Source organism: Ambystoma mexicanum, chromosome 2q, assembly GCF_040938575.1.
Source record: "Ambystoma mexicanum isolate Mex_15411 chromosome 2q, UKY_AmexF1_1, whole genome shotgun sequence".
NCBI lineage: Eukaryota > Metazoa > Chordata > Amphibia > Caudata > Ambystomatidae > Ambystoma > Ambystoma mexicanum.
In genome coordinates, this window is record NC_090924.1 from 603,347,906 (window position 1) to 603,419,994 (window position 72,089).

A 72,089-nucleotide genomic window follows, 5' to 3' on the forward strand; every position below is an offset into this window, starting at 1 on the left:
TGAGAGGTCCTTCAACTCCCAAAAAACATAATGTATACATGTGACTACATATACATTATTTCACATTGATGTATTTTAATATTTTTGAGATAGAGTACCAAGGGGTATTCTGGAACAACAATACAAATGAGTATGATCCGTACCAAGAGAGGATCTTAATGTACAAACATACAACCGTAAAGAATTATTGTCAGAGCAGTTGTGCAATGGAGACAAAAATCAACAATTATTCACATAAACTGAAAAAATCACAATAACAACAGTGTTTGAACTGTCCACTGTTCATGAGAAGTATAGTCGTTGACACAACAGTGTTTCGGCCTAAGACAGCTGTAAAGTGCAGCTAGATGAGCAGGCCTTCATCAGGACGTATGGTAAAATGTTAGTAGTCCCGGGATATCTATCAAGGGTTAAACCATTGCCAAGGTAAGATGGGTCAAAGCTGGGTACAGGAACCAAACGGCCATTTTGTTGCGCCGTAAAACAACCAACCGATGACTGTCAGTGGTGCCTCAAGTGGTAGCACGTGTCTTTGGTATAACACTGGTGGAATGGATTCAGTCAGCGTGGGTCGTCCTCCCGACGTGTATGAACACGACTTGAAAAGGAGTTGCTGCTGCTCGCGTCGGCTTGTGTTTCCCCAGCAACGGTGAAGGTGAAAAGGGGAAACACAAGCCGACGCTTGTGCTACCACTTGAGGCACCACTGACAGTCATCGGTTTGGATGGAGCTTGCGTATTGGTGCTCCCTCACACTATTGGAAGGATAAAAAAACTGCATAAGTATTGTTGATAACAAAATTCAGAATACACATCTGTGTAAGCAGTTACCCAAGCATGCACCTAAGCTTAAAAAGTACAGTACTGAGTGGGTAAGGGTAGCGCCCACAAGATGTTTATGCCGTGGCCACAAAATGGGTCCTTATCTAAAGCCGTCTTACAACACATGACGACTTACCTGCATGCCACATACACAGGCAAAAAGCTAGAGAAACACCTTGCCGTTTTAGAACTTTGGAAGATGTTCGAACAGGCGAAGGAGGAAGAACCACACGCAGACTGGATATTAAACCTATGCACGGAAGGGGGTGAGACGCCTACTGTGCCACCAGCCCCACCTGAGCCAGTCATCAGGGTAAGTAAGTCAGAGGAACTCTACCCGCTAAGAGAACTAAAGGCAGCCATGGGGTATAGCAACCCCGCAAGGCAGCCATGGGGTATAGCAACCCCGCATATGAGTCACCTACGTACAGTAGTGACAAAGTCAAAGAAAAGGAATAGGAAATTAAACTTGCCTCCGCAGTCCAGAGGGACAAGGAGAGACGCGATGATGAAGGGAAGGACCAGGCACAGAGTTGTGCACCTCTCGTTAAGGAGAGAGAGGGAAAGAAATGGAAAGGAAGTAAAGACAGAACAGATGAGATAGCATTTGCAAAAGACGAATGGATGGGAGGACAGATATTGCTGAAACTTGATGGAAAAGGAAGTGATGATATGAGACCGAGAGAGAAGTCTGATGAGATGCAAAGAAGGGAGAGAGAAAAGGAGAAGGAAATGAGGGACGAAAGAATAAGAAGAAAGGATAAGCTGAAGCGAGAACTAATATATTGTGAAGAGCAAGAGAAACAGCTCGATCGCAAACAGAAGGTAGCCTATGACCAGTACAGACAGAATAAGCAAAGGTTGGAAGAAGAGCAAAGAGTACGCGAGAAGAGGGTGAAGAGAAGAGAAGAGGAGGAAGTTAGAAGGGCAAAGGAATGTAGAAACAAAAGGATGAGGGAAGTAGATAGGGCTAGAGAAGAAGCAAGGACGCGCAAGGAAGTAGATGAGAAAATAGAACATAAACGCAGACAGAAGGCACGGGATCTGGAATATTTGGAGAGGGAAGTTAACAAACCCAATCCTGTTGTAGAATGGGAAGACACCAGGTACGAGTGGGACAAATATTGAGGATGACTTCGACGCCAGAAGCATCAGGGAAACGATTGATAAAATATACAATGAAATGGGGCTGGAACAGATTTCCCAAGGGGAAAGGGAAGATGAGCGCTTGGAGAGCACTCAGCTGTATGACACTGAGGATGTCACCTGAAGTAGTGGGAGCAGGGGACTGTCCCTGGATAGGCTAGAAATTAGTAAGAATGGAGCAGATGCAAGGAGTTGCGTGAACTGGGAACAATCAGCGTCCGACTCCGGTGGGGAAACAGAGGACGAGACACACGAAGAAGGGAGACAACGGGAGAAGCGGCTCCCAAGGGACCAAGGGGTACGATGGTCAGACACTAGCGAGTCTGCACCTAAGGCATCGGGGTTCGCCGGGCAGCCTGCCCGACATGAGGGAATACCACGCGGTCAGAGGGGGGAGCCAGCACCTGCCGATGTAGACAGATTGAGGACATTGCCAGGTAGACGGCGATGCAGGAATGTTACCCCAGCGATAGACAGGAGAGCTATGGGGAAAGAGAAGGAAGACTACGCATTTCAATTCCCGCTGCTAGAAAAGGGGTGCGCAAGACCACAATATATTCCATGGTCACACATGGATCGAGAGAACTTAAAAAACAAGCTTCCAATGCTGACATCGGGAGCCGGGAAATGGATACACGAGTTAGAAAAAATGACGGGGGTGTCACGTTGGCTATAGGGGTCATTAAAGGTCTCCTGATCGCCATACTGGGTGAGAGAGCAGACGATGTATGGAAGCGGCTGGGTACCCTGGGGTAACCATAACTAACACTGCCCATGACGGAGCACCATTCAATAATTGTAGAGCAGCAGTGTGGAAAGCGCTGCAAGTGCTGTACCCAGACACTTCCGATATGGGAGCTTTAATGACTCAGAAAATGAAAGAGTCAGAGGATCCCTTGATTTATATCCAGATTTTTCAAGACGTGTGGGTACTCGAAACGCATGAATCTTGGACAAAATCTATCCCTGTATTCTACCACATATTGTGCCAGGGGTTGCCAGAACCGGTGCAGGAACAGCTCAAGAAAGTAGAAGCTAAACCGTGGGCCGAAATACAGTTGACAATTGCACACTACTGTAGATTGTTGCAAGAAAAGAACCGAAAAAAGGAGGCAACTTGTAAAGGTGAGCAAGCGAAGCTGGTGCAAAAGAAACTCTCAAAGTATGCTCTCGAGGGAGCCATGCTGACAAACCCAGCTGAACCAAGCAGGCAACAAGTGACTGATCCATTACAGAATAACCAGGGTAGCTCAGGATTTTACCCGAGGGGTAGGGGATTTAGAGGAAGAGGATGGCAGAGTAACCAGGGAGGATTTCTACGTAATCAGGGAGGTTTTCAGAATAATCAAGGTGGCTTTCAGAATGCGCAGATGGGCAGTCCAGCTACGCCAGATGGACAGATGGCCCAACTACCGCCAGTGTGCTGGCTGTGTGAAATGACAGGACATGTGGCGTGCATGTGCAAAAACCAAGGCATGTGGCAGAATGGCCAAGGGACGGGAACAGGCATGGTAAATCAGCTTGCCGTCCCACAACAAGATGGTGCACAGAATCACGCAGTGCAGCAGCAGGTGCCAGGCTTGCAGCAAGGTACGCCACAAGGGGTTCAACCCTCGAATATGGGGAATTTGCCACAGGGGCAATCCCAACAGGCACTGCCGCAAATGTCGCAGGACACTAACTCCGGAGGGGGAGTCAACCCTGGAAATGGGGGAAATCCACAAGTATATAACGGACCATACCTATATATACAATAGGACAGCTCCCGGGAAACTCTGATGTGCTCTATCCTATCAGTGACACCAGACCCTAACAGGGACCCTAGGGTAAATGTCGCCATAGGGGGGAAAGAATATTCCTTCTTAGTTGACACGGGCGCAACACAATCGGGCATACTAGAAGGCAAGTTTTCCTTGTCGGGCTAGGCCATAGACACTCAGAGTTTTACAGGAGGTCACAGTAGAGTTATCTTTACAGACAATCTCCCAGTCTCTGTGAGAAAAATGTGCCCTTGTTATATTCACGTCAGACCCCAGTAAACATTTTGGGTCGAGATTTAATGACAAGGTTGAATATGACTATATCATTCAGAGAGGAGGGCATAGTATGCTCCACTCCAGGAATGCATTATTCTAACGAATGCGAAATGGTCAGAGCGTACTCCGGACGTATAGCCATCAGAGCTATACCATTAGAACCGGAAGTCTTTGCATATGGCGTGCGTGTGCTTATGGCGGGACTGCCAGGCCTCGTAGATAGAACTATGAGAACCCCTGATGAGTTTCTATTCAGACCTATGCATGAAGAAGAGGGACAAGTATTCCCCTTATCAATACACATTGCAGCAGTACGAGGGAAGGTAATAATGGTCGAAGGGTACAATGATGAAGGCAGACAATGGTGTGCAATTATCGGCATTGAAGAAGGGTACCGAGTGACTGACGTCACCGATCATGATCTGTTCGAAGAACACCCTGACTCAGAAGAGACAAGGGTGGAAGTAAGTCTCATATTTTGGGTCAAAATGATCAAACGAGAAGTGCCACAGAGAATGATGTTGGCGCTGATCCGCCCCGCATACTTTGATGACGACATGGCCCAGGTGCCTGTCTCAGTATGGACTACAGGACCCTATGACGTAGGACTCCTGAAAAGAGCAGGAGAAGTGAAAATTAAATTGAAACCAGGAGCAATTTTACCAAGGGCGCGGCAATATCCCATGTCCAGAGAAGCGGATGAAGGGATTGCAAAGACAATTTCTGCCATGATGGAGCAGGGCATCCTTGTGACGTCAGAATCACCATGCAACACAGTGATTTACCCCATCAAGAAATCAAAGGGAGGGTCGTGGCATTTAATCCAAGATTTAAGAGCATTAAACAATATTGTTGAAGCCGAGTTCCCTATAGTCCCTAATCCATCTACGATCTTGTGTAACATACCGATCGAGGTGAAATACTTCACGGTGATTGATTTGAAAAATGCTTTTTTCTCAATCCCGCTGCACCGTGAATCACAAGATCTGACGTCCTTCAAGTTCAGACAAATGCGTCTGAAAAGCACGAGGTTGCCTCAGGGGTACTGTGAGCCCCCAACCATTTTCAACCAAGTATTGCAAATGGACCTAGGCAACATTACAGTAGACAGTGGTGTTTTGCAGTATCTGGATGACATTCTGATCTGCAGCACCACTGAAGAACAATACAGGCGCGATTCTATCCAGCTTCTGACTATATTGGCTGAAAAAGGATATAAGGTTGACAAGGAAAAGTTACAATATTGTCAACAAGAGGTGCTGTACGTAGGCCAGCTAATCTCGCATGAGGGGAAAAGGATCACCACAGAAAGGGCTGAAGCTATCATGAACACGGCTAAGCCGCTCATGATAAAACAATTGCAGAGCTTCCAAGGCCTGTGCAACTATGTTAGGGCATGGGTCTTCGATTACAATTCGTATACCAAACCCTTGCTCCAGGCCCTGAAGAAGGCCCGAGCGACAAAAGAACAAATTGAATGGACTGAAGCGATGGAAGAGGGGTTCACAGAACTAAAGAGAGCAATTTGAGCAGCTCCAGTTCACGGGATTCCTAATTATGCAGAGGAATTCTACCTGTTCTCGCACACGAATGGCAAAGTTATGACAGCCGTACTCGCTCAAAAAACCTTGTTGGGGTACAAGCCCCAGGCGTATTACAGTGGCAATCTGGACCCAGTAATAAGAGGCCAGTTCCCATGCGAACAAAGCTTAGCTGACGAAGCGTTCGCCATAGAGAGGGCAACAACCATTGTAATGGGATGCTCCATGATATTGTATGTTGAACACTCATTATTTGCCATATTAGAGAAACCAAAAGGTACATTGACATCTCAAAGGGCCTCGGCCTATGAGGTGATCATATCGAATCCATCGATCAAAATAGTGCGATGTGAAACAGTGAATCCAGCCACATTCATAGCTGAACCAGTCACTGAAGGTGAGCCGATGACTGCGCGAACTACGAAGAATTCTATGATGAAATCCCCAGAGTAAAAGAAAATGCCTTGGCGGGAGGTGAGATCGTTTTCATTGACGGTTCTTCGAGAATCGACCAAGAAGACGGACAAAGATACACGGGTCGTTGCCGTAATAAAACACATAGCGAACAGAGAATTCCAAGCGCTCGTTAGTGCTCATATACCATCTCATTATTCAGCACAGGCTGCAGAATTATTGGCATTGATACTCGCCATTGAGAATCATGCAGACCAGGAAGTAACGGTGTACAGTGACTCTGCCTATGTAACGTCCACAGTGCACGCAGGAAAGCGCGCTGGAAGAGGAGGGGCTACCTCTGAGCAGATGGTATGCCAGTGCAGCACACAGCCTTATTGGACAGGCTGATCAAGGCACTACAGCTCCCAGTGGGCATAGCGGTCGTGAAATGCGCCGCTCATACTCACAGGACAGATTTCGTGTGCCGTGGAAATCACACAGCAGACACGGAAGCCAAGCGTATGCATCCAAAAATAAGACAATCATGGAAGTAGAAGTGGCACGCACCCACGAGCGTATGATGATAACTAGAGCCACTCCAGAGGCCTATAGTAATATGCGGCAAACTCAATTGATGGAGCTTCAAGGGGAGGCACCACAGGACGAAAAGAACCTGTGGAAACGTCGAGGGTGTTCTTTAAACCCCTCCGATGGGTTGTGGAGACAAGACAGCACTGGTAAACCAGTAATGCCTGTAGCCCTACTAAAGATATCACTAGAACAATTACACTACCCGTTCCATATGACAAAAGAAAATCTAGCCGCAACACTCGCAGAAGACTGGTTCATACCGAATTTAGCAGAGCAGGTTGCATTTTTTATATTGAACTGCATAATTTGCCAGAAGTTCACAGCTGGGCACACATTAAAAGTAATGAGGAGTCATCCCCCAGACAAATGGGCCATTTCAGCACTTCTACGTCGATTATGTCGACATGATTCAAGTGTGTAACGGGTACAGGTACTTAATTGCAGTGGTGTGTCCATTCTCTAGATGGATAGAAGCAGGTCCCTGTACACACCCAGACTCAACCTGTGCTGCCAAATTCCTGGTAAGGGAAGTATTCCCTAGATGAGGGGTGTGTGAGGTGATGAGATCAGATAATGGGGCTCATTTTGTAAATTCAGCTTTTTTAACAGATTAGCTTGTCGCTTGGTATAAAGCACAAGTTCTCGTCGACGTATCATCCAGAGGCGAATGGCATATGCGAGAGGCTCAACGGCTTGCTAAAGGAGAGGATAGCCAAGTTGAAGCTTACTCTAAAGAAAGGATGGCTGCACTGTCTACCACTGACATTGTATGCACTTCAGAACCAACCAGGCTCCGACCATCATCTCACGCCGCACGAGGTAGTCACGGGAAGGAGAATGAGGACCCCCCTTATCCCTTGTGATAGAGCTAGATGTGATGCCTAGTCTACCCGAGAGGTCCTGGGAACCGAGTTGTCGGAATATCTGAACTGCATGACATCAAGCCTCGCTGTCATTTCAGACCAACTGCAGGGATGACGAAAAGGGTGCAGCACAACACCAGACCCAGAGGGAGATGCTGAAACAGACACAGCTCAAGGACTACGTACGCCAATCATCTTCCCTGGTGATACTGTGCTTGTGAGAAATCACACAAAGAAAGGGTGGGACGAGCCAAGATTCAACGGCCCGTTCATCGTGGAGGACTGCACTCCCTCAGCCGTGAAACTGCCAGGCAGGAGAGCTTGGATCGTCCTAAATAATATTAAACCTTATACCAGTGAGATCCCATTAGCTGCACCCCACCGCAAAGAACCTGCAGACAACAGGGAAGAACCTCATCACGTGCAGACGAGAGCTATGTCGAGGAAGAAGGACGCATGAGAAGGAAAAGTAAGACAAAGAACCCAGATGCAAGTTGTGGCATAAAACTGGTCAGTTTCTCCAAGCAAAGGGGGATAAGAACATAACGGACACTCTGTGCATTCTAGTTGCAGGGTAAAGAAGAGAATCGCACATCTGAGCCACATCACACTGATGATACGAACTTTTGAATCAAGCCATAGCCAAGCTTTTTCAGCAAACAAGACTTTGATGAACTAAGAGCAAAAGTTAAGAACATCACACAGTCACCTGAATCAACCAACACCCAGACTTTGCTTTGCAGAACGTATGACATCCCCCAACAGAAATATCACAAGGGATGTGCTGTCCTGTTTTCAGTTAGTGCTAGAGACATATCCATCGCTTGTAGGGAGAGTTACCAGTATCACAGATTTTGCCCAAGATCCAGCCAACAAGAAAATAATCTGGCAACTACTGACTGTCATCGCGGAAGCCTTCATTGTACTGCCCGAGTACGGTGATAAGGACACAGATGCTTCCACCAAAAGTGATCATTGATGAACTGACATACACGCTTTTCTTTTGCATCATAGAGGAATGCCCAGGACTCATAAGGGGAACCACGGATACCCTAACATTCATCAGAGATCCAAGAAATAATGAATACCTGAACCAAGTGTGGACCAAGCTAAATGACGTGGTCGCAATCAACGCAGCAGGAAAGTGCAGAGACTGTTCTCTTCGAAAGAAAGGCCTGTGATCCAGAACCCAGCCAAGCAGGACAAATGTCCCTGTCACCCGAGGACAGTCGCCTGGCGCACAATGTCCTGTTCCGTCTAGTCACTGACTATCCAGAAATGGTGGAAAGGTCTGCAGATGTTGACGTCATCACCTTCCTCAGAGACCCAGCTAATGTTGCACATATGGGCACACTCCTCCACGGAATCATGCTCCAGGTGGAGCTATACAATGTTCAGCGAGAATTCCTGAAGAGATTCCAGTGAAACCGTCCGCCGTGGGACAGATCCAGGAAAAGAGGCACAGTTCTTCATTTTACCGCCGTGGGACAGATCGAGAAGAGCAGGGAAGGGAACTTCACAGCTTGTTTTGTTTTTATTTTTATTTTTTATTTTATTTTTATTTTTTTCGGTTATTTGACTCCCATTTTTTATTTGATTTGAACAATACCATTTTTCCATTTTTTTCAGGTTTTCAATTTTATTACCATTTGTTCCATTTTTCTATTGTTTCTAATTTATTCTACCTTTATCGCATTTAAACAAGATTCCAGCATGTCTTCCGGACTAAGGCAAATTCGGGGGGGGGGTGGACTGGGAATTGACCTATTTTGAATATGCTCAATGAGTGTGACTCACCATAGAGGCTAGTCTAATCTTTTTCCATAGTCTAGCAACAGAACTACATCCCGCAACCAGAGACAATCGACACCCTCGAGAGGGGGGGGGCTATTACGAAGCACAAGACACTTAACGTCCAAGACCTCCTGAAAGACCATAATGGAGTAAATAAAAAGAAGAGATCTTTATAGAACCTTAACCATTGATATGATTGAAATGGGGGCCCAGAACAGTAACCTAGTCCTCCCACAAGCCTGGAAGAAAATGCTGCAAACTGTCTTATCAAATGATAATGTGCATATGTATAGTGATTATTATTGCTTTTCTGTCATTAACAATCAGAACTGCATTCTTTATTGGTGCACGAAGCACTCCAATTTCAGTGCAACCACCAGATAATGTACGTACGAATCCCACGAAAGCACCCAGACCCTATATAGTCATTCCGATTCCTAGAAAAACTGACGATAAAATAAACAAACTAAAATTAAATGTAATTAGCAGTGATTCATACACAAATGAAGAGAAAAGCTGGAGACAGGGTCAGCACGGAATGAATGAAAACATAGCAGTGACCAATACACGCACACACACTGAATGCACACGGGCAAGGGCAAGTGTCAATGGCTACAGAACCTCGAATGATGGCAACAGAAAATAAGAGACTGCCTACCGAACAACCAGTTCCAGAAAATAGTGGAAGCAACCAAGAGGAAGCAAGCGAAAGGCCAACTGAAAGCACTCAAGAAGACAGAGACTGCTACAAAAAAATTTGCTGCAAAGATACAAATGGTTCCCGTTTATAGCCAGAGCAAAGGAAGTGCATAAGGAGCTGAAAAATAGGACCACAGTGATTATTGCAGCAATCACATCAGTTCCTGCGAGCACTAGGCCCACGATGAGGCCACACGTTGGACAGACGATACACAGATGGTGGTTAAAGGAGCCCTACAGGAGAATGCAAGAGGAGCAGAGACACACAAAACCTTCTCCTACCACAGCGATACAGGTAATGAAGTCTGCTCCTCCAACAAGCATGCCTGAAAATCCTCCAGCAAGAAAAAGTCACATAGACGCATTTAGAGACGTAGTTATAGCTATCTACAAAAAGACATTAAGTATCAAGAGAAACCCACATGAAGACAACAATGAACTAAACGATTACCTAGACAGCACAGCACATCTAGGAAACAACATTTGGTAACAACACATGAAAGAGGTTGGAAGAAGAAAATCTGAAGGAGAATGATACGTCTGCGCACTTCTACCGTACAGCATGGGAAAGTCCAAGATCTTCGTGGCTATAGAAATTGATGTCCCGACAGCACACTGTTTATCACACGTAGCAATGTGCAACACGAGAGGACAATTCATGGGAAGAGATGCCTCACTGATATGGGCAACAGAGACAGCATACCCTGATGAAGACGACTATATCCAAGACATCAAGACAAGAAACAAAGCTCACACCAGGAATCATGTGATTCGATATGCAAAGCCAGAAGCACAAGGAACAGGAACAAGATGGGAGATAAACCCAAGATTGAACGTCCATGGGAAAACCCCAAAAGAAGCGCAAATATGGAGAAATAGAGGCCAGATACAGATTTGGGGAACAGTGCTTTCCCAAGACTGATGGGGAGCAGGTGTTGTAATCTGCCGAGTGTGGATGGTCCTTGGAGCCTGCAAGGAAGCAATAGAAAACTCTCAAAAACTGTGCAAACCCCTATGGCCAAAATTGGTGAAGTTACTAACAAGGGTCGAAGATAGAGGGGGGCCCTTGCAGATAGTACCACTGGAAAGCCCGAAACTGTGCTTCTGAAACAATGGCACAAGGAAGACAGGAGAGAATCAAAACTGCGGACGCATCTTTGAAGCCCCAGGAATGATGCAAGGGACCGCAGTAATCATGGACCATTACTGGGCGTGTGGATCCAAGGTATATATAAGACTACCGAAAAATTGGGGAGGCATATGCACACTAGCAAACGTCCACGTTCCTGCACTAGTGATCCCAAAAATGTACCTGGGTATTGACAGTTTCCCGAAAGCAGATGCTCATCTACGGAAGAGGAGATCTATAGCATTGGTATCCCAGATTGTGGGATGTCTCAACCCACTAATCCAAGCCCTGCAACATTACTGTGCTTTGCTGGCAGCAGAAATGTCAGAAATGACCACTGGAAAGCATGCTGCTTTCTAGAAATCACCAGAAAGTGCGAAGTGAAAAAGCTGAAAAATAGGCCACCATCTACTTTTGCCTATGTCAGTGGTAACACAGGAGATCACTGCCAAAACCCATCATTTGGCTGTCCCCACAGCACAATCATTGCAAAAGAAACAAAGCTGTTTTCAAAAATCTGTTTTTATTTGTTGTCAAATTTGCAAAAATCATGGCTCACAAACCACCCAAAAAGAACCAACCTCCTTGTTTGGTGGTCAACATTCTTCTTCTTCAAGAATCTACATAAATATAAGGTCCACAGAAGTATGTGTTATCTGAACAAAGTCCACTTTTGAGAATTGCTTGCTGTCAAAAATGGGTGTAATACCGTTACTCACCTCTATCAGAAGCCGGCAATTTAAAACCATCATGTGTAAAGTTGTACATTGAGCTCAAACTATGCCAAAGAAAGACTTGCTATCAGAAGCCTAGGAGGTGGATACAATTCAAAACTATATTCTGAAAAGGCTTGAAGTAAGAAATTGTTTGATGTATTTGTGAAAAATGTGAGTTATATTTTAAGGCAAGACAATTTTTAGACATTGGGTTTAGGAGTTAAAGTTTCCCACACTGTGCTTCAAACAAATTCCACGCCTCTCCTGAACAAAGGAAACTTCCCTCTGCCCTTGGCTAAGAGATTGACAGGCTGGTCTGAAAAGGAACTAGGAGGGGCACCCGGGCCTGTTGCTCTGAGTGAAAACAATGAAGTCCTTGGGCTGAATAGGAATGCTAATTCGGGTGTGACTGACAACAAACTGCTGGCAGGAAGAAGGACATGTGACCTCTGAGTCAGCCCAGCTCTGGAGGCGTACCAGACTGAAATGTGGACTTAACATTGGATTAAATATATGTTTTAGAAAAATGCTTATAACAAATTACACTGAACTGACAAAAATGTAAAACTTTGTGATTGTTAAAATGAAAAATTCGATCACAGTTTAAAACTAAGCTGGAATCCATGCGATGTTCTGAGATTAAACTCCAGAATTTATTCATATTGTAGCTACTGTGTTTATGCTACGAACGTGAAAAATTACAGAAATGTGCCCATATGGGATATGCATGCATGTATAAAAATTGGTGCAGAACTAATATTGAGAAATCCACCAAAAGCGCGAGAAAGTTGTCATTTACTAACCAAAGCTCATAGGAACATGGGACTTGAACAGAGACGCACCTTAAATAATCTGTGATGTGTATATGTAATATTAACCAGTCGTGCATATTGTAAATATGTTTTTTTATGACAAATAAGATATACTGTACAGACACAAAGGTTAGGGTTTCTCCCTAAGCCATAAACATGACACATGATGACACAGGATGACACACTGCTCCTTTCTCCAATCAGGGGACAGGGAATCCTATGACCTATCAGATCCTTAGAGGGTTTGGCATAGAGAATCAGCCTCCCCACCCACTTTGGAAATACATAAATAGGGACTGCTGAGGACAGGCAAGACACACACTTTCCACTTCTCAACTGATTTCTTGGCGAAGCACCCTGCAGGAAGATCCAGGCTCCAGACATAGACCAGAACTTTGAAGGAGAAAGGCCCAATCCCAAAAGCTGAACCCTTTTTCAGCAGGCCTTCAGAATCTTTTGCAACCTGATTCTAACCCCTAAACTTCCACGGGGCCTAACCAAACCATTCAACAGCCGGGCTGTGCTGTTTTGCTATTCTAGCCAAGAACCTTGCCAGAACCCAAGATCCAGATCAGTCCAGCAGAGCTGTATCCAGAACCCGTCAGATCCAGTCCAAGAGGCCACGCAGACCAGAGTGCCTGAGACCTGTCCGGTGGCGAGAGAATCCCAGCCAAACCCTTGACCAGATCTTTGACGGGGGCCCATTCCACTCCATTCCAAGCCATAGGAGTGAGTATCCAGTTTAGAACTGTACATAACCAATCTCTTAGTTTAAAGTAACCCAATCCAACCATTTCAACCTATCCAGAACTGCCTTATAAAATCTTTTGTCCATCCTGAAGTCTTCTCATTATATTGTCTGTGATAATTGTAGCAATAATCATCTTTGCGCTGATATTTTTCTGAAGAGGGACAAGTGTTTTGATGGACAGAAGTCAGAGCGGAGGCGCCGCTGTTCTGGTGGCTGCCCGTTGAGTGTCTTGCTTCTTCATAGCCCCTTAGTATAAGTCCATATTGATTCCGAATCTTTAAAGCGCAATCTTTCATTTTTGAAATCTTGACTGTGTTTCTGAAAACTCTACCTTCACTAAAACCTCTGTAACCTTTGAACCACACGTCCTAGAAGCGAAATTTCGTTTTGAAGCTAAGATCATCAGCTTTCCAATGAACCCAAAACAATTCCTTATAGTTTTTCAGCAATCGCATTTCCCGCACGCAGAAAAATTGCAACGATTTGCTATTTGGCTCAATTTCATTCTATGTGAAACAGCTATTTCTTGCTTTAATTTCTGAATTTCGTTTTCCATCTGCTAATCATTCTACAATCTTTGCTAGTGTTTACCTGACCCAATCCAAAGCAACTCTCACTAATTCTGAATCTCCTTTAGCGAATTAAAGTCATTTTTAGCATTTTTCCATACATTACATATCACATTCAAAAGCATTTTGTCCTGTTTTTTAAGCATTCCTGTTCTCTCTAAGCTTGCTAGGGGGAAGTGGGATTGAACTGCATTGTTGATTGTATTCCTGATACCTGTGTGCCCTCATTCCATCTCTTCATATTGCATAGTGGGGGGAGTGAGTAATAACAAGGGGAAGAGTGATTACATTATCTTGGATTAAATTCATATCAAGTTTATTTTTGTGTTGCATTCTTTCATCTCATTGCATTTCCTTGAACCACACAAAGTATTCTCTGCTACATTATTCTCCTATTCCTACTCTGAACTGATTAAAGAGATTGTTGATATTGTAATATTACCCATTGCTGATCACTGCCATATTCATAAGTGTGCTATTCAGATATTATTCTATTCATATAAGTGTGATATATATATATATATATATATATATATATTGTTCAATTCTTCAAATAAACCTTTTAATTTGCAAAACAAACCTACTTCTTGGCTCAGTGAGGTTGGGGAGATCCAAAGAGAGGGGCGTTATATAAGGGTTCATCATCCAGATTTAAAGAACTTGGACATAAAAATATATAAGTAAGGGCTTCCATTGGGCATCCCATACTAGGCATTGACTTAGTTGGATTGCTGGATTGAAGTCACTTACAGGATGAAGAGAGAGAATTACTTTTCGGCCAAATCAGAAGAAGCATTCCAAGCAATCCCGTACGATCACAGGCTGTTTAGCCTCACCTCAACAGTATTCACAACTCTGCTCCTGCCCCACGTCCAAGTTGGAGTAAATACGAAATGGTTGCAGATAACCAGATGGGAGTTATTGTAGACCATCAACACTACCATAAAAGGATTCAATGCAATCAAAGAAGAACTGAGAGCAATCTGATTGATGACCTTCCAGAATAGATATGTACTTGACATGATTACAGCAATGGATGGAGGTGTTTGCAGATAAATCGGAAAATCATGTTGCACGTTTATACCTTCACATGATGAAGAAAATGGAACCTTAACAGAAGCCATAAGTATGCTGGCAGATCTGCAGAATCAGATGATCAAGGAAACTGACGAAGTGGATGATGACAGCTGGTTTGGAACACTTTTTCTATGGGTCCCACAATGGACGGCAGACATATTCAAAATTTTGGGGGCCCTGCTAGTAATGATACTACTAGGATTTTGTGTCATCAAGATAATCGTAACACAATGCCAGAAAATGGCGAAGAAAGCCATTGGGATGACAATTATGGTCGATGTCGAACCGGGATGGAAGCCCAAAGACCTAACAGATGAAGAAATAACAAACTTCGTGAAGGCCAGCAAATTTGCGCCAGAAGGAACAAAGTTTGCATACCCCAGAAAACAAAGAAGGTATGAAGGGAAATGGATTTGCTGCAGCCCAAATGGGCAATGCCAGCTAATGTCCTGGAACAAAAACGAACACGTAAAAACAACAGGAAGTTTGAAAGGAGTGATTAAAATATGGACTCCAAAGATGCACATGTTCACACCATCATGAACAAACACAGATGACAAAGAAGTGGATGTGAAAGAACAAAGCAAGAATAATCTAAAGGATGAAGAAGAAGTGGTCGATAAACTGACCAGAGAGGGGTGTGTAGAGGAGGTCCCAAATATGGCCTGCACTCCAGCCACTCATGTCGAAATGCCAGAAGCATACTCGCCAAGATATGTGACATATAAGGAGCAAATGAATCAACAGAGAGCCATGGTGGGGCTCTGTCCAGTACCCATCAGAGGGACATGTATACCTATTGAAGCACCAATAACCAGACAACCGTGGGCTGCAAGGTATCCACTGAGAGAACCATACCAGCAGATGACACGATACGAAGACTACTTACAGACTGTTTCCGAAGAGACCCACAGAACCTTAATGGAAGGCAATTGGTGATGATATAAGAGCCTAGATGTGACGTATAGACAACCATAAAACGACAAGCAAAAGAAAGGTACACAAGGACGAACTGTAAAAGAATAATGATGTGACAAACGTATAAAAAGATACCACGTTGCAGCACAAAGAACATACCCAGGATCGAATCGTGACTGAATGCATGTAAAGAGGCTTGGAACGCAAGAAGCAAGGTAAACAACACTGCTTGCAATGCTTAGTAGAAGAATAGAGCGGCATGCGCCAATTATATCTCTACCTCAAAGAAGCATGCTATATGTGTGCAACTCCATTTTTTAATGCAGAACTAAGCCCAGGCTGTAAAGGGGCCACCAAGGCCGAGATTCATATTCAGCCAAAAGCCAGAAGGGAAGAGCGGAATCGAAACTCAGCAAGAAGTAGCTCATGCTTGGGAATTCGAGGTCAACTCCAGGAAGGGAGGAGAGCGGCTACTCTGAAGACTCAAAACGTCAGAGCATGACTGCCAGCCAGTGAAGGTCGAGATAAGAGGTCCCAGGCAGGTGGCTGGGCTGAACAAAGAATCAAATATACGAAAAGAAGGAAAAAGAAGCAGACTCACGGTGAACAGACACGTGACCAGCCCAGGGCAAAGAGGTACCAACATCTGATGTCACCCAGAACCCGAGGATGCCATAACTTTTCCTGATAAGAATACAGTTTCAAGGCCATCCTCAGCCAACTAATTGACACATAGGCCTAAAGGTACTGATTGATGGAAGTGAGGCAGGGTGAATCTTGGGGCACTCCGCATCTGGGTGTCTATTCTGCATGCTACTAATTAAAGTGGAGATTTATGTCTAGGAGTGTAACCCACCCAATCACAATGTACCAAATAATCTAGGGTCCTATAGCTTGTAGAACCAATAAGACGTTGTAGTTGTAGTGACGTCTATCACGAGTGATGTAGTGGGATGGGCGTAGACACCCACTCGATAAGAATTATCCAATCCGCATGCTCTGTTAACATATACAGATATAGCACCTATACCTAAGTTACCTTTCCGACCAATAGAAATTGCATGACAAACTTATGAGTTTTGCACGTCAAATGATGACGAATTTTGCCCATTAATGTTACTGTCTGAATGAAGAAGTTGGGAGTTGAAGCGAGACAGGCGATCGCACCTTTGATGATTACCATTTGTTTCCCCATTTTTTGTACTTGTCATTAAACGGACTTCCCTTTGCCAAACCTTTGAGTTGTCCTTATTGAAGTGTGTCAGAGAAAATGAATCCTGCACCCTAACCTCCTCAAGGTGCAGCTATCTTGTTTTACAGGTACTAGAGGGTGAGTTCTGACCTATGGGCCCGTCAGAGGATGCTCTGCCCTCCTGTACAGCCTTTGAGGACAAGTCTGCCTTTGTGCCACTGGCACACATTCATCCTCGTAACTGAGGTCCGTAGTACATGCCTCCCATAGCCTTAACACACTTCCTACTGCTCTCCACCGTGGCAGGGCAAAATTGTCCCACACACAGGACCCTGTGGCATGTGGGGAGGGTTCTGGTCAACCTTCCCTGTGGCTCCTCTGAGCTTTTCCCCTCTGCCACAGCTGGAAGAATTTTCTCCATTGACACCTCTTCCTGTGCTTGCCCCTCCTCCCATTCAGGTACAGCCACCTCCTTCCGAGGCGCATCTGCAGGCTGGTCCTGCTCTTGAGCCTCATCCCGACAGTCTTCTCCTCATCTGCAGAAGCATCTTCCTCTGCTGAATGGAGACAACTTCCTCTTCTATGCCCTTCACCAAGCCAGGAAACACACCAGACACCACCTCAAGGGTGCTTGTGGCAGCCACCCGATCTCCCACATGCCTGACATGCCTGACTACTCCTCCAATGCCTTAACAGGGGTGTCCACATGTGGCCTCCCTACCCTGCCTCTTTGCTTGACTCTGCCAAGGCCTCCACCGATAGCCCCAACTCCTCTCCCACTCCCACAGCCTCCCGAAATGTCTCTGTCCCCCACACTGACTTTGCGGATTGGCAGTGGTCTGTGGCCCGAGCCAACAAACCGGTGCTCACAAAGAGCACAATTCCACACTCTTCGACCTGCAAAGAGAAGTGCAGCTCCACCACCAAACCTTTTTCCACTTCGGCCCTAAGCATTGCAGTTGGTGAGCCATGTTAACTGCCAGAAAGGGTGAGAAGCATGTATGTGAGAAACCGAGAACCAAAATGTGCATGAGGTCACCCAAATGGACAAACATGTGGACAAACAAAACAATCATACAAGTACAACCTCCAATCTACAACCTCCAATCTACAACTCCCAATCTATAGCTACAAATCCAAATACAACCTACAACTACTACAATTAAATACGATACAATACAGTGCAACACAATACAATACAACAGTGCATAAAAAACGTACAGAGGGGAAAGTGCAGTTTTTTTGTTTCTGTGTTTTTGGGGAAAACTTTAGGTGTTAACTGCAGCAGTTTGTGTGAATTTTAGTTTGGCTTTTTAACTTTTATAAAGGGACAACATGGGGAAAACTACAAGTTGGAAAGGCAAACAAATGTATCTTTTTTGATAAGGGGAAACTAGCACAAGTCACTAACACACACTCAACAAACACACAAAGGGGAACAGAAACAGGTCTTAAAAAATGCACAAAACAGCAGGATAGTAAACAAAGGATCAACAACAAACAATAAACACCCCAAACTACTCTAAAGACATCCTCAAACTCTCCAAAAGCACCAACGAGCCTCCAAGTGTGCATCAGCTCTGTGTAACAACTTCCCTCACAATCTAGCAGACCCACAAAGGCAGTTGCGGCTGGTCTATCTTTGAAGTGGAGGGGTGTAAATATAAGTGTAAATATATGTGTCTAAAATGCAGCAGCAAACAAGCGCAGTGAGTGAGCCCAAAATAGACAAGGAGGGTTGGGGTATCCCCTCCCTGAGAATCTTTTTTAAATAATGGGTTAAAATTATGCATTTTATAGCACTTTCGATGAAATATTGGGTATGGTAGCAGATTTAAAATCCCAATAGATGCAATACACCAACAGTGCACAGGACCATTTCCCAATGCATTCACAGTATGCCCTTGGCCACAACATATGCCCGTATAAAAAATGTCGTCATGCCGGCTGTGCCCATACATGTCCATGCATGCTACACCAATATCTGCCAGTATTATCATATGAGGACTCCAAGCCAGTACAAATGCCATGCCACAGAAAGAAAGCATATCCAGAATGGTTATACCAAGATAGGCCAGTCTACCAAGTAATCACACTTATGTTTTCTTTTACCCTTGATGCAAAGTAAAACAATGCTATGACACACAAAGAATACACGGCTAGACTGGAGCCACCAATGTAAATCAGTGTAACCACTTAATAGCATTCCTCATTTTTGCTTTACCCTTGATGTCAAGTAAAAAAGTAACAAATGACATGCCACAGTAAGAAAGTAAATGCACACTGACACCACATAGGCAAAGCTAGTCACATAAACACACTTACCATGTTTGCATTTCCCTTGATGCCAACTTAAAAGTGCCATGCCGCGTTGAGGAAATGTATGCACACTGACACTAGTAATGCCATTCTGCATATACCTTCTTAAGGTGGCATGCCATTTTATACTTAGCATCAAGGGTAATGCAAACATGGTAAGAGATATTACCTGGCTAGACTGGACTACACTAATTGTAGGGCAGTCTAGCCCGGTAATAACACTTATCATTCAGTGACACTTATCATTCAATGGAGGCCAGTCTAGCCAATGTGACAGGGTGGCCTGCCACAAATAACCACACTCGCGACTAGAAGAAGTTTCACAGGTGTTAATTTAAAATTTCAAGTGATTTGTCTAATGGATTTATGGGTAGGTTTCAGGGCTAAGGGCTCCTTGGGAAATTTGGCAAGAGGGCCGTCCCTCTCTCTCTTAACTTCCCCAGTCTTCCCCACCTCCCTAACCCAAGCATCCGTAATGGAAGGTTAGTTGCTAGCGCTGGGTGACAGCTACTGTCTCTTGTTCTTTTAAAGACTAAGTGTGGCTTCCCTAAGGCGTTGCCTAGTTGACTACCTGTGGGTCTTCTAACTCTCCTAGACCTGCTTAGTGTTCTTTTGGTGTTATGGGATGGTGCCTCCTTCCACCCAGATCTACCTGCTTGTCTTGCACACACGATTTACCTGACCCTTCCTTGCAATGCCCCAAGATACTCTCCTCCCACCGTACTACTGTCCATCCGATTTCTCACTCTGTTTTTCCCCCTCTACCCTTTGATCTGACTTCTCTTCTTACTTCTCACCTCCATCACTTCTTACTGTTGCTACCTCCTGTTACCTCCGTTGTTCCCTTCCTCATTTCTCCCAATCTACTTCCTTTCCTGTTGATGTTCTTCTTTCTCCTATTATAATCTCTCTCTGCTCCTACCACGACTCCTATTCTCCCACCTTTGTCACTCCTACTGCTTTTCCTCTACTGCTATTCCTACTCCATTATTAACATTCACTACTGCCCTCTACTGCCTAGTCCACCTTGAAACGGATCCTTCATGTCCACTACCACTACTACTTACTTCTATTCCCTCATTCGCTACTCCCCTACTCCCACTATCATCACTTCCAGCCACTACTAGTACCACCACAACTATGCTACTCCTACTCCTGATCTATTTCTCACACTCTCCTTTCTCGCAGGTTGCCACAACGGCATCAGGCAGTGTTTTCTCCGGAGCTGCAGCGGAACCTGTTGCAGCTCTGCCAACTCCACTCTGTGTCTACATGCTGCTGGCCGCGTCCCGAGGAGTCTTGGTGGCTCCTGCTACATGGCCCGGTTCCTGCCTCGTCAGCACCACCCACCTCTTTTCGTTGCAGTGTGGATGCCTTTGCCTTCCGTCCAGGTAAGCAGGGAGGGGGGTCCTGCACTCAAGCATCTTTAATGAGGGAATGGGTCAGACTCCCCACGTCCCCTGACATGGCCACAACACTGACCCTGTCACACCAGGCAACAACACTTCTCATGTTTGCATTACCCTGGATGCCATGTAAAAAAGGGCATGACACAATAAGAAAGTATATGCATGTTTTGCCCATGACTGCAGGGAAACGGAGTGATGGGAAGGGTGAAGTGGAACTCCTAGGTACTTAGTGGCAATGGCAAATATGGAAGATGGACCCAGCACTGGTATGCACTTGTCTATTCCCTCTTCAACATTCTGTTCCTGGGCTCTACTAACCCCTCCTCTTCCTCCTGTTTCCCCTGTGCTGTCCTGATCTTTAAGGTTGTCTCCCCTTAAGGTCATCCTCTGACATTCCACATACAACACAGACTGGCACCACTAATGTAGGACAGTCTAGCCATGGTTACTGTGCATCAAGGGGTAAGCAAATATGAGAAGTGTCAAGTGGAAAAGCAAATATGATAAGTGTTATTACCTGGCTAGACTGGCTTACTACATTGAATCCCCTGCTTCAGTTGGACAACGAATCATCATGTGAAACCAGGAAGCCTGCTGTAAATTCATCAGGGTTTGTAGGTCATCCTCTTCTTGCTGTAGGGATGACTTTTTTCCATTTTCAAGAAGTTCATCCAGGCCTATCCACATCCATTACACCTTTTCAAATAATACCTGGTTGATGAGCATCATATGTACAGATATCAGGAGAAAATAAATCTTTAATTAAAAAAAAACACCTCTGCCCCCCTTTATGCTGTAGATATATATTCTACTATGGTATGTTTAAAATATTTCACTAATCACTTTACAAGTGATTAAACTGCCATTGTTGCTCGGGCCAAACAAAAGTCCTTCTCCCTTCCAATAGAGGCCAAACACCCTTAAAGAGTGCTACACACAGCAGCAGCTTGTGGAGCCTTCATTTAATGTCATAAGATCCCCACTGGCGACTGCTATTTCTAGCTGCATCTGCTCTTGGTTGAAAGGCTTCCAACCTAGTGTCTATCAGAGGGGAGTCGGCTTTGCTCTTCCTGCTTCGAAGTACATTTGAAGTGGCGAATGATCACAAAGTGAGATCCCTATATGTTGTCAACTGGCATTATAATAGGATATCATTTCGAACCAATGGCGGGAAGAAAGCCCCAACAGGTCTTGCCAGACCTCCGTTTTTTTTACATAGGTTTGTGCGGTCCACATTTCAATCGCCGATAACATTATAGTCTCCCCCTTGCACATGGTCCCGTTTTTTAATAAGTGTAAATTGCACAGAGGGGACAGCCTAATTTGCAATTCTATGCACTTTGGCCCTATCCATGCAATTTTGATCAATTGCGCTATAAAGTGCCCAACAAGTGCGCAACCTGGCGAAAACAGGTGAACACACTTCTTTTGAATATTTGTAGTTCAGCAAGTGTACATCATGCCTCCTGAAATATAAGCTTTTGGGAGGCATTTGAAATGGAATCCACCCACTTTTAGCAGGTGTCAAAAATAGGTTTTAAACCAGGTCTAATGCTTTTATGCCTGATGTTAATACCTATTTTTATGCTCCAGGGACTTAGAAAGTGAGTCCTAATATGACCTTACTGGCATTCCCACGCCTAAAGGCGCCTCCTCCAGCACTTAAGCCAACAGGTTCTATTGTCTTGCACCATTGCTTTTGCACTGTTATCCCCATTTGACTTTCTGCCAAAAAAGATATCTTCCTCTGTCACCTGTGACATTCCCAGAAACCATTAGAGAGCCACATCGCAGGTAACATGATCCATGCGGGAGGATTAAAAAAGGGGATGGTTCTGACCCGCACCCCTCCTCCTCAGATGTGTGCAAGAACAGGAATTACTGAGCTAAAGGACATATACTGTAGAGAATACACTAAGCTAAACATGTAAACAGGCTCTGTACCGAGAAGAAGGCCTCCTTTCAAAGATGGTACTCTGCAGTTTGGAAAGTCAGAAATAGAGCATACCTTAATGGTATGCTGATAGAAATGATATCCCAAGGGCATATTGTATTTATTTTTATTGAATTCATTATGCATTTGTTAGGCGCTTATGCAACAAGTGAATTGTGTTGGGATGCCCTGCTGCCTGGACATGACCTGCATCAACTGAGAGCACTGGCACCGGTTGTAACATGCATGCATATACGACCCTACGACAATGATCCGCAATTATTAAAGAAAAATATGCCATCAAAACACAATCGACTACATTGCATAATAGAGCAGGCATAATGGAGCAAGCAGCAAATCGAATGCATAGCAACCACTTTAAACGAGCTGCCTAGATATCTGAGAAAAATGTCTTGAATTCTGCCTTAGTTTGGAAGAAAAGAGCGTTCTGCTTCTCTTAAATGACCATAAGTGGACCAGATCTTTGTAAGTAAATCAATCCCAGCCAACATCTGCGTAATGACTGCGTAATGACCTTGTTACCTTTGCACCCGTGTTAGTCTTATCTGTCTTGACTTGCTCTTATGGGCTATCACGATCCAGGATATATTCGTACTGATCACTTTGTAGAGATGATTGCCAGTCCTAGGACTACTTTTTGCAACGTGTGCTTTCTATTCTTTCGTCGCCTGCCTTGTTGATTATTGCCTTTACTATTCTGGCCACCTGTAACCTGGTCCTATGCACTCACTATTCAATCTGCTGCATTTGTAACTGTAACCATTCTGTTATGCTCAAGCGCCCAGTTACCTCAGGGTTAGGCGCGCTCTACAAATCAATAAACAAAACTAAGTTAACATCATTTGGCTCATGTGTGGATTCCAGAGAATCATGCCCTCCTCTTCGTATCTAGCGGAAATGTCTTCGACTGAGCAACACCACTCCTTTTGAACAGTTACCACCACTCGTAGATCCTGTACTTTCTCTCTATTAAGATCAATATATTGTGTAAAAGAACACTCAGGATTCTGTTGCGTAGTGAGTTAACTGCATAGTTTTCTGCATACTTGCAGTGTTTCGGAGTATTAGGGTCTGAGGAAATGTCTTCTGCTCTGCAGGAGTACAGGGATGAGTAGTGAACAAAACCTCTGCTCATTCCACATTACTGCTAAACCAGAAGTGATCCCTATCACAAAGGTGAAACAAGCACAGCTCGAGAGGTGTACCTTCTTTCGCTCAGGGCTAAGCCAGGCTGAAGACTCGGGGGGTGTGAGGTGAGGGTGTGCTGGAACAAAAGCAAACTAAAGAATAGTACTGGGTTACAAAAATAAAATCATTTCCAAACAAAGTTCTATAAAAAATAGGATTTTTAAATAAACTAAGAACTAAAGAAAACAATATTAGCCGACCCCTGTAAAGGTAAGCACAGAGAAAGCATACAAAATAATAATGGGGTTCACTGGGTTTGCATTCAAGGGCAGGCATAGATATTAGCAGGTAAATGTAAATGTTATTAAATATATCAAAAGGTAGAAAAGGGGGTTTTACAAGTGACTAGTGCCCTTTAAGGTGGGTCAGGGGGAAAGGGTCACTTCAAATAACGTAATGTCTTGTCATTCTGGACTCAAAAACACTGAGTCCGGCTTCTAAGTGCTTTACTGCAGTCTAGAGAGTTTCGTGACAAATCGAGATGAAGTTTCACAGTGGATTGAGTCAGCGTTCGAGAGGGCTTAAGTCAATGGCTCCCAACAGGTTGTATTGGTCGTTGAGATGGGCCGAGACAGTGCTTCCACTGTATCGAGATCGTAGAGTTGATGACTTCCAGCGGGTCGAGTCAGCTTTTAAGTCAGGTTGAGATGATGCTTTTGTTGGGTCAAGTCGGCAGTGAGACAGCTCGAAAGACAGGTAAGCTGATTGAAGTACATGGAGTGCTAAAGGCAGCACTGTAGGTCCTGTAGTAGCTAAAAGTGAGTGGAGCACGGTTGAACTGGCTTGAAAAGCACCTTGAGGCAGAAAACAGGTATTTGGCTCTGTATGGGCTTCTGGGCTGCTGGGAGACCACCTACAGGGTCCCATGGTGAAGGAGAGTCCTTTAGTGTGCCCTTCCTAACCAGGAAGGATTGTAGAGAGCAGTTGCACGGTTCTGCCAGTCACCTCCAGGGAGGAGATCCTAGGTAACAATGGGTTGCATTGCAGTAGGCCTTGTTCAGCCAGCTGGACCTCCCAAATATGCTGCTGAGATAGTTTCTAGGTGAATCCGTCTTCAGAAATTGTACAGAGATTAATCAATTTAGGAGAGCGTCTCCCCCCGAAACATACTACAGTGGATTGGTCCATACCAAGGGTGCAGTCATGGGCGCTGTAAAAATATTTGTTTGCCTTCTGATGTTGTACCCATTCTGCCTTGTGCACAGGAAGTACGATGTGGAACAGGACATTTGGTAGCTCTAGCAAAATCCAAGAGAATGGGATCCCTCTGTGGACTGAAGCTCTATCCGTGCCTTCATCCCCTTTGTAGAGGAGCAGTTACATGCCTCTGCAGGAAATCCCACCCCCTGCATCCTATATTTTGGAAGCCTGAGATTGCGCGATGCTTAACGCCAGCTGTTGTGACCATTCCACGGCGAGTATTCGAAAAAAGGTACCCACTGAGAAAACCATATCAAATGTATCCCCGAAGAAACAACAGTCTGAGGGAGGAACTCCCTGAAGGAATATGAAAAAGCGTGAAAGAGAAGCTGGTGACATCACGAAAGAGGAGGGTGATGCACTGAGAATACTGACTGAAGAGAATGTATGGATCTTGCAAAAACGGATGACAAAGTTAAGAATCAGGTAAACTTTCATATGAGAAAAAAAGATTGCACGTGTGCGAAGCGCTGCAGAAAATGCAAGTCGTTCAATAATTGTACAGATGCTGTAACGCAAGTAAACTAAGTGATCATAGAAGCTGACTATATGTAGTGAATAGACTGCAGGCGAAGCCACCATTGTATAGCAACTGGACATCAATGTCATAAACTTGAGTAAGCAAGGACCCATGGAGAGTAAAGGCGAGAACTGTGTCACAGCAAGAATAAGCTGAGATCGTATAATTGTCTGGCCTTGTGTCAAAGCTGAAGCAGCCAAGGTTGGTCATACATTCTTGAAGGCCTTGAACGTGTGACGCTGAATCATCCCTTTTTAAGGCGCAAAGAAAGAACACCAAGCGTGATAAGTTTTATTCATTTAAATGCTGCAAAATGGACCAAATCGAGGTCTCCTGTCATGTGAGCCAAGGATGGAAATAGAGTTGAGCGTGGAGTCCTAGAACAACGATAGTGAGTGCTTGCACTCCCTTATATTCCCAGAGACAAGAATACTTTGCAAGGCCAAGTTCAAACACAATCTTCATGGCAGAAGGCATGGGTGATTAGAGATGTTGGGCTAATTGGGTGGGGAAGTAAAGTCAAGTCCACCTCCTGGCACCTGGGTCTGAGCTTACGTGCTGCTAAGTGAACCAATTGTTCCAGACACGAGCATGCCAACCAATTATAGAGGGCCGTATAACGAATGGCCTTATAGTTTGAAGACCAATGATAAATTGTTTACTTAGTAGTGTTGAAGATTACATTTTTTAGAGGTAGGCATAAATTGTCCACCTGACAGTAGATAGCCAATCACAATCCCAGCCCGTATAGAAGTATACTTAGATGCTCCCCTTGAACATATCACAATCCCTCATGGGTTTTTCTTATTTGCTTAGTATGATGTCATGTCTGACATATTTTTTCCATATAAAGATGTTTTTATGAGAAATGTGGTGAGAGCTCGAGCGAACATCGGTTGATGACCGTTATAACGCCCTGTTTTAGATAATTATTAATAAAACAGCACCTTTGTCATCTTCCTGAGTTGGTTTAATTATTTGGTGTCTGAGTTATTCTGCATCCCCATCCATTGCATGCATCATACCCAAAGGGCCATATGCTCACTTTCCCTGTCTTCCACATCAAAAGGACTCCAGTAACCAGAATCCTGCTGAGAGGCGCCCATTGTAATGACACGGCTGCCTTTAAAGTATAGGTTTACAACTGACCTCTACAGCGCTATTCCTCTTTCCTGCAGGATATGTCAAACCTTATCAAAGGGGTTAGAGAGATGTCTTCCTGGGTAGTGTGACAAATCTGAAATATTCTTCTCTTCTCCCCACAGGGGAGCCACCCTCTTTGTGGCTAACGAGGTGAGCCTGCTATGCAAGACCCTCCCAAGGTTTCTGGGCAGGTGGGGTCTCACTGGGAGTGACTCCACTCTTGGGTACAAGGACTCCCATTCCAGAGCAGAACTCCCAGTCCAAACCACCTTGACATATGGATGTGGAAAAGACTGTCATACCCCCTGCAACGACTATATTCTACAAAGATCCTTCTTTAAATGTATTGGCTCCAGGCAATGCAGAATACAGCATGAACACCATGGCCAGCGAAGAAGGACAGCCTTCTGTTTATTCCTGTGACATGTGTAAGAAAGCAGACTGCTATGGTGGGAGGAGAACCTCTACACAGAGGTGAGCCTTTGTATCACTGATGCCCTGGTGGGGTGGAGTCACGATGGGCGAGCTGTACGTCTGCGGGTTGGGGGTCCTACCTGATCCAGGAGCGGAGATCAGAGAAGGAGCAGATATGGGAATATCCACATCTCATCTGATGGCGTGACCACTAACAAGCGATGGCGGGCCGGTAGACCGGTAACGGATCCCGAAACCAGATCCTGTGAGGGAGCCTGAGTTCCCGAGCTCTGCACACGTCAGACCGTAGCTACAGAGACAAGTAGCCATGGGGAAAGCCAGATACACATGGTTGCTGTGGATACAGCCAGCCAGAACAACTTAGTACACACCAAGCCCTCTCATGAATGATTCACTGTTGACAAAGCTGACAAAATTACCTACATGCCTTGCAGGTGTATAATAGTGTAACACCAGAAGCCAGCAAGTCAAAACCAGCCATCGCTTATTTTAGTTTTTACCAACTGCCACCAGGCTTCTGGGATATGAATTAGGATATTTTGAATCAGAGTTAAAAAGCCATCTCTATGAGTTGGAACTTTGGGATTCCTGCAGCGGTGTTCATGAGTACACATATGACCCTTGATCCTGCCCTGCTGCAGGACAGCTAGAGTGGATGCATGCAGACAGTCACAGCAGAGGTACACAGGTGAACAATGAATTATGGCATGGAACATTATGAAAGTGAGGTTTGATTGGCATAGCCCTCTTTCAGAAACAGAATTACCAGCATCCCTGCATTGCTAAAAATGAAATCTCCGGCTATCATTTGCTTGGTATTATCAAGAATAGACTATGCAAATAGTCTCTACTAGGAATGTTTTAACGCCTCACTAAAGAACTACAATGCATCCAACATGCTGCAGGAAGACTACTCCATAGACTAAATACAAGAGACCACATCACACCGGCCCTGAGAAGTTTGTATTTTAGGAGACACAGCAGGGGAAAGGTGAGACAACAGGGGAAGAGGCTGGGGGAGAGAGGTGCAGCAAGGAAGGGGAATTGCATAACAAGCAGGGAGCAGAATGAAAGAAGGAGGTTCAAGGAGAGTGGTGGAAGAAGAAAAAGGGAGGGAGAGAGAGGTTTATGGCAAAGATTGGAAAGAGAGAATGGGGAGAATGAAGGGGACATAGAGGTCCCTAGTAGAAACCATGCACCAGCCAAACCAAGATGTCCAACTTTTGGACGGCATTCTAAGTGGAAAGAGTCAAAACAGCGTGGCTTACTAATAATGCATTCCAGTGAGGCTTACTAATAATGCATTCCAGTGAGGCCTACTAATAATGCATTCCGACATGAATAAAATATGCAGAGCAGGAGCCAAATAGTGGAGATTCATTGTATCCCTACTAATCACTAAGACACCAGCCTTGATACCTCCCAGTGGGCGACACCCGGGCCCATGCAGTCAGCATTTTTGAATTTCAATATGAAATGAATTTGCACAGAAATTGTGTAGTGGAACAGCATTATAGATTAATCGACATTTGATTCTGGACTTTACTGTAATCACATATTGGGCCTCATTACTACCTTCGCGGAACAGGTTAACGGGCTCTGCTAATGGAGGCGGACACGTTAAACCCGTGAAATTACGAGGTTCTCTCGCGGGACCCGGTAACGACGCCTGGTAAAACCAGGCGTCGTTACCGGGTCCCGCGAGGGGAAGAGGGAGCTAACAACGGGCCGGTCGTAATCGGCCCGCTGTTAGCTCCCTCTCCCATTCCCATTGAGTCCTATGTGGGCTCAGATGGGAATGGGGAAGGTCCGGGCCCGGGTTCCCAGAGGGAGGAATTATCGGGGCCTCCGAACTCGGAATGGCCTGGTAATTCCCCATTCTGGGAACCCGGTAAAGGAGCCCGGTTTCACGGCAGCCATGGAGCTAATAGCTCGTAATGAAGCCCATTAACTGTGAATAAAGGTTCTTCTTGAGAATTACACATGAATTACATTGTCGACTCATCAACGTGTGATAGGAACATTGTGAAATAACAATGATGCCTATGATTAATTAGGAAATAGTTTTGCCAGTATGAGAAACCTTGTGAGAATACAAGGCACACACATCAAGCAGTTAAAATAACTGTATGAATCCTTGGACTGGATAACCTTTCTGAGGAGCATTAGCACTGGAGCCTACACAACTTCATACATTGTAAGGACTTTGTCAAGAAAAGTAGGACTTGATGTGATGAAAAGGGCTACCTACGTAATCTTCTCATCTTCTTTCATGACTCGGAACTGTGATTAAGTATGTGGATAGACACAGAAGCCAAACAAACGCTGACTAAACAAATGCTTTTAGAAAATGACAGAGTTAAAACGTTGCTGAAGAAAAGCATTGCTGAATTTTTCATTATTACATAATGCACTTCTGATTATTTTGAAATATGGTCTGTAGTTTAATCGTATTGCAGAGGAATTGTAGCTGTATACAACTGTAACTTGCAAACAAAAACAGGAAACACCAGCACGGATGTGAAAGTGTGCAGAGATTTAAGGAAAAGGTGACTGATACAAAGATGAGTGGAAGTTACTATTTAGATATTTAAGAAAAAGGAAAACTAGAAATGTATATTCAGAGAGCAAACTGTTTAGCCAGAATACTTATTTTCTAAAGCATAAGAAAGACAATAAGAGATGCTGAGTCCTGGGATGGCTGAATGGAAAGCTAATAAAAGTGTGAGTCATGAAAAGATTCCAACATTTTTTGATTCCAATAGACATGCATGCCATTTTCTTTGCTTGCATGCATTTCAAGACGGGAGGTATAGCTTTGTGCCACTAACTTACAACAACCAGTTGCTATTAGACTATGAACCACAGAAAACAAAAGGCTTAAAACCTTTTAAATTAGCAATATTTTTGATTACTTTTTACGCTACTTTTTTCCCAGAGGCAAAGGTAGATTTGAGACCTCAAATTCGAAACCTTCCGTCAAATCCTCATAAATTCATCAAGTGCAGCATAGCCTCGCTGAACAAAACACACAAAACAAAAAGGCTTGATTTCCCTGCTGCATGTTGCTCGGCATACAGAACGTCTTTGTGCTGTTGCTGGTCAGTGAAGTAAATAACTAACATAAGATTCTATGTAGACAATAACACTTTATTCTTGAAGCTGCCCACTGGTGCTGATTGGAGGCCCTACAGCTTATTCCCCAATCAGGCGTAGCTGGCAGGCGAAAGCCGACCCCCCCACAAAGGCCATCGACTAAGGTTCATGTCTCGAGCCTCATCCACAGCTATTCCTCGCCAGGAGCAGGAGCTCTCTCCCGTCCGTGTACTGCAGGAGCAGTACTCTTGTTCAGTTCCAGCATCAGATGAAGGGAAGCCCGTGGGCTCAGGAGGCTTAGTTCTACACAAGTACTATATTAATATTTGCCTTGAGCACCCTGATTGGCATAATATTTTGTACTGCTACGTTTGTAGTGCTCGTAATTGCACAAGCTTATCTTCTTCATTGTTCCCGAATTGCTTGTTTAAATTTAACCACAAGGCTTAACTGTTCCAAGATGGCCGCCACAGTTTTTACACCCCTGCAGCCCAAGGAAGCTTCCCACCAGTACTGATTGGAGCCCCTACAACTTAACCCCGAATCAGGGATAGCCGACAGGTGAAAGTCGGCTTCCCGACAAAGGCCATCGACTAAGGCTCCTGTTCCAGACCTGTTGGAGCGGGGAGGAATGTGATTAACGTGCAAAATTTCCACACCTGTTCTTTATCCGCTCCTCTATCCTGACCCTTCTCGTGCAGCATTCATCGGTCACTGCATTCTTTGGACTTAATTTGCTTGCACCGCTGGCTGCTTCAACTACTACAATGCCTGCATAACTCTCGGCCCACCTATCCAAGTCTCTCCAGATAACTCTTACTACAGTCTCCAGACTGGCCGTGAGCACCGTCCCTGCGCTCAGCAGGCACCAAGTACCTTCCGGCTTTGTCGGCCGCAGATGCACCTACTACTGACCTCATCCAGCACCAAGATGTTGGCTCTGTAGAAGCGGGTAACAACTACACCCCCTTTCAGTAAGCATAGCCTTTACTACTAATTGTATTTTTATTTACAGAGTGTTCTCAGTGCATATGGTCCTTGTGTCATGGGTTTCACCATTATGCGCATAACCAATGTCACACATAGCGCATAGTCTGCCCATACTTTCATACAGGCTTTAATGCACCACGCTAAGTGCGACCTCTAGTTCATATTTGCTGCTGTCCCATAGCAGCTTTCTCATTATTGTATCTCTGCCACTGTACAATTGTTTAATGAGTAGCTTATTCTTTATTGTTTTTCTGCCTTGTACAAATGTTTACTCTCTAAGCTTAGTTTTTGGCTAACCTACTGCCACTGCCATGCCTGAGTAGCTTGCTTAGCACTGTTTCTTTGTCATTACATACATTTTTACTGTCATAGCCTAGCAATGTCAATGCCACTGCCGAGCTCAATGTACATCATGCTTTATCTGCCGCTGCTTAAGTTTGTTTTGCCTATGCATAGCCCTCTAGCCCACTACTGCATCATTGCCATAGCACCTATTGTTACAGCTTACTAACTCCTTCCCTCCCTACGAGTGATGGCCACTTCTCTCCCTCACTCTAACAACATCCCCCCTACTCCCTGTCTACCGGCGCTTGCTTGCCCCACAAAAAATGCATCTAGCTTGTTTACTGCTGTTACAACCAGCCCCTCTGTCTACTCTGCGCGTAGACTATACAGGGTAAGGTCCCACACCAAACCTATACTACATCAAAACTACCCTAGGCCAACGGCCTTCTGGAACCTTATGCTGGGCACACGATCACCGCGCCTCTATGCATCTATCCGCCCACATGCCAAACACCCTATGCCTGTTACTTCCCCCATAATCTCCCCTTTTATGGCCCACACTACTACTTAACACCCTTGCCACTCCAAAGGTTCTCTCCACTCTCACCATGAATCCTTCAACTTTGCCTTGCCCACTGAGAGTCCCACTAAGAGTCCTCCACCCTCATCCTACAGCCCCTACAATCACTCCACTATCTAAAAACAGCACCTCTCTCCCCCCACTCAAATGCGCCTTCATAAACACACGCTCTCTCCCCGCCAATGCCGCGGACCTTCTCACCAATCTTGACTTTGACATCCTAGCCATTAGAGTCTTGGCTTCATGAAGTAGCTGGTCCTGCTATCACATTAGCCCTCCCACCAGGCTACTCCATCTACCGACAAAGAAGACGACCTATGAAAGGAGGTGGAGTAACTATCGTTACCAAAGAAGGTCTCTATCTCAGGATAGCCAATCCCCCCCTTGAAGGCAACACTGATACCATCTCTGCTAAACTATCCCTCTCCCCCAATTGCACAATTACTATGCACATTGTCTACTGGCTCCCTGGCCCGGCTTCTGACTTTCAGGGTAACCCACTCCATCTCTTAGGAGATACCCTTAAGACTTCCACCAAAACCATTCTACTTGGTGACCTTAACCTGGGCCTCAATGACCTTAAAGACAAAGCAGCCATAGCACTGGCAAAAGAACTCAAGGACATGGGCTTCATGCAAAGAATCACCAACCCCACCCATTGCAAAGGTTGCACCTTAGACTGGGTGACTGACCAAAACCTCTCCGCCGCCATCAGCTCCAACACCCCATTCCCTTGGACTGACCACCACTTCATTCAATTCACATTCCCAGAGCCAATACCACTAAAACACTCACCTCTGCACCGACCGCGTTGGTTAGAAGTGCACGAAAACTATCCAAAGACAGTTTCCTACCTTTCCTTGAAGGTCCTGCTTTTAAGCACCCTTTCTCCAATGACTCGTGCTTGTTATCAAATCTCTACAATGACACCCTCAAAAAAGCAATTGACGCTATCGCCCCACTAGAACAAAAAAAAGCAAAAAAGTCTATGCTCTTTAACTCCTGGTACACAGCAGAACTTCCGGCCCTATGCACCAGCAAACTTAACGCTCTTTTGGGGATGTTTAATGCAGCTCCAAGAGCATTGTTTTGTCCATTAAACAAAAGGGCACTGTCTGAGGGTCATATATTGATGTTACAAATGGAGTATGATCGACCTCTGAGAATATTTAGTTTTATGCAAAAATGAAACTCTGGGTGAAAACTACTCATCACCATGGTTTGAACTTGTGTAACCTATGTTGCCTTTATTTCATAGAGGACTGCTGGTGAAAACATTATTCTAAAATCAATCAAAGCGTCGCGTCTTACATAATATATATTAATTTGGGGATGAGAGTTGGCTAAACAGCCTACTGAGCCCTTCACTACTACTAAAACTGCAGTGATTCCAATCATAAAGGTGAAACAGTTACTGCGCCAAACGCAGGCAGTGGACAAGTGAAACTGTGGAGGAGTTATGTGAGCTGATAACAGTAGCAACCCAAACAACTTAAGTACAATGGTCCATAATAAAAGAATGACCAATCAAGGTTCTATGAATATATATACTTTTAATCAACCAATATAAATGCAAGCAACTAATCAGAAACTAATCAGAAACCACTAAGAAAACCCACTTCTGAAAAGGAACACAGAGAATGCAGACTTGTTTTGAAAGGGCACTCTGGGTAGATGAGCACGGATGTTCAGGCACATGATTGGAACATTGCCGCTGTAAAAAGGATGGTTATATGTAATGTTCACGTTTTCTGGAGGTCGCATATCAAAAAGACTGATTTATTTTAGTATATTTTGTGCGACCCCCATTTTGTGTGACCCCCAGAAAATGGGAAAGGAACATCACTGCTTTTTATTCCAAGGGGATTCACCCCCCAAGCCTCTCCTTTGCTCCCTGCCACCCCCTGACCCTCCTTTGCATACACACACGCTTTGGCACACTCACACACTACACACAGTGCCATGTGTTTATAACGAAAACCAAAATAACGACATACATTTTCAGTGACACTTTAACTTTAGATTTTTGATTTTTATTTGGGGGGTGGGTCCCCCCAGTCCCCTGTGTCTACAGCCTTTTCACCCTCCCCGCCACTACTCCCACCCCTTTTAATCCCTTACCCCACCCTTCATATATACATTTACTAAAAAATGTGACTTTTTTGTCGGTATTTGGGTGTCATTGAAAATGTTTGCAATTATTCTTTTTCCATTATTAACACTACATACCACTACACGCACACTTACGTCCACACGAGTACGAGTATGCCCGTGCGCATACTCGTACTCGTGTGTGGCACAGGGGCTGACAGTTCGATTTGGAAAGACCGCTCTCTGCGGTCACAAAGCGGTCTTTCCAAATTGGTCTTTTTTCCTTTTGGAAAAAAGAAAAAGGTAATTTGACCTAATACCCAAAGGATATGTCTTGAAGAACAAGATGGAGAGCCTCTTCACAGTACCTTATGTTCTTGTCTTTGGTTCTTTTAGCCTTGAAGTAGGATTGTGGGTGCTTTCGGACCCGGCACAGTGTTGAGTTGGGGAGCAGTGGTGAACAATGCAGTTCTCTTCAGCTGCAGCGACAGCTTGTGGGTTAAAGATGCTGGGGACAGCAAGCAATGTTGGGTAAGCTGGGCTGGAACACTTGGCGGTCTCAGGTGCAGAGAAGCCGAGACTGACCTTCGGTGTCAAGCAGGCTTGGCTGGCTCAACATGGCATTGGGGCACTGAAACAATGTCAGCTTGGAGCTCGCGGAAGCTGGTGACCAGGCAACGATGATGAGTTGGGGATGTTAGAAGACTCATTGGCTCTCCAATGCAGAGATGGCAGAGCTTCAACGTTGGTGTCTAATGACATTTGGGAATGCAGAGACAGTTAGGCTTCGAGGTCCGGGAGGAGTCCAGTCTTTCCTGTGCAGCACCTTGGATGGTGTCAAAGGTGCCTAAACCCCTCAGGTCAGTCAGTTCAGAGAGGCAGGGAAAGCCAGGGGTCACTTCCATAGTTCTGTGGCTGCTGAGAGTCCCAATGTAGGGGCTCCAGGAAAAGATGAGCCTTTCTGTACTCTCTCTCCATGGAGTCCGGCTAGCACCTACAGGGGATCCTTCACCTCCAGTGACAGGAGCCTGATTGTAGTGCAGCCAGCAGTAAGCCCTACTGTTCCCTGAGGATAGCCAGGGGACAGAGCTCTGCTCTCCCCTGGATGCCTTCTGTCATTAGCTCTATGGAAGAATGGAAGAGGACTTTGGAGCCGGCTGTACTCCCCACAGAGGCCCAGTGACTCTTTCTTATCCTGGTAGACATCAACAGATGAATCAACGGATGAATTAACTAATGAAGCAATGCCCCTCTCCTTTTAAAGGCAACATGTCACAATGGAATGTCTCAAAGCAAGCCTGTTCTAAGAATTACAATCCAGGTGGTTGTAACAAGTGCCCTTTGCATTATGACATCACACACAGAGTACCCTTTCTGTAGGAAATGGAGGGGAGAGGAAAAAGGAACAGAGCCCTCACAGAAACCAAGATGGTGGGATCTTTCCACCAGCTCACATCTGCTCCCTGACTAATCTCCACCCCTTCCCAAAAAGACTCCAGTGGTCTGCACAAAGGGGAGAGGGAGGCTTTTGTTATGTCAGTGCATGCCTTTGATGCAGTTAGAAGGAGAGCTCCAGTGGAATGTTCCTTTGCCCTCTGGGAAGGTGTTCCTGTTCCTGCTGGAGAATCAAAGGGGCAGCATCCTGGTCATTTTTCCACATGGCTATATGAGAGTAAGTCAAAGCAGGCACCAATTCACAACATTACTGTCATAGCAGGCCATGCTTATTAAGCTGACACTAATGTGATATCATATTGCTGTACTGTATAATTGTGTGCTTTTATCTGCCACCATGCCACAACTAGACATGGTGTAAAATTAAAGATGTATATGCAACTAAATTGACTAAGGCACATAATCATTATAATTTGGATATCATACCTGGCATGCTAAAGAACGGTGGTTTGGAGGGTTGCCAGAGCTGTTCAAGAGACTGAGATTAATTATAAACCTTCCAGCCATCACCTTTTGTTCTGCTATAGTCACCTCGAGTTTGACGGGTATGGTCAGACATGTGTCCCGAGCCTGCTGGGCCTAGAGACCCAGGCTACTCCCCCAATGAGGCTGAAGCATGTCTGGGGATGCTCGGGGTCGCGTGCAGAAGAGATGTGAACTAGCAGTTCAGGATGGACTTCCCTTTTGGGTGGGACAAGCCCAATTTGCATATGATCTTTCCCCTTTCTGTAATGGCTTGGCAGGCTAAAGAACAATAGTTTGGAGGGTTGCTCATAGCTGCGCCAGAGGTTGAGATTAATTCTAATCCATCCAGCCATCACCTTTTGTTTTGTTGAATATTAGCAAGATGCCTCTGCCTGCAGGAGCTTTGTCCCCCAGCAGGTGTCAGAGATGCACATGTGACCTTTGAACCTGCCATGTGCCCCAAAAAAGGGACATGTATTTACTATAATTTTCACATAGAGTATTTATGAAAGGGGGCCTGGTTAGCATCCATCCAGTATAGCAACATAATTATCCACATAATTGTATGTGAATGCAAAATGTAAAAACTGGGGCTACCCTGCCCTTACCAGATAGCCGTTCTGTCACAGATTAATTTTAGGGTAACAAGTCAGTCACTTTTAATCTTTAGACATCGAAAAAAGGTGAATTTCCCCTAGAAAGCAGTACAATACAGCCCATTTCAGGCCTATATTGAGGATTGCCATCCAAGATATAATAAAAAAAAATGTTGTGGGTATTGTAAAGAACCCTGTTATGTCGTCCCTTCTCCCCTTAGGGAGAGACCCTTTCCATGAGGCCAGGGAGGTGAGGCCGCTACCTGACAGTCCCCCGAGGAGCTGTACTCAGGTGGAGGATTTGATGGGTAGGGATTCCCCCTCTGGGATACAGGGAGGACATCATGGGGCAACGCAGCATAATCAACCCACAACCACCTTACTCCCCTCGCCTTCGTTGCCTTCCTCTTACCCCATAAGTTCCCCCATGTACTTATACCACACCAATAGTATGAGTAGTACTGGGACGTGGAAGAATCGGGTTGGCTCCACTGAACTGTCATCTTGAGATACTGGGACGAGGAAGAAATTTGGAGCCATGAAGAACCCTAAAGACAATCTTACTGAACAGTCTAGTTCTCGCATGAGATGGGACTTAAAAATAGAAGAGTGACTAACCATTGGGTCAGTCCCTTCCCGGAGGCACTGTGAGCGAAGGAACCATGCCACTGGTGGAGAAGCTGGTCCTGCAGCTGCTTACCGGGCCATAGCCAGAGAAGCTATGGCGTCCCTACCTGCCCCAGAGAAGACCGAAATGCCAAAGCCGGAAGTGGCTGAGGCTCCCAGCGCAGAAGAGCGTCACAAGAGACGGTCAAGCAGGTATGCACAGCTAGGCTCCCAGTAAGTGCTGGGGAGCCACGTATGGCAGCGCGCAAACAAGAAACAACTTCAAATAACTTCAAGAACCTTGTGGTCACCTCATTGGCTTCGTAGCGTCTGCTTCCTAAAGTCCTCCGAAAGTTGGTAATAGCTTTGTTCATCGCAGCAGATTCTCCCCTGACTCTTGGAACCTGTTTTCATCATTCAGAATCCTGTCTCTAACCTTTCCAGCTCCTTAGAAATTGGACTTTGTGACTTTACGCATGACCAAGCGCTTTTACGCATGCATCGAACATTGAGCGCAACGGTCCATTCATCATAGGGTTGGACTTATAAAGTTAGGGTTATCCATCTCTGAAGTTTGTGTATGCTTTAAAGTTTGCTTGCCCTTTTCCCTTATAGGTTTTGGCAGGATTACGCACTTTACTGCATTGGCCAAAGTGACTGTATACATTTTACAAAGTGTGTTGTTTGAGTGGTGTTTTTATTGTGCATTCCATTATTCACTTGTGTTTATTCCTGGGCCTAATACATTTTATATTTTCGTATACTACTGTCTAAGGGTAATTATTGGTGTCTAACTGTGTGTGCTCATCAAAGACCTCAGATCACCCCCACTCCTCCTGTGACTTAGCCTTGACGGCTCTCCAAGCTACGGTGAATTGGTCTGGCTTTCTTCCCAGAAGTGTTCCCTGTTTCACTAACAAGGGTGGACTCCTAAACTTCTGTTCATCAGAGCAGAGTTTAGAAATTCATTTTAACAACTCAGAAGAGACAAACCAGTTTAGTTCCCCCTACATTGTGAACTATACCCATCCGGAAGAAGGGCGTAATTCTTCTGGACCTAGGAGAGATTAATCTAGTTAAGTATGGTTATACTTGTGAGGGACAGAAGTAGGGTTTTTGACACGGGACGGTGGACTTTTTTGTTACTGACATTTTGATGTTTCCTTAGTATTCTTTTGAGGCAGGGAAACCCCTCTTAGAGTTAGGAGTAGGTAGGTTTTCTTCTTCTTTTTACTAAAAAATAAATGTTTTTTCCCAAAAGCATGCCACCTGTGTGTCAGTCTCCTCCTTCGTTCCACACACTTACAGTATTAACATAGCAAATGGGCAACACCCACATGTACAATGTTCAAACAAGTTCAGAGTGATATCACCATCTCAAGGCATTGGGCCTCATTACGAGTTTGGAGGTAGCCATGCCGTTTTTAGCGGCATGGCTTCCCCCAAACTCGGGCCTGGGTCCCGAAAAATGGGAATTACTGGGCCATTCCTACCTTTGCGGACCCAGTAATTCCCATTCGCATTGAGCCCCCATAGAGCTCAATGGGAATGGGGAGGATCTAACAACGGTCCCGTTAATGACGGTACCGTTGTTAGCATCCTGTTCTGCTAGTGGGTGCCGCTCTGCACGTCTGGTCTGACCAGGCGTACAGGGCGGCCCTGCGAGCAGAACTTGTAATGAGGCGGTGAGGCAACAACGGTGCCGGTAGCACTACCGTTTTGTCACTATACAGTAGCTTTGTCAGTCAAAGAAAGAACTTTCAAACATGCAACTACACGAGACATTGGTGTAACCACTTTGATCATCTTCAATAGACTGTATTCCTTTTGACTACAGTCCTACTTGCATGCATATTAAACAGTGCCAAGTCTTAGTAGGTGTTGAGGACAAGAGCCAGAGAAGAATGTCTGGGTGTCAGGCGTCTACTTCTGCTTCGGCTAGTCTCTCTGGTTGCCACTGGGGGTGCATCAGACAGCCGGCTGTGTCTTGGTGATTTCTCTGCATATGAGCATGAGAGCCCTGAGCCTGGTACAATGTTATAAGTCTGTGGTTTCTTAGCCACGGTTTGAACTACATGTGAACAAAGGTAACAATTAATTGTCTCCAAGTAGTGCATTTCTTTACCAAGGATTCCGTTTTTCCAAGTCAACCTGCAATTTCACTATTTCCAGAGAGTTTAGACAGGGGTGGCTTGTCCATAATTGGTGATGGGCGGCAACCCAACACCTATTATGGAGCCGCCAAGCCAACCTATTGAAAACATTGAGCACGCTCGGCTGCAGCAAGCAGCTGATGGTGGGGACCTGGGCTGACTTCAACTGTACATGGACGCATGATTTCCCTATGGCTAATGTAGCACTGTGTGCAGGCCCAATGGGCCATGCAAGGCCAAGGGCGTTTTGCTTCCCGTCTTGTATGGCTCATTATGTTTGCAGGAAGGGGTACTGCAGGGTCAAATGTGGGCAGGGATGCTCCTAGGCCTCACCACACATTTAGAGGTCCGCAGGTAGAGAGATGGTAGTGCTCTGGCTCCACCACGCATGTCAGGAGCCAGGAATTTCTCTCTGTTGTTCTGAGGCAGGTGGCCATGGTGATGGCGTATGAGGAAGCATTGGGAGCATGGGGCTTCAGTTCAGAAAAAAAACATTTCTGTATGTGCGTGTGCATGTATGTATGCATGCATGTGATGGGTTGCATCTATGTACATGCACTTGTGAATGAGAGTAAATCCAGTTAGTAGAGTGTGTGTGTTTGTGCATGGCCATTGTCTGAGTCTCTGATGGGGGAGGCTACATTGGATGAGTGGCAGCCAGCAATGACACGTTTCCTACAGTGGTATGCATATTTACTGGCATTATTGGCAAATCCAACATGATGAGTGTTCTTACATAGGTGTGCATGGGAGGATTGAAAGCAAGGACACGTTTTCTTACAGTGGGCATAGTATTTTTACTGACATTATGGACAAATCCAACATTATGAGTGTTTGCATGTTGCCATAATGGCCTACATTGAAGCAGCAAGAACAGACATGTTTTGTTACTCCCGCGCATGGCATATTTTACTGCCATTATGAGTGAAGCCAACATAATGAGTATTCCTACATGGCCATACTAGCCTACATTGGTGCAGCCATTATTTACTGACATTATGGACAAAGCTAACAGGAGTAAGTGGTGAACGGAGGATAGCACAGGGGTAACATGCTGGTCTTGGAAGCAGGACCACGCAGAGCAACAGATGTTCAACAAATCTTGGATCCGCGCTTAGAAACTGAACACAGGTATGTGGGGATACTGGCATATATTGGCAGAGCGAGCATGGACATGATTTCTCATACTGTAGAATAATTCCTGGCATTATCGGAAAAGCAAAATAAGTATGTTCTTATGCGAGAATACTGGAATGTATGGCTGCAGCCAACATGGAAATGTATGGGCAAATTCTGAATGATGTTTTCTTACACTGGCACAATAGTGGCATATACTGTGGACAAAGTCATCATGAAAATGTGTTGGAATGCTGGTAACTTGGCATCAACTGGATATTTTAATTTGCTACCATGCAAAACGGATTACAAACGTTTATCCCAACTTTTCATAGAACATATGCTGTAAATACAGAAGTGTTACACAATCTTTACCTTTAAAAAAATGTTTCTATACTTGGTTGGTTCAGACTCCCTCGCTATGCTTGGTCACTTCACACCTTCATGGGAAATATTTTGGCCCCTGCAGTCAAAGAATTCACCAGTTGCCTCTGAGTTTAACCAATCTTCCAAGAGTGTTTTCATAATACAAGTCACACTCTGATGGAACATGTGTTCTGGGTCATGCAAAGGCAGCCAAAAAAAGGGGGCGAGTACAACCCATGATGGTGACCAGTCCAGATGAAGGTTTTTTCTGCCCCCTGATCCTAAGGAACAGCAGCCAATCCAAACCCTGCCCCAATGACAAGACACAGGTGTAGGCCCTGACCAGAAGCCAATTGCATGGGGTGAAGGAAGACCACTATAAAAAGCTCAGACCCCGGTCAGCCAGTGTAGTTTGGAGGATGAAAGCAAGCGTCCCCAGCCAGCACGATCCTCCCCGCAATGAGAGACAATGAAGGACTCTCCCAAGTAGGGAATAAGGCCAAGACAGAGTGCGGGTGAGCTTAAATGGGAGTTTATCAATCAGAATAGGGCATGCAAAGAACTCTGCAAACTCCGAGAGCGCTCTGTCTGACAATAGCAAAGACAGGCGTATATATTTACAAAAAACGTCATGAGAACCTACATACTATAGGGGGCACAAGTTCAACGGGATTGGGTGGCGATGACTAGCTATAGGTGCTGTTGCGAGGTGGTTGGTCGTGGCAGAAGAACGTCACTGGTCAGCCTCGTGGGTAGGGCTGGGCCTGACAGGTTGGCAGAGTTCATCCGGGCGGTGTTGTTGTGCCTTCGCGGCCAGTGTCAGAGATGAATGTCTTTTCCTGACTTCTTTGCCCTAGGCCATGCACACCGCAATCATTCAGTCATTGCATTATTATCTTCTTTTAGTAAATCTTCCAATAGGTTATTTTACAGGTCAATGCAACACAGGAGGAATGCACCTTGTGAGGGGTCTAATGGTCATTCATCAGGGCATGGTTACCAGCGTCCTGTTGACCGGTGCCATAGGTTGAGGGGCTAAGCTTCGGGGCAGGGGACGGATGGTACAATTCTCCCTGTCTTGTTAGATGTGGTTATAAATGTGCCGCTGTGTGTTGCCACAGTGTTGGGTGTCCTCATTGCACAGGGCCATAAGTCTGGGATGATCTGGTGGGTTGTGGGGTTTACGAGGGGCCACCTTTGGAAGTGTGGGTTCAGGCCGAGGTTTACTGCTATGCTGTAAATAATGAAGGTGGCGGCCCGTGGCCTTCGGTGCTGCAAAGGGGGCTGCGCATCTGTGGAGCGGCTCCAGTCTGGTTGGGGGAGGTGGGGCAGCGCGGCGCGGGCCTCTGTTCTCATGCTTTTGGCAGTCTTCGCAGGGTGGGAGGGGAATGGCCTTGCACATATTTGCAAAGGTATCTTCCTTACGTGTTGCCGGTTCTTTGGAGGTGTAAACATTTACAATCATTAGAACACTGTATAATATTTGTATGAATTACTTGAGAACGCACATTTCACTTTGCTGAACGCATTTCAGTTATATTCAGTCTGAGTGCCTTATTAGTACGCTATATTTCAACAATCACAGCATTTAACTATATGCATATACATCTTGCAATAAATGAGGTAGCGTTACAGTTGGTGCAGCACACAGAAAATGACCCGCCATCGTATGTGACGGTGGCGGTTAAGCAAGGGGCGTTGAACATACACACGTGGCGAGTACATTCTCGCGCACCTCTCACAGGTGCCCCCTGCATGGTTACACTCGTCTTCTTGTGTACTGTAGCAGCATTAGTTCAGGTATGGTGCAGGACCGCGGGGTGTACGGTTTTTAATGCTTTTATCATTTGCACACCCCTGTAGGGGTATGGGTCCTTCATGGCTGGTGTTATGTACACTAACTACACAATTCTACAGGCATCTTTGGTATAAATGGTTTGTATGGAGAGAATACAACAAGTAGTTTTTTACATTTGTATCTGGGTACTTTTCCTCTTCCATCAGAGGACCGTTCTGCAGACCTTCCCATCACCCAGGCCCTGCCGACCGGGCCATTTTGGGAGCAGTGATACACTGCGGACGGTAAAATGTTACAGTGTCAGTGTATTGTGTTAGCTCATGTCCGTCTTGCTCGTGGGAACGTGCTTGCAGCGGATCTGCCAGGGAGCTGCGGCAACAGGGATGATTGAAACCCTCTGAGGGTGGGGGCCGCGCTACAGTGCGCTGAGCTCACCCCATCCTTGGTAGGCGAAAATGGTTTCTGGGCCTAGCTAATTTCAATATATATATATATATATATGCAATCGATACGTGTGGGCAATGTCGCCAGCAGGTGGACCCTCCACCACCTGGGCCCGGGTGGTATGAGGGGACGCCCAATGAGCCATGGCCCTCACCTGGGGAGAAGACGTGGGCGAGGAGGGTCTTTTGGACCAGTCCTCCCCTACATTTCCCCCCTTTCGTTACTTAAGTAACGAATTCTTTAACTCATTCAATCTCCTGCACTCTTCTTCGTTCATAACTGCTTCATCCCATGCTGGTGTGCCTTTTATGGGCATCCAAGCTCTGCACACCCCCCTTAAGCACTCACCCCTCCTAGCATATTCATCTGGGGTACAGGTCAGGTATATACATCCGCTGTCTCCTTCCAAGTCTACCCATACCTCCTCATACCATTCTAGTATGCGTGGTTCTCTGATGGTGGTGTGCCATAGTTTGTCTATAATGTCCTTGTCGTGGTACCTAGGCACTAGTTGATACCTAGGTGTGTCATCAGTCCCTGTTTGTACCTGTACTTCCTGCGTGGCTTGCATTGTACCCCGGGTGTTGCCCATTGTCACCATCATCATCGCACCATTAGGCACTGCGTTAGCACAACATCGAAGACCCACCTGGCACAGACAAAAAATAAAGAGGAGGAACACCACAGCTGGCATCAAAAATTTCATAGTTACTCCAAGCCATGAGGGGACCCAGGAGAAAAGGTCATTGAACCATGTACTGTCTTCTGCTCCACCTTCCATCTTCATTTTTTCTCCTAGGTTATGCACTGCTTCGATCACATGGGACAGGGAGCCGTTTTCAGCGTCTTCGGAAGGTACGAAAGTGCAGCAGGCACTTCCGATTTTTCGGCAAACACCTCCGTCCATCGCCGTCAACAGGTCCAAAACATACCTGTTTTGCATTGTCATTAGCCGTAAAGCCCTTAGTTCTACCTTGATCACGTTGAACCCCTCTTCAGTGTCATTGGCCAGCTGAATCAGTTCCCACCGTGTTATCTGGAGCCATTTTGCGTTTGCCCTTGCTTGGACGCTTGAGATGAGGGAAGCAAAAAACGTTTCTGCTGAGCTGAATAATCGATATCGGTCTGGGATCTGAGCCAACAGTTCTGATGAGGCCTTTGATATGTAATTTGATGCTCTTTTGGTACGGGTCAGCACCTCTCCCTTGTTTCCGGAGGACAGGACATACATTTGTGACTCCGCAGTCGGCTGGGCTGCATTTTGTTGCATGCGTTCCTGTGTCCATTTGCTTCCATCGATGTGGCTTTCTGGTATCACCATTAGGGCTGAGTGCAGAGTGGCCATTGAGCAGCTGCCACTCCATGACCGGGGAAGGTGCAGGTATGCCTGATTGCCACATACCCAGTACGTGTCCATTAGGGCCGCTGTCCCTTTTCTTAGGTCTGGGATGGTGAGAGTCTTGTTACAGTTCTTATTTGTTCCCATTGCGGTTTTCCCCTCTCCTTTGAAACATATTTCATAGTCTATTTCGCTTTGTAGTTTGAAGGGTTTTTCAATGGCAGTTACCCAAGTTAGTTTTGAAATGTGTTCCTTCCATACTGGTGTGCACGTTTCTTCTATCCACTGTAGTTTCTCTGGCGCCACACCTCTCAGTGCTTCAGCTTTGCACATTACTTCTTCATCTTTCCATTTGTTGTCTGAAAAAAGTGTTCCCTGGATTACAAAAAATGGTTCCTCCAGGCATACCACCCCTACTGTTTTTGAGTAGCAGGTTTTTTCGTTCTGCAGCATTTTAAACGTAACTTCATGTGCCTGAAAGGTGTTCCTAATCCTGCATAACGTGAGATGAAGGAGACATTGGGCATCCACAATAGACAACTCTTTGGGTAGCAGTACTTTTGGTGTACCTGACGCATGAGGGATGAGGGAGCAGACATAACAGCTCTCATTTGTTGTTTGTTTTGCAGTGACACTCATATCTGCATACCACTTATTTGTCTGGTGGGGGTGTCGTGGGTCTTCCAGTTTATCTAAACCTAACCCATAATACTCGTCATATCTCCTCCTCCCGGTGCCGGTGTCCCTTCTCCGTCTCTTGTTCTTATTTCTCATGTACTTCCCAGCCTCCTGGGCGAGGGAAAGAATAGACCCCCCTTTCTTATCCCCGCCCCCCTTGGCCCAATCATCGTATAATATTTCGTGTGCTGCTAACATCTTTTCATTTTCGTCCTTCAGTTCATCTTGCAGGTTGTTTTTTAAGACGGGGGCAGGTTGACTGGTAGGAGTATTGTACAACCACGATATAGCAGATGGGTTTCAGTAATTTAAACTGCGAGCATTATACCTATACATCCCTGGTGGAGACACTGTGTTGTTTTGCATTCCACCCTGTGGCTCTTTCTTTTCAGATATGACAGCATTGGATGGTGTGGTGTGATAACCCCATACAAGTTTAGTTCCATCCCATACCAAAAAATCACCTTCCCTCATATTGGCACTTGCAGTTACATTGGTCCCAATGGTGCTGTTAGTCCCAGTGCTGTTAATCCCTCCCCCCTCGTTCATCTCGACAGAGATGAACGCTACAAACCAATATGTGACCAGACCAAACATTAACATAAAAAACGTTGTAATACACACAGATAATCCGCACTCATGCAAATATATGCATCTCTCAGTTATTAATTCTCTCATTCTACTAATTCTATCCGTTGCAGGCTGCCTGTTAGATGCCATGGTAGTTCCTATTTGAGATATAAAAGTGCATTAAGTGCATGTGTGTAAACATTGCTGTTGGCATCGTTAGTGCCAATATATATGTTGACGGGTAAGGGAAGCGGGGAGGGTTTCAGGGGAGGGTATTCACAGATAAGGGTATCGACATATCATAATTTGATCACTTCATTAATCACATATAATTTTAAACAGAAACCCCCCTTATTATCATTATTTTTTTTTTTGTCATATATGAAAGAAAACACAAGTATATTTTATCAATCACTTTCTCATTTAAGTTCATTGCTGACGCACATACACAAGTTGACAATCATTCATTTCGTTCAGTTTCATCTGTTGCTGTTGTTTGTGCCTCCTCTTCTACCTCCTCTCGCACATTGCTATATGCTCTTCGCACATCTGTCAAGTGTATCCAATACCGCAAACCCTTTACTTTTACAGCGGTGGGCGTGCAGAACACTACTTCGTATGGGCCGTGGAACCGTGGAGCATTCCATCGACGCACAAAACTCCTGAGATATATCAATTCGCCCGGCATTAGCTGTAGCTGTTGCTCGGGCTCTGTCACAGATCCTGTTATGTTCTCCTCTTCCCTAGTGAGGGGTTGGGAGAGCTGCTTTGATATTGCGCGCGCTGCCCTTGTCAATTTTTTCAAATAGTCTGTGAATTCTTCTCCGAATATCGCAGCGCTCCTGTGTGAATCTGAGCGTTCGCGCAGTGGAGAGTGTGCCGTGTGCATTCGTCTCCCAGTCACGATTTCGTGCGGGGACAAATGGTGATCTTTACTCGGCTGATTTCTCAGTTCAAATAGCGCAAGGGGCAGACAATAGATCCAATTCTTCTTCAATGAAAAGCATGGTTTTGATAGTCTGCCTTTTAACAGTCCATTCATCTTTTCTACTACGCCATTACTTTGGGGATGATAAATCGAACACAATTTATGTTTTATTCCCAATAATGTTGTCACCTCCTTGAAGAGTTCATTCACAAAGTGTGTGCCGCTGTCTGAGCGAATTACGTCACAAATCCCCCAGCGCGGGAACACTTCCCTCACTAGGAATTTCGCAGCGCTCTTGGCATCAGGTCGTGCACACGGACCTGCTTCCACCCACCTTGAAAATGGGCACACAACCACGATCATGTATCGCGCGCCATTACACCTTTCCCCCATGTCCGCATAATCAATATGCAGCTCTCTGAATGGGCCAATGGGTTTTGGGATAGTTCCCCGGAGTGTTCGTAATGTCATTCCTGAATTGTAGATCTGACATGTTGTGCATTCCATTGCTAGTCGAGATACGTGCTCCTGGAGACAGGGCACGTACCATTCTTCTTGTATTTCGGCTGCAATGTGCTGTTTGGTATTATGCGCAGGGAAGTGTAGTTGTTGGCACGCAATTTCTAGTAGCTTCATTGGCATTACTAACTTCCCTGAGTTATTTTGCCGCCACAATAAGTCTGTCCCCGACTTGCTGCACCCTCGTTTTGTCCACATCAACTTTTCGTCTTCACTAGCCCCGTCCTGCAATTCTAGTATTTGGGATATGGGGATCATATTGTACCCTTCTGGGGGCTCTTCGTTCGCTTTATGCTGCATCATGTACTCACCTGCTTCATATTTCTGAAAATAGGAGGCCTCCTTGGCGGCAGCGTCCGCTGCCGCGTTTCCCAAAGACACAACGTCTGTGTTGGACGTATGTGCTTGGCTCTTAACTATTGCCACTGCAGTAGGGTTTTGTAGGGCCTCAATTAATTCTTTCAACAATTCTGCATGCTGTACTGGTGTTCCGTCTGCCCGCCGAAATCCCCTCCACCCCCATCTTGCTAGACCTCCATGCACTGTTGTTGTCATGTAAGCTGAGTCCGTGTATATGGTTACTGCGCAACCTTTTGCTGCATGTAACGCTTCTATGAGCGCAATCAATTCTGCTGCTTGTGCGGAGTAATGTGATGGGAGGCGGTACTGCACTAGTGTTTCATACTCACCGTCTTATAATCTCACCACCGCCATCCCAACATGCTTTTCCCCCGTGTCCACATTAATTGATGCAGACCCATCCACGAAGTACACTTCCCCCTCGCTCAGAGCGTTCTCACACACCACTGTGTCCCCCTCTCTTTCTCCTGTATAGGTTGCGCAATCGTGGTCTTGTATGTCCTCTAATGTGCAGGTTTCTGAAATGAATGTCGCGGGGTTTACGGTTTTGCATCTTACCACATGGATGTTGGTGCTGGACAATATTATTTCATATGCTGTTGCCCGCTGTGTTGTTAGTGTGCTTTTTGACCTCTCAAGTATTGCAAACAATGAATGTTCCACAAACAATGTTACTGGGCAACCCATTACGATTGTGGCACTTTTCTCAATCGCGAACGCGGCTGCAGCGAGCGATTGCTCGCACGCGAAATGGCCTTGCATTACGGCATCCAAAGTGCCACTATAGTAAGCCAAAGGCTTGTGTCCTAAGGACGTCTTTTGTGTCAAAACAGCTGTCATGAGTGTTCCCTTGCAGTGTGAGAATAGGTAAAATTTGCGTCCATAATCAGGGTTTGCTAGCACTGGAGCGCTTGAAATCAGCTCTTTTAATGCTTGGAACGATGTGCTCATTTCTTCTGACCATTCTATTTTTTTATTTTCCTGTTGTGCTTCTTTGAGTGCTTGTAATAGGGGTCTTGTGTATGCTGCATAATCTAATATCCATGCTCGACAATAGTTACACATTCCCAAAAATTTCTGCATCTCTTTTACTGTTGCGGGTTCAGCTACTGATCTTATCGCTTCTACCCTGTCGAGAATTATTCTTTTTCCATCTTTTGATATCAGCTGTCCCAGGTATAGGACCTCTGTCAGGCAGTACTGTAGTTTCGCCTTATCTACCTTGTACCCCTTATTGGCCAATAGTGTCAGGAGCGTTGTTGAATCCTTTCTACATGTTTCTTCGTCTTGGGCACATACTAACAAATCGTCTACGTACTGAATGATCGTACTCACAACTGACAAGTTTCCCAAGTCTTCATGCAATATGCGGTTGAATATGCTCGGGCTCTCACAGTATCCCTGTGGTAGTCTACAGTGTTCATACCTTTTACCCCCGAGTGTAAATGCTGTGAGGTATCTACTCTCCTCAGCCAGGGGTATTGAGAAAAATGCATTTTTCAAATCCACCACTGTGAAATGTGATGCCAGTTTCGGAATGCTGCATAATATGGATGCAGGGTTCGGGACCAAAGGGAACTCTTTCTGAATTACATCGTTTAGGGGGCGTAAGTCCTGTATCATCCTCCAAGAGCCTCCTTTAGCTTTTTTGATTGGATAAATGCATGTGTTACATGGGGAGGTCGAGGGCACTATTATCCCTTGTGCTAGCAGTGCATTGATGGTCTCTTTTATCCCTTCTTCAGCCTCACGGGACAATGGATACTGTTTCACTCGGGGTAAAATCGCTCCTTGCTTTAGCTTTATTACCACAGGTTGTACTCCATGCAACAGCCCTACATCATGGGGGCCTGTTGTCCATAAAGTATTTGGTACGAGCCTCATGTCGTCATCAAAGAACGACGGCGGTGCTCCTACCACTGCCATCAGTTGGACGGTGGTTTACCTGGCTTGAATCAAAATGTCACAGGGCATCGCTATTTCCATTACTATCTCACCATCCCCCTCTATGTCTGAAAACAGGTCCTCATCTGTTACCTCCCGTAGGGCGATGTCGGCATTTGTACACAGTACTGTACGCCACTCACATCCTTCCCTATCCACTCCAATCACCGCGATCCTTTTCGCTGAAACCTGTACAGCGTGCAAGTCTAATGATACCACTGATCCGGGTGCGGTGTCAGGGCACACTATGGGGCGAAAGAGGAACTCCGCTGGGATCCTCCAGTCCATTCTCCTTAGCTCTGGAATTATGAGGGCCAATGTCTTTAGCCCTTCAATAAACATTTCCTCATTTTTTGGCAGTCCTCGTACCTCCAGTGTGGTTGTGTAGGCTTGCACTACCAACATTGCACGCAAGGGGCATATCCCGGCTTTAGAGCACACTATACCTCTCTCAGTGAATGATATGGTCATGTTAAGTTTACTCAGGAGGTCCCTCCCTAATAAATTTATGGGTGAATGTTCGTAATATAGTAAGGGTGCCTTTACAGTTTTACCCCCCACCGTTACATCCAATGCTTCTGTGTAAGGAACTTCAATTACAGCCCCAGAGAACCCCTGCGTCTCTAACTTCCTGTTAGATAACGGGAACCGGCCCTCCCTGATACATGATTTTTCCGCTCCCGAATCAACCATGAATATGAACTGCTTGTCTCCTATCTGCGCCCCAACCAATGGTTCCTCTGCGGCATTGTAGGTTGTAGATAGAACTGGACACGCAAGTGTTCTCTGTGGGCTGTCCTATGCGGGATGTCTCATCGCCCCCCCCCTGATTAAAGACACTTCCTGAAACCACTGACATGCCGTTGTAGGGTGCTGGTGCAGGGGCTCCGTTTGCTGTTATTGCGAAAGGGTTGCCTGGCGTGTATTCCATATTGTCATTATTTTGTGGGTGGGCCTGTGTTCTATACTGGGGCCCCTGCTGCTGCTCAGTGTTACCTTGTCCTGGGTTTCTCGATTGTTGCTGTCCCATGGGAAGACCGTATGGGCTCCCCGGGTGGGGGTGGCCATACTGTCCTCCTTCTTGGAACCCATTGTTGGGCCTGGTTCTGCACTCCCTAGAGTAATGCCCCCATCTTCCGCAGTTCCAGCAACTCCCTTGCGCACCTCTAGGGTCCTGCCATCCATTTCCTCCCATTCCTCCATATCCCGCTCCACCTCCCCTTCGGCCCCTGTACCCACCTCGTCCCCCTCGAGGGGTCCACTCTTGCCACTGCGGACCTCCACCTTGTTCCTGCTCGTTCCACTGCCGCTGTCCTGCTCCTGCCCAATTAGTTGCCACTCTTCCTTGTATTGCTGTCAGCCCCTCCTCCTCCTCATCTCCCTCCCTGCAGTGGGGGAGTGCGGCTACAGCCGCTGCGACCTTCACCAACTTTGTCTGCACTAGCTTTGCTTCATCCGCCAATCTCTTCTGTGCCACTTCCTTCTCCCGTTCCTTTATTCTCTTACAATGGTGTACTATTATGCTTTGGATCTCAGGCCACCCCTATGCTTCAATACCAGCTATCTTATCGAGCGCCTTTTGCACTTCTTTGGGGAGCCCTCTTTTTATAATAAAATAGAATAAGGATGTCGATTGATACCAGGGCGTACCAGTTTCTGCTCTCCACATCTCTTGGACCCGAAAAATGTAATCCATAGCCTCATCCCCATCATTCATTGTACACTGCATTACTGACTGTAAGTCTGGCGTATCCGGGAATGTTTCCCGCAAGGCATCCCACACCCTTGCCCGCACTGTGTTAAAGGAGGCTCCATCATGGCGGTCGCAGTCTAGTGTTACTCCCGGGAAACCGGCCTTAATCCATACTCTCTCGGCCTGATCCCCCACCGCTGAGACGAGCAAGCTCTTTACGTCTCCTATTGCTAGGGGTACCCCGGCAGTGTGCTTCTCAAAAGCGTATATCCACTTGCTTGCCCCTCCTGACAACGGGGGCAATAACTTTAGTAGATTGGCTTTATCCATCTGAGGCCATGGGATATAGTTAGGCCTCCCTCCTCCCCTATGTATCAATGGGAGCTGTAGCCTTCCTTTTGTCGTTCCATCTGGACCGGGTTTGACCGCTGATGTACCCAGTGATGCCATTTTCCCCACCCTGTTCCTCAATCGCCCCGTCCACTCATCGTCCAATGTTCTCATCGAACATGTACCTTCCTCCCCTTCGCTTCCCCCTCCCATCGCCATACTCAACCTGTCGCTTTCTTCTAACTCGTCCCTTATATCACATAGTAATTCCTCTCTAATCCCCCCAAGTCTTTCTTCGTTATCAACATCTCCCTCTCTTGTCCCTATTTCTATTATTCGTGTCGGTGCTTCCTCAATTCTGAACAGGATCTCGCCCTTTTTCCACCCTTCTTCGGGCTTTCTATTTTCACCTGGCGCTCTAGACGTGCGCCCTGGTCTGGTTTCATCTAATGCTGTTCGTTCGCATATGTCTTTTATCCTTGAGAGTTCATCTTTTGCTATCGAAAGTCTTGATTGTAAATCATCTGTAAGCTTCTCTATGTCTACCCTTTGTGTACCTGCCTGGGCTCGCTCCCTTGTGCTTTCATATGGCGGGGGTGCCGTGGGCCGGTGGGGTGTAGTATCTGTCGGGGGAGGTACGTAAGTGGGGTCACTGTACCCTTCTGCGGGCACAGGCTTGTTTAATATCGGGTACAAACTTATTACCTCTATTGGTGGCGCTGCACTTGATGTTTCGTTAACATCTTTCTGTATCATCAATGGATTGTCGGTGGTGGACGGGAGGTCGGTATTTAACGCTGGTGCTTTAGGAGGTGGTATCTCCTCAAATAACCTCCAAAGATCTAATACTTCTCTCCTATTCTGCAACTGCTTCCCCTTGTACTTTAGAAAAATGCATGTGGCCACCGTATCCAGAACACTTTTATCAAATGACCCTCCCTCGGGCCAAATCTGAGGTAACCCCTCCCCCTTTAACTCGGTCACCCATTGGTCATGATATTTTTTAATCCGCTCCGCGTAGCCTGGTAAGTTCTTACAAATGTGCGATAAGGGTGTCTCGGCCCCCATCTTGTGTGTTCCCCTAGCGCTTGTTTCTCTCTGTGTGTCCACAGTTACAATGTAAACCTCTTACCAATATTATTTTCGTTTTTCTTTTCTCACATTCAATAATGGGTTCCTCTGTGCTCTGCCCCCCCCCCTGCGCAATGCACAACTGGCTATACACAGTCGCTATTCTCTTCTCTTTGGGGGGCACATACAAGAGCAAACCATCAGTTATTTTGACAACATCGACCCGGAAACCAAAATAGGCACACACTCACTCCCCCTTGTCGTTTTATCTCTTCAACAGAAATCCTATCTGGTCACACTTACCATACCCATTCCCTTTCTGTACATTTATGGCCAGTTTACACACTTACAACATCAACTTGCCGCCTGACACACACGAGGTGCACACACCTCCCAGTAATACTCTGTTCACAATTCAAGCTGCCCTCCCTTTCCTCCCTAGCCGGCTGTCCCTATCCTTCTTATTCCGATAAATGGATGCCCATATATATATATGTATTTGTCTCCTCTTCCCTCTTGTAGTAGGATTCCCTCCCTCTTACTTTCCCCCTTAGCTTTGTACTGATCTCACATTTTTTTTTCCCCCTAACCCTAAAGAAAAAGAAAAGAAGTAATAGCGGTTTCTAATATATTCTCAGTGCCCCCTTTTGCTGGACACTTTTTCTCTTATATTCCACTTATTTATATATTCCCAGTACTAGTCAAGATCGCACTATGAGGCGCCGCCTTCCACCCCCTTTCGGAGCTAGGTTCCCGTCACTTTTATCTCTTATTCACCTCTGTATCCTAATGGCCATATGCGAAGAAAAAGCAAGGAAATTTTAGAATGACCCTTAGTAGATCTGCGTACCCTCTCTTCGTTCCCTGTCCTACACTTCTTTCCCCACTCCCTTTACAGTCGCTCGCACTCAATACTCATGTGCCCGTCTTGAACCGATAGTCTCCGAAACTGGGTCCGTCCAGGCAGTGTCGCCGTCAGCTCAACAGTCAGCCCCGGCTCCGGCGAGCGGTACTCAAAGGGGATTTTGCAACTGGGATCCCGTACCCCCTCTTTTTGAGTGCGCACTTCTTAGTGTACCGGTCGCCGTTGGCGGCCAGCCTCCCGGAGCCGGCTCACCGTGCGTATCCCTTTTCGACCGGAGATTCTCGTGCCAAAAGGGGACGGTAGCGTTAGATCGGGAAGAAATAATAGTAAATATCACGCTATCGGGGTCACCACTGAAAGCAAGCGTCCCCAGCCAGCACGATCCTCCCCGCAATGAGAGACAATGAAGGACTCTCCCAAGTAGGGAATAAGGCCAAGACAGAGTGCGGGTGAGCTTAAATGGGAGTTTATCAATCAGAATAGGGCATGCAAAGAACTCTGCAAACTCCGAGAGCGCTCTGTCTGACAATAGCAAAGACAGGCGTATATATTTACAAAAAACGTCATGAGAACCTACATACTATAGGGGGCACAAGTTCAACGGGATTGGGTGGCGATGACTAGCTATAGGTGCTGTTGCGAGGTGGTTGGTCGTGGCAGAAGAACGTCACTGGTCAGCCTCGTGGGTAGGGCTGGGCCTGACAGGTTGGCAGAGTTCATCCGGGCGGTGTTGTTGTGCCTTTGCGGCCAGTGTCAGAGATGAATGTCTTTTCCTGACTTCTTTGCCCTAGGCCATGCACACCGCAATCATTCAGTCATTGCATTATTATCTTCTTTTAGTAAATCCTCCAATAGGTTATTTTACAGGTCAATGCAACACAGGAGGAATGCACCTTGTCAGGGGTCTAATGGTCATTCATCGGGGCATGGTTACCAGCGTCCTGTTGACCGGTGCCATAGGTTGAGGGGCTAAGCTTCGGGGCAGGGGACGGATGGTACAAGTCTCCCTGTCTTGTTAGATGTGGTTATAAATGTGCCGCTGTGTGTTGCCACAGTGTTGGGTGTCCTCATTGCACAGGGCCATAAGTCTGGGATGATCTGGTGGGTTGTGGGGTTTACGAGGGGCCACCTTTGGAAGTGTGGGTTCAGGCCGAGGTTTACTGCTATGCTGTAAATAATGAAGGTGGCGGCCCGTGGCCTTCGGTGCTGCAAAGGGGGCTGCGCATCTGTGGAGCGGCTCCAGTCTGGTTGGGGGAGGTGGGGCAGCGCGGCGCGGGCCTCTGTTCTCATGCTTTTGGCAGTCTTCGCAGGGTGGGAGGGGAATGGCCTTGCACATATTTGCAAAAGTATCTTCCTTACGTGTTGCCGGTTCTTTGGAGGTGTAAAGATTTACAATCATTAGAACACTGTATAATATTTGTATGAATTACTTGAGAACGCACATTTCACTTTGCTGAACGCATTTCAGTTATATTCAGTCTGAGTGCCTTATTAGTACGCTATATTTCAACAATCACAGCATTTAACTATATGCATATACATCTTGCAATAAATGAGGTAGCGTTACGGTTGGTGCAGCACACAGAAAATGACCCGCCACCGTATGTGACGGTGGCGGTTAAGCAAGGGGCGTTGAACATACACACGTGGCGAGTACATTCTCGCGCACCTCTCACAGGTGCCCCCTGCATGGTTACACTCGTCTTCTTGTGTACTGTAGCAGCATTAGTTCAGGTATGGCGCAGGACCGCGGGGTGTACGGTTTTTAATGCTTTTATCATTTGCACACCCCTGTAGGGGTATGGGTCCTTCATGGCTGGTGTTATGTACACTAACTACACAATTCTACAGGCATCTTTGGTATAAATGGTTTGTATGGAGAGAATACAACAAGTAGTTTTTTACATTTGTATCTGGGTACTTTTCCTCTTCCATCAGAGGACCGTTCTGCAGACCTTCCCATCACCCAGGCCCTGCCGACCAGGCCATTTTGGGAGCAGTGATACACTGCGGACGGTAAAATGTTACAGTGTCAGTGTATTGTGTTAGCTCATGTCCGTCTTGCTCGTGGGAACGTGCTTGCAGCGGATCTGCCAGGGAGCTGCGGCAACAGGGATGATTGAAACCCTCTGAGGGTGCGGGCCGCGCTACAGTGCGCTGAGCTCACCCCATCCTTGGTAGGCGAAAATGGTTTCTGGGCCTAGCTAATTTCAATATATATATATATATATATGCAATCGATACGTGTGGGCAATGTCGCCAGCAGGTGGACCCTCCACCACCTGGGCCCGGGTGGTATGAGGGGACGCCCAATGAGCCATGGCCCTCACCTGGGGAGAAGACGTGGGCGAGGAGGGTCTTTTGGACCAGTCCTCCCCTACAAGGAGCAGGAGGCTCAAGTCTGTCAAAGGCTGGGGTTTGGAGAGAGTTGGAGAACTTGGAGAGATGGAGGCAATTCAGAGCAGTGAGAGCTAAGATGTTGACGGAGGAGGTGGTAAAACCACAGGTAGGGGTGGATGTGGTAAGACAAATCACTATAGGGTGCCTGATATCGAAATATACAGGGTTTGCCCTGACAAGGGGAGGGCCAACACATCTGTACAACAATGTTCTGCAACATGCTTCACACTCACCATGGTATTGAAGAGGAGGTAACCTAGAAGTCTACACACTTAAAGAGACGCAAGGATAGCGTGATTGTCTAACTAAAGCTGCCTATTTTGATGCTACTACTAGGCTCCACTGGTGTGCCGCTTATCTAAAAGTGGACAGAATATGAAAGGAAGAAAGATGGTGTATTGTTTCCTATGTTCTTCAAAGGACACTCATCTTGGTAGTCTTATTCTCTTCTCCTCATCAGTCACTCTCTATCATTCATACTTTAAAATGGGAGAGAGAGCAATTGTGACATAGTTCAACTGTCTACTCCTGGAATAATTCAATTTTATTGACCTATAGACAGTGTGAACATCTCCCTAAAATCTCTCAAAAACTAAAACAGTATAGTTTTTCAAATACGGGTCATGTAGTATATTTGCGAAGACAAAAGGACGTCTGATCTCTTGTTCGGACCCTTTACCTTTTATTGGTCCATATGGGGATCAGAGCAAAACTGTGTAATTAGTGAGAGGGATAATACCCCTGTTGCAGTTTCTATTGTCTACTGGTTTCAGTGGTGTAAGGTTACTGGACCCACTTTCTTCAGGTCAGTCTTCGATAAAATAACAGTGATATACGCACCAGTATCTGGAGTGTAATGAACAAGCGCTGTATACCTTACCGGACCATCTTCAATTACCATGTGTGGAAAAAACAGTTGTGGCCCTGTAAAGAAGAAAGAAGTACAGGGTCACAATTTCGTTGCAAGACTAAATCAATTAGATAGGAAAAAATATGTATATTCGCATTTCCTATTTGCACAAACTATTTCGAAAAATACCATTTAATATGACGGTCAAGCACCTTGTGAAACAAGTACTGCTAATTCACCTCAAAGTTCATTCTGATGCTTTGGTGCCATAGTAAAAGCAACACCTACCATTCGACAAAGGTGTAAAAAAGTCACTGACCTGGGTGACTACCAATATATTAATCCACTTGAGTAGTTTTGTGGACTGCGCAGTCCGACATTGACGGACCACTGGGCCGTTAGATGGTCTTCAGCCCACTCAATCAAGTTGAGCTGCCAAAAAAACAAGAAATCATATTGTAGAGTTAGGGCTCAGGTCACCACTCAAAGTGATTATCTACACATATCTTGCTGTGTAGTGTGCTAAACCGCCTATCTATCTCTCGTGAGTGACATACTAAACATTAATTGGGGCACCCACATTGCTCCTTCCCCGCTCCGGTCCATTCTTACCTTCGCTGCACTTTTAACTTGTTAGCATACGCCGTTCTTTTGTCCTACTTTACTGGGCGGTGAACCGATATTCCAAATAGAATGGTTGTTCTCAACTGCGACTCATCATGTGACTCTCTAATAGTAGATTACGTGTGCGTATGTGGCGTATCGTGTCACAACATGTGGGTATGACGGGCAGGTCAGGCATCCCCCAGTGGTGTTCCTTAGTACAGCAGTTCAATTAGGATTTTGTCTACAACGAGTAAATCATCGTTAAGATGCTGTATTGATATATACAAAATTGTCAATCATTTTTTACATCTGTGTTGCACCTATGTAGCACTTTGGGTGTGAAGCATGTTGCAATGCATTGTTATACAGATGTGTTGGCCCTCCCCTTGTGGATGTGGTAACATCAAAAGGAGAGGATGGAAATTAGCAGGTGGTGGAAAAACCAAGGGTGCAGGAGGAGGTGGCAACCTTAAAAGTAAAGGGTGGTCGACAAGAGGAGGTGAAAAGACTAAAAGGGACAGGCGTAATTGTTACCCTCTAGTGACCAAGGTGATATAGAGGAGGTGGAACGATCAGGTGGTGAAGGCGTAACACAGGAGGTGGAATTTGTAATATCAAGGGGAGGAGGTGGTAGCCTGGTGGTTTGGAAGTGATTACAAAACATATTGGAGACTAGAGGGTTTTCCTAAAGACCAGACCAAACAGCCCCTCTTTTTCTGAAAATGCACTACTTAAAAGGGTTTGGGTGGTCTTATGTCATTTTAGGTCAACACATGACTGATTTTCCTGTTGATTCTTCTTTTAAGGAGAACTTCACAGGTCTGGAGCATATATATTTACAAAGTTTCAATATATAGTCAGCTTAATTTTTTTAAATAAACAATGTTTTAATTATTGCAATAAATATTTCTTTACAATGCAATTCATATAATTACCACATTCTAAAGATTGAGTGGGTTTAAGATCTGTAGTGCACATCAGAATTTTTCTCAGCTTTTCTTATAAAGGCGAATGTTACTCTGTAGAAAACCTCTACAGTAATAACGACTGTTTCATTTCTTCTATCATTCTATGCATTCAAACTTCGTGCATTCACTCCATTCTACCCAACATGTTTCATTCTTACCGTCAGTTCTTTAAAACCACATTTAACAGGAAATTCTTCAGGGGGGGGCACTACCCACCTCTCCACAATCCCTACTATTCAATCATTTTAGTTGATATATTTAACTAGATGTTTTGTCATTGCTTTTCAGAAGCTTGTTTCTTTTGTATGTCTTTCCATTGGTCAAATATTCTATGCTTCTATTGTCCAGTTGTTCCCATTCTTCAATACAGTGTGGTCAATCTGTGTACCACTGGCCAACTTCCAGCAACTTCATATGGTTCCAATTCTCTGGTGGCTTTAAAATGTTCTGTCTTTCTTTTATTAATTTTAGACATATTGCGCGGCCCCAATTTTCAATAATCAGCATATGGATGCATGATGGTTATTTTCACGGGGTCTTACTTCTCAGCTCTCATTGCTGCAACGATTGTTTCTGAATCAGCTAGTTGTCTTAATAGGTCCGGCGTCCTACCACAGCGTGTGCATGTCCTAATGGGTCCCAATCTACGCTGTATTTGTCTAATTCAGACTTACAAATCTCTCTCTTCACATTCGGCACTACGGGTTTGAATGTGATAACATCGGGTGGTGGAAGTGGCAAAAGGCCACGTGGTCCTATACGTAAAGAGGAAGGTACAATTAGGAAGCAAAGACAGTACAGAAGAGGTAACGATGAAGGTGAAACTAAAGGGAAGGAGGAGAAGAATCCCATAGTGAGCGCGAGCCAGAAAGTTCGGGCTGGCTAGGTCAGCTCTAGGCAGGATCATAATATAGGAAGAAGAATGAGAGTAAGACAGGAAGGCTCTGATAATATTAGATAGGTGACTGGATAAGAAGCAGGAGGGATCCTGGTTAATTTAAACCTCAAAAGACAGCTCTCCCTGCTCGCTACTCCCACTGACATGTCTACCGGAAAGACTACATCCCAAGGTGTGTCTAGGGATATGAAAACCTAGGCAGCCCTCAAATGGAGAGTCATCAGAGGAAGGGTTCAGAAAACCCTAAAGCCCACACATTCCAGAGAACTGAGCATGGGTGAGGAAACCCCTTTCTGAACAACAATGACTGGGGAAGACCTTTAAGAGGCCGAGAGAGAGCTGAGAGCCCATGGCCAAAGCGTCTCCCCAAGACAGAGATACACAAGGTGAGAAAAAGGGTAATTCTCATATTTTTGTTTTGGGAAGATCCCATTAAGTTGGCCCCTTTTGCATTTATCCATCTAATATAAGTTACTGAACTGAAGCATTTGGTCTTGACACCCCCCCCCCCCCCACCCCGAATGCAGACTCATTTCCTTGTACATCGTATTATTTCTATGTACATTCTTTTATGAATTGCTGTTTGAATCAATATTTGAATAAGACAGACATCCAACAGTTCTTTTCTTTGCATTTTGCTCAACAAGGGTTTAGGGCGCAGACCTGTGGGAAATGAAAAAAGGTAATGTACATTACTGAGCCACTTTTCTGATAAGGTTGTTGTTTATTGGCAGCAACTATAATAAAAAACAAAAACAGAACCAAGTGGAAATATTTGTTGAGCAGCCTGGGTTTACCAAACTGTGCCACGGGATGGCAAACAGACATAATATTCAGGATTGTTTCTCCTAGTGGTCTCAAAGTGAAAAAGGGTAATAGGTAATGATGCACAGAGCAAGTGTGCAATCATTTCTCCCTCCCTACACTTTAATGTATAGGTCTTTGCGTCAAAATGGATTCCCCTGAAATTTCACGATTGAAAAAAAAACTCTGGAGTTTTCTGTTCCTCACTCTGAGGGCCTGATTCTGAGCTTGTGATAAAAAGTGTGTGGAAATACGACATTCCCCCCCACCAGTTTCCAGCACCATCATACTGTGTGGGTGAAATTATTGTACAGGAGATGTTGTGCTTTCCAGCAGCAAAAGCTGCAAAAAACACAAGTTGCGGGGTAAATATGTGCTCGAGTGACATTGCGAGTATTTCTTAGAGTTTTCTTAAAATTTCATTAAACTAAAAAAGTGACCCTGCAGTCTAAGAAATTCATTGTTCATAAAGGGAAGAAGTGTGCAGCGGAGTTTAACGGCACCTCAAAGGTAACGTATTTCTACTACTTTTTTTGTCCTGCTAAACCAGTGCTGCTGGGAAGGGAATCCCCTCCATGTGGCTGCCCTACATGCCTCATGGTGGCTAGGGCTGTTGACAACCCATAAATCAGGCTCATGCAAAAGCCAAGGCTTTCATGACCCTGCACCACATTCTTTCCCTGTCAGAATATGTTGCACTTAAGAAATGTGTTGTTCCGGCTTGGAACAACACATTTCTATTTTTACACAGACCTCTGAATGAGGCCTTCAGTGTCACATGATTTGTCACACACTTCTTTCTTGGATACATGAGGGCCCATATATCTGTTGGCTGACATTGATATTCGGATGTCCTAGATTCAGTTCAAAGTGTTGGGGTGGACCTGCTGCAATTGATAGGTCTATGCATTAGCCAACAGTGTATTTTTGCACTGCCGGGCCTGGCACCAGAACTGCCTCCAGGGAGTTGGCCAATTGGAAAGGGCTGGGGACTGTGTTGGTGGTTCTATCCTGTCTGTTCTGTCTGGGTAGCCAGGAAACACATCCTCATATGCCTCCTTGACGACTCACAGTGTTCTCATACCTAAAGTGAACACAGTCTCATTTCTCCATCTCTTCTCATTCTCCTGTCTACTTTCCACCCCTCAGTGCCTCACCAACCGGTCTGTACCTCCACCCTTCCACTCACATCATTTGGATGTTGAGCTTGTCACCTTCCCTTCTACAAGATCTTCATCTATTCTTCATCTTGTGGTCATCTGGTCTCCTCCTTTCTCCCTTCACCCAATTATTTCTCCTATGTTTATTTAAACCCCACACTAATCTCCTCCGTTCTTCTTGTGACTTGTAACTCTTGCTCTTGTGCCCAGCCTCCTTCCTGTCTCTGATGTTCCTCTTTCCACACCTCTGTGTCTCTCCCATCTTCTCCCTATTCTTGGGGTTCCCCCTTCCCCTTTTTATTCTTCCTAACCGTCTCCTCTTCTATGTCGCTTTTGCCTTCCACCAACGTCTGTCTTTTCTTGGGGCTTCCACCTTCATCTTCACTGTATACCTCATCTCCCACCGCCTCCTTTATATTGTTCACCACCACCTCCTGATTTATCCTTGGGTCCCCCTTTTCCACTGCCCCTCTTCTTTTCACCTCCTCCCTTAATCCAATTATCACTTTGCTCTACTACTCTCTCCTGTGCAAGTCTTCTTTACAGCCTCTTCTCTTGTCCTCCAACTCAGTAGTTCTTGGTTTCTATATTCCCACATAATAAAGTGGACCCTACACTATTTATGTACTGGAGAGTCGGTAATCAATGTGGTGACGGATTTATCAGTTTCACTTGTGGGACTATGGGTCTGGGTGGTTTGGACTAGATGGGGGATTTAATGTGAACTACAAATTCCCTATATCTTTTTTATTCTGTTTTCCCCCTCACAGCCTGTCTCTGCAGGCTGAGGGATTAATTGAGTGTTCCCTCGCAGAGTGATCAACTCACACTGGCCCTCTCTGATCACCAGTCGCTCCCTTGAGATTCTCGGCTCTTGCTCATGGTATGCAACTACCAGATCCTTAAATATCACTGGACCTACAGTTTGCCTTATTGTTTGTGTTTTTGTGCTACAATGTCCTCCAATGTGTAGGCCATTTCTTTTAGGTTTGTGCCACTTCAGAGGGAGTTATATTTATCTCCATAAAAGGGACATGACTCCCTGGTGGTAAAATGTGATGTGCCCTACCACCAATCTATGGTATTGTGGGGATATTCAGGGGACCTTCCCCAACCTCCCACACCCAGCATCACACGGAAGGGTTAAGCGCCTGGAATTCTTGTCTAACCTTCCACCCAAGGGGCCTCCTCACAATTTCCACTGTATGCTGGCATAGGCATATTACAGACGAGGAAACAGCAGAGAATAAGGCGATTATGGGAAATGAAAAAAGGCCATGTGAATTGACATTACTAAACATGAAAATGACATTACTATTGTATGATAGCATACGCATACCGAAACTAGAGGACCAGGATGCAACCAAATGCAACATGAGGCTTGCATGATGGTTTGGACTACCACTCCCATCAGCCCTCACCATTGAATATACTGGGTAGGGCTGATGGGAGTGGTACTAAAAAACATCATGGGCATACAGAATGGATACCTGAATGGGCGCTCCATACCCCTCTTCACCAGCAAAACCACTGTATAAGAAAGAGAAAGTCGCACACCTACAGTACTTATGCCCACAGGGCATACAGTCTAATTAGAGTTGAAGAATAAAGGCATTGGTTAAAAGAATGACTTCAACAGTTTAGCACGAGGGCAAAGAGGTGCATGTTTTCTTAAATTAAGAGGACCATAAGGTCCCCCATAGGTAGATACAGTAGTAAAACACTTTATTTCTCCTCAGCATGTTGGCAATGCATATCTAAGGTACAAAAGGGAAGCCAATATTAGTGTTGTGTTTCAAAAGTGCCTTATATTTTCCAATAATGCACTGTAACAGAAATACGTTTTCATGATATGTTTTTAATTGATAGCTGAGAGGGAATTACCTCACTCGTCAAAAAGACTGCAAATAAAAACTAAAATAGAAATATCTCTCCTTAACCCCGTGAATTGCACACCTTAGTAATATTTACTAGGGTTAATAGCACCTACCTGATCATAGAAACAGGACTAAAAGATGGTGCAAGCAGTCAGTTGGACAAGAGTGTTGCTAGTGAGCCGGTTGGAAAACGTGTGTATTTCTGTATACTGGTATCCAAAAACACCTCTTTTTATTGTGCAACCGTTCTCAATAGAGGGGCTCCCACAATCTTGTTGAATTTGTAAATGCGGTTTCACCCTAAGTAACCCAGGGTAATCCAGACGTGGTCCCTGTCAGATATTGGGCTCACTTGGGGCGTGCGGGCCTACGCGCGCCTCTGCTGTAAATAACATTACCACACACGTTGCAGTTATCATAGGACTATTTTATTGGCGTGCCTCGCACAACCACATTAACTGCAGTCATGTGACCGCAACAACAAGTCTTTGTGCATCCCGCAATTGGCTGGGCATGGAAGACATTACATATCCCCCTAAAATAACATTGTCCTACCCTATTTCTTTGATCCATCTTCTTGGCTTGTGCATGGTGCGGTATGGCCTGTCTCTCACTCGGGGTTGTGTCCCTTCCTCGGTTTGTGGTTCTCTCAGAGAGACATGCTCCTCTGTGTCCGACTCGTCCTCATCTCCTGAGTATCCAGACACTTCCCCTGTCCGAGCATTGTCCTCACACCACGTCAGCTCTGTCAGGGGTACACTGTTGTCAGTCTTTCTGAAGAACGAGCTGTTCCTTATTACTGTCCAACCAGCTCTCTCAGCCGTTATCATAGATCCTTTTATGCTGGTGATGGTTAAAGGCTGAGGATCGAACGGCGGTGTGTTTTTGCGAGATGAGTTCTGGCGCACCAGGACTTGATCACCTATTTTCAAAACGGCATCTCGAGCTCGGTTCTGGCGATCTGCATACTCTTTCATTCTGTCTTTGGCTTGAATATCTCTTCTTCTCACCCCCTGTACCTTTTGACTCTCTTCTGTATGTCGGGTTTCATGAGTTATCCTCGATCATACAGGGTGACCAAACATCAGCTCTGCAGGACAGACTCCTGGCCCGTTAGTGGGGGCCCATTATCCGATTTGACAAACTTGGAGACCTTGTACACTGAGAATATCCGGTCAAGGGCTGGGATCACTGCGGTGGAGGCTTTGGAGGGCACTATCTCCACTTCAGGATATCTGGAGTGTTCATCTAGCGCCACTAGTATGTATTCTCCCGATCTCAGTGGGACATAAATGTCAATCACAACCTCTTCCCATATTCCCTCTGGGAGGGGCGTCATGTGTAGTGGCTCCGGGAATGTTGGGGGCTGCAGGCTGAGGCATATGTGACAGGATTTCAGTGTCGTCTCCATAATCTTGTCCATGCCTGGGAACCCTACTTTCCTCCGGAGCATGCGTTTCGTTGACACTATACCCCTGTGGGTCTCATGTGTGATGTCCACTGTTCGCTGGTGAAGGGACAGTGGCAGCACTATCTGGTATCCTTTCAGTATTAGCGATGATGGCGACAGGGACAGTTCATCTTTTGATCTTGTGAGTGACTTGAACAGTGGTTCGTCCAGTGACGGATTGTCTCGTATCAATAATTCGGCCGAGTTCTACCTTCCATTCAGAATGCATGAGGTTGCAAGGGCTAGGGTTGCATCTTCTATGGTGCACTTTGTAGGTTCCGCTATTGCGATGGCTTGTGGCACCACTTAGTGGTTGATGTAATTAATGTACCCATCATCACGGTTGCTTGGTGACTGGACGACAGCGATTAGGTGGCAGGAGAAGAAGTCTGCTGGATTTTCGTCCTTGCCCTGCTTGTACATGATGACATATTTGTATTCTTGCAAGCAGAGTCCCCATCTTGCTATTCTTGTTGGCATTTTGGTGGTGGGCTTCCCATAAATGGTGATGAGGGTCTGATGGTCCATGATGATGGTGAAGGGCTTACCACATAGGTACATGTGGAAGTGCTTGCATGCCCAGACAACTGCGAGGGCCTCATTCTCGGCCTGCAAGTATCTTTGTTCTGCCTCGGTTAGGCTTTAGCTGGTGTATGATACTATTCACCTCTGTGCGTGATCACTCCCGGAATGTTGGGAGAGGATTGCCCCTATCCCTTCGGGGCGTGTGTCCACTGTCACTTCAGTGTGTAAATTAGGGTCAAGGTACGACATGTAGATGGCTGCAGCAATGTCTTTCCTGATTTTCTCTAAGGCTCCTTGGTGTGTTGGACCCCGCTCAAACGGATGGTCTTGCTTCATGAGGGAGCGCAAAGGGGCACTTGTGGTGGCAAAGTCTGGCAGGTAGCAAGTACAGTAGCTTGCTAGGCCCAGAAAGGACATCACCTTCTGTGAGCACTCTGATCTTGTCTGGGTCTGGACGGATTCCTTTCTCCGAAAATATATGCACAAAAAACTTCAGTGTGTTCTTATTGAAAGTGCACTTATCCCTATTGAATGTCAGGTTTGCGTCACTGAGAGCTGTGCAGACTTTCATCGGAGTGGTGTCGTGGGTATCCTGGGATTGTCCGAATATCACGATATCGTTGCTGTAATTTATACAGTGCAGTATATGGTAGATGATTTTGCGTACTTCCTCCTGGAATATCTCAGCAGCTGAAGATATCCTGACGTTCACGCGTTTATAGTGGAATAGTCGTAGATGGGTGGTGAAAGTTGTAATGTATCGCGATTCCACGCAGAGTTCTATTTGGTGATAACCTTTGTTTAAATCCAGATGGGAAAAGACTTTGGCTCTGTTGAGTTTGTGCATCATATCAGTGATGCATGGGGTCTGATGGTGTTCCCTGAGTATGGCTTGGTTTGGTGCCCGCATGTCTACACACAGTCCTATCTGTCCTTCCGGTCCTTTTTTTGGTACAGGTATTACTGGTGAGACCCATGGGTTCAGTCCAGAGGCGGGTTCTATGATGTCCGCTTCAACGAGAGCAAGTAATTCTTTTTCCACTAGGTGTTGAATGTTAAATGGGATACCTCGGAAGTGCTGCGCTATCGGTTTCATTGTCTGGTCTATGTGCAGTTGGATTTTGCATCCTTTCAGTTTTCCGACTACTTTGAACAGTTTGGGAAGCTCGCCATTATCTTGGCGGCACGAGAGATGTATTTATCTGCCATTATTTGGTATAGTATATGGATGAGCCCCATCTGTACAGCCGTTTTGAAGCTTAGCACACACTCACTTGCAAATTCTGTGGCTAGGACGTGGATGAGTATGTATTCCTGTTTGTCTTTGTGTCGACAGAAGGTTGTGAATGCACCCAGGCAAGGTAGTGGTTCTTTCGCCCTGTATGTGTAGATTGACACTCATGCTTTCTTCAGGTTGGGGCATTGGGTGAGTTTTGGTATTCACATTCCGGCATCGCGTTGATCATTGCTCCAGGGCCAATGAGAAGGTTGAAGTTTCTTCCTTGGGTTGATAGCGGTAAGGTGGGTCTGTGCGTCAAGGCTGTGGAGTATCCTCTCTTTCGCCGTTCCGTGCTGGACTGGGATTCTGACTTGCTTGTGGAGGGAGTGTTAGTGTGTAGATGGTGAATCATCTCCTCCCTTTGCAGCGGTTTTCTGGTGATAGGGAGATCTTCGTCCAGGTCTGACGTCTCTCCTTGTGGTGTCATCTCTCTGGGAATCTAGGTCTTCCCTCCCAGTATTGCCGGGGTAGTGACTTGTGATGATGTGACCATTGGTCCATTGGGCTGGACCTTGAGGCTTTGGGATTTCTGCACATTGCGTGAAAAATGGTCTTCTCCCCCTCAGGAAGAGCATATTTGGCCGATGGCTGGACAGGATCCATCATGAGGGAGGTCATATCTGCATTGGAAACACTGTTGCTTATCCTGCCGTATGTCCTGTGTCGGTGTTGGTGTGTCGTCATTTTGTTTATGACCGGTTCTTTGATGGTGTGTGCTGCAGAGATGTGGGTTTTGCTCAGAGCGTATATTTGGAGGTCTAGCGCCAACATTTTTCTAGCTGGAATGAGGATCTCTGCTAATGTGTGTGGCACTTGCAGAAGTTTCTTCGTTAGGGTCATTAATTCACACCCCGCAATGACTTATGACTTGACGGCCTCCTCTTTGGTGTACAGATGGAATTCGCAGTGCTTGACTTTGGATTTGAGGCACGTTCCAAACTTGTCCATGCTCTTGCCAGGGAGTTGTACTGTGGTATGGAATACATGCCTTTTGTAATCTACGTTTATATTTATGGCAAAATGTTCATTCAGTATCTTCTTGAGGTTGTCGTATTTATATTTGACATTTTCAAACAGCTCAAAGATAATATCCCACTTCTGTGCCTGCCGTGAAGGAGAGTAGCCCTATAATGCGCTTATCTTCCTGTCGGCCGACGCCATCGAGATAGGCGTCAAACTCCTTCATTCATCTGGTCCATCTTGGTCCCAGGCCTGTGGAGTCTGTAGTGTCAAATGGGAGCAAGGACGGTAGTGGGAATGCATCTCTCCCTCTAGCTGTAGGCCTGGCCTGCTCCTGGCCCTGTGCCGGGTCAGACATGCTGTCAGTGTCACTCTGGTGTGGCATATTCTGATTTTTTCCGGCTGGGTGTGAGTGCACATTGTCTTCTCCGGGTTCTCTCCAGGCCACAGTGAGGTGGCACGTTTACTTTGGGGAGTTCCTCCTCCCTTATTTTCTTGGGCACCCTGGTGCCTGATGTGGGTTGCCTGTGTGAGGTCTGCCTCTTGGCCTGTTGCCCTGCTTCTGGCAATTTATGCAGGGTCAGAGCACTGCTGGAGGACTCACTTGCTGCATTCCATAAGAGCACAACTGAAAGCTTTACATTCTCCTGCTGTTCGGTTTTCGTGTTGCCGTGTTGTCAAGGTGTATACCCCCCCCGCCCGCATGCGCCGGCGTCGTCTGACCGGCACTGGAGGGATTCCTCAGTGCGCAGCGGAATCACCACGCTGCACCAATATGGTGCGCGGGTGGTGGCAGTGAGTTCCCTTTGTCGCCAGTGTCAGATATTGGGCTTATTTGGGGCGCAAGGGGCTGAGCTGTAGATGACACAACCACACAAGATTGCAGTTATCATAGGACTACTTTATTGGGGTGCTTCGCGCAACCATGTTAACTGCGGTCATGTGACTGCAACAACACCTCTTTGTGCATCCCGTGATCGAGTGGGTACGGATGACATTACAGACCCTTTTCTCACTATGCTTTAGAGAGGCTCAACTTCACATCACTGATGAGGCCCGACTAGACCGAAACACGTGTCTGGGGTTGCTGATGGTACTCTTGTTGAGAGGAAAATTGCCTAATATTTCGGTGCTGGACTGCCCTTGTGTGTGGGACCAGACAGATATCAAACTGATAATTCTTCTCTGTGAAAGGTGCAGTGAGCTAAAACGTGGTTGTAGAAGGACTGAGTGGAATAAATTCCATAGAACAGGATATTTATTTGACCCTTGTTTGCTCTCAGAAGAGAGCACCTGCTCATGCCTGCAGCACAATAGTGCTGCTGAAAAGTGCCCTTGGGTCTTCCGAGGTGAAACACATCATGAATGCAGTCATCAAGCTGAAAGTGGGAGCTGCCACATCCAAAGATTGTCTCCCCAACACACTGCTATGTATATACAGTTATTACTTAGGCAATGAATACAACAACCAGCCTCACACTCGCCATGCATGCCAGTTAGTACAAGAAGCAAAAGGCCTGAGGGCACCAGTCCTCAAGCACTGCATCGAGACTAATGCATGACTCCATATTAACTGGGCACCCCAAGTCTGTATGGAAAACAGTCCAAGCTGAGAAGGCATCACACTCCAACACCGCACACACACATCCTCACACATGGCACCAATTCTCTCTTCCCCTCACCTCTCTTATGCTAGGTGCTCTGAAGTATTCTTTATACATGAGGTGCATTACACAACACGAGAAAATAAAAAATATAAATAAATACAATGTTTTCTTTAAAGGGCCCCACTGCCCTTCCAGCTTGGGCTGTGATGTATTTAAAGCAAAACAAAGAGGTGAGTTATAGCACACATTTCCTGGCAAGAAACTGTAGGTTTTAGAGACAGCGCAATCCCAGAGACAGCATTTACATTCATAACTCACAGTGAGTTGTCCAATGGGGGTTTGCCATTAAAAACACGCTTCTGTGAATTAGCACCCACCCAACCCCTTTTGTCCGTTTTGGCCGCTCACCCCTTAACCCGCCCCCGTCTCCTACTAACTGTTCTTTCCTGGAGAAGTGTGGCCTGCACTGACATATGAATGGCCCAGTACCATCCCTCTCGACATATGTTTCCTCAGGCAAAGTGCCGTAGCACTCTCACCCGCCACTCCCCTTGCAAAGCCGCCAGAGTTCACCGCTTGAGTCCAGTATGGTGCCTGCTAGTCCCATGCTGCAGGTTTCACCTTAAGCAGCTTCCTAGAGTTGGGCTCTTGCAGAACATGCCAGGAAGCTTGTTGGTATTTTCCCGTATTACCATGCCCACTAGTCTGCCTAGGAGTATTTTAAAATGAAAAAAAAACATATACCAACTATCGCTCCTTACACGCCATGGCTAAATGGGAAGCTCGCACTGCGCCCACAGCTGTTTAAGGGAGCTGCTCTCCTGCCCAGCTGGGCCCTGCCGTGTGCCAAGGACAGCAGCTGGTAGAATGCGCCTTTACCCTTAAAGTCTTCTGTATTGTCCCGCCTCCCAGCGTTCCCCATTATTTATGACCTGAATAAGCAGCTGCTACAAGAGAGCACACCTCACACATGCATGCGGTTCTGTCCCACATCGTCGCCCACCTTCCTAAATATCAGGCTCTGCCCAGGAAATACTTTTTAAGTTACATTGGAATGTTGAAATTAAAGCGGAAATATGGAAAATGTGCTCTACCTGCCAAGTGGACCCATGTCACGTGAGGCACCGTCGGCGAAGCCTAGATTTCTAGCCAACACACATGAGCATTGCAGGATTGTGTCCCATAGTGTGTTCATATTTCCATCATCATCATGTTTATTCGAACATCAGGTGGTTAAAACCTCACATTAAAAGCACAACAGACAATTCATGAAAATAATCACTACCCATTTTTCATTCCAAAACCAAGTGCATTTGCAATTGATCAGTACAAATAACAGATGCAAAGTACGACCTGTCAGCCGCGTGCATTCCAAAATGCCGGAAACGGTGCCACCGGTACCAGGGAATCACCGTCAAAATATCCAGAAATCGGTTGCACCACAAGCAACAGTGCCGGTGACAACGTTTCTGTCATGTCCGTGCCGAAAACAGCGGCACCGGAAATTACGCCCACGGAAACAGCGGTCACGAAAAAAAAGGTCCAGAAACAACGTCATTGCGGGAATAGGAAACTCGCCAGGAGCCATTCTGAAAAACTCAATCCACTTAAAATCAGCAACTTCCACTAACCATCCGGACATGCAGACACCGCCAGCTCACCTCCAGCCATGGCATCTCGCATCCCGGAGAGACCGCAGCGCAAGCCACACTTCACAGAGCCCGAGTTGACCATCCTAACGGACTGCGTAGTACAACATGCAGGTGAGTTGTTTGCCACGGAACACCACCGCAGCACCTAAATCAGGAAGAATGCACTCTGGGAGGAAGTAGCCCAAAAAGGTGACCGCCATGGGAACAACACCCTGCACAGACCGTGACTGCCACAAGCAGTGGGGTGACCTTCCGCCTGACGGTCAGAAACCTGCTGTCAGCTCACTGCAAGCAATGCATGGCCACTGGTTGGGGAACTTCGTCACCCATCCTACTGATGCCATAGTAGGACATGTGCAGTAGTGTGCTGCACCTAGAGGGAAAAGAAGGAATCAGAGAAGCAGATGCCAGAGCAGGGACAGCTGGTGAGGGCGGTGAGTAGAACGTGCCACGACAGAACAAACACAGTATACCCATATGGCCCATGTCACCACTATCCTCATCCCAAGAACGGCAGTAGACCACCCTCACTGTGTCGTCACATAGCCTCAGCCCCCAATGCACTTCAATGGCTCTGCTGATGGCAATAACCCTGGCCTTTGGCCTTGGGACTGCATCAGGAAAGGCCTTTGATCACTGCAGAGCCTCCCTGTGATGGTAACAGCAATTGCATGTCCCCCTGCCCCACATGCAACGCTGTCTGGTGCCACGTCCACCAGCATGACATCCGTTGCAGTCCAACCACAACAATCCAACAATAGCATTCCTCACCAGCACCTGCAATGTCTGTGACTTGGACCATCCTCATCCATGGCAATGTACCCCTCAACCCCACATCCTTCACTTGGACCTGCCTTTCAGCCCCCAACCACTGGAACCTCACTCCACATCCCGCTACCCCCCCCCCCCCCGATCAGCCACACCTGCATTGCACGGCCCCCTGCAAATGCAACGCCACAATGACAGAAGGCCAAGTACAGCCGTGTTGCTTGTACAAACATCTACCTCCTTGCTGCTTGTGCCCTGTGACACATGCGGAAATGCGCCAAGCAATATTCCACTGACTGACACGTTCACACCATGCCACACACTAAATGCACGTAGCAAGGCAATGGGATGTCACAGAGTTGTCTACCGTCATGTCATTCTCACCCCCCCCCCCAGGCACATTATCTGACAGTGATGAAGCTGGCCAAAGCCAATCTAGGCGTACCAAACACAGGAGGGAGGACACACCATGTAGCACCGGTACCAAGGTGACACCAGCAGTGCACACTCAGGGCACTGGCCCAGTGAGCAGGCCACCTGCCCCAGCCACTGCTCCTGCAGCCACTACTGAGCCACAGCCTGCAGTGCCATCCGCCACTCCTGCAGGCACTACTGAGCCACAGCCTGCAGCCCCAGCCACTGCTGCTGCAACTACTACTGAGTCACAGCCTGCAACCCCAGCCACTGCTGTTACAGTCACTGCTGAACCACAGCCTGCTGAACCACAG